The following is a 69926-nucleotide window of genomic DNA, read 5'->3' as shown; positions in this document are numbered from 1 at the left end:
ACTTTGAGCCTTCCTGGAGCTGTCAAGAGAGGACACAGGCTGATGGAAGAGGATGAGAAGAGCATTGGTTCTCTGAGCTGGGCCTTTAAAGGAGGGGAGTTTTCATAGGCAGAAGGAGTAAGGAGCACTCCAGAGACAAGCCCATGTTTGGAAGTAAACATAGGTCCTGTTTAGGGAGCAGTGACAGGGGAGAAAAGGGACAGCTAGAGGCTTATCTAGAGCAGAGTATACAAGGCCCTCAATGGGTCTGTCCTTCTGTGAGTCTGTGTCCTCTAGGGACCAGGGGATATGGCCCCCTCTGACTAACTGCTGCTCAGAGCCTGTCCCTGAGGAACTGACCAGGAGCTTGATGTTCTGAAAGGAATCTGGGTCCATTCCTCCTACCCGGGCTGCGGAGGCTGAGGGGCTTAGCTGGGCTCCCAATCTGTGTTTCCTGTGGTCAGCTTCTGTGGTCAGGATGAAGCAAGGACCTGAGGCATCTCTGGGTGTAGTCAGGGACCCAGTCTCCAGATTCTAGAGAAACCAGTCAGTAGATCAAAAAGGGAACAAAGCAGAGTTGCAGTTCTGAGAGAAATGTCAGGTTAAGTGGCTGAAACAAGGGAGTCCCATGGGGCCAATGTGACACCAGTGGCATCTGTTCTAAAGAGTCTGGGTCCGAGGCAAATGCTGGTCTGGCGTCTCCAGAGCCTGGTTCATTTTTGGTTTGGATCTTCTAAGTTGGACCCAGGAGGGCTCTGAGATGGGTAATAGTCAGGAAGTGGGGGGCAGGGCAGGGGTGGCCCTTGCCTAGCCCTCCTCCGTCCCACGGCTTCCTGGTTTCAGCTTCTCCAGCGTCCTGGTCACAGTGGACAGGCTGCTGCGGGCTCCTGGAGGAGAGACCAGGACAGGAGCTACCTGAGAACACATCCCCATAGAGCTGTTGGGGTCGGAGGAATCCATATGGACCTGGGATTGGAGTGCCTGGTGACCCCAGGGCAGAGCTGATATAGATGGGGAGAGAGGAGAGGCCCCGTTTTGCCCAGAGAGGACAGAACAACCCATCAAGAAGACAGCAGCCTGGTGTGGGAAAGCCAGGGCTCCGGAGCACTAACCTGGCTTGAGTTCTGGCTCTATCACTTCCTGACTGTGTGATCCTGGACATGCCACTATTCTCTCTGTGCTGCAGTGGTCCCATATATAAAATGAAGCTCACAGAGTAGCTCCCTCACAAGGTTCTTGTGAGAACGAAACAAGTTATCACGCAGACTGCTTTGACAACATCCGGCATGGGACCTTCTGCTGAATAAGTACAAGGCATCCTGGCCCTGGTGGCATAGACGGCAGGCTGGGGCCACTCTGATACACTCCTGCCCTGGGATTTTCCAGTGTGGGAGGGACGAGAAGGGGAATTGGAAGATATGCGGTTTCAGGTATCAGCTCTGAGAGTCAGATTCCACCATGGAAAAGAAAGTGGGAAAACTAGGGTGTGGGACCTAGGGAGGGGGAGGGGCAGTGAGGGGTCCTCTGTGCCAGTGTCCAGGCCGGGCAGTACAGAAAAGTTCTGAGGACCAACAAGAAGAGATCAGCTCACCTTGGAACAAGAAGGGGTTGACTGGACACGTGGAAGAACACCTAACTGTTGCCTCCCTGGTTGGGGAGGCCCCTCTGTATGCCTCTCAAGGTTCTCCCTGCGCTCCAAAGCCAGGCCAGAGAGGGAAGATGAAAGATGGACTCCAGAATTTTAGAAACTTACCTTCCTTATTTCCATTGGTACCAGATCTTCCCTCTCCTTGGTCTGATCCTGGGTTGGGGTGGATTCTCAGGCTCTCTAAAGGATAAGACCACCCCAGTTCCTCTGGTTAGTTAGCCATTCCCACTTCAAATCAAGCTCAGGTTCCGAAGGAAAGTTCTTCCTGCTGTCCAATATCCAGCCCTGCTGCTCTCTACTCCACTGCATTCCTTTAGTCTCTCACATAATCTGGATTGATTTGGGTAAGGGTGGAAGAAGTGAGTTTTTAAAGGAGGTGTCAGATTTTTTAAGGAGATGGGGGTCCTAGGGAGAATCAGAGCTATGTAAGGCCCCACAGGGCTGAGGAGTTGGGTGTCTGTATGTGAGTTGCTGAGACACGGTGGGGGCTATTCAGAGATCCTGAGGGGAGACAGAGGGTTCTTGCAGGTGTGAGGGGGTTTTCTAGAGATCTTGGAGGCTTTGGGGGAATAGAAAAACCTCTCAAGGAAGATGGACTCCCTAGGTTCAGACACCTTTGCGACAGGCAGCAGGCTATAGCCTGCTACACTGTAGTCATGGCGACGCCTGTACAACACACACAGCAACTCCAACACAGTCAGGAGTAGTCTTACACATGGGCTTGCTCCACCTCCCCATTGGTCACAGACTTTTATACACAAAGGGTCTCCACAGTCCTTGGCAGAGCGGTCTGCAGGGAAGGGGGGAGGGGACTCACCTATTGTAGGCAGGATGCGCTCCAGGTTGAACCGAGCCTTCAGGAAGGGGTAGGCAAAGATGAGGAGCCCTGAGAAGAGAGACACAGAGTGTTCTGGGATGGGGAGGGGGCCTGGCTAGTGTGAAGTGTGGGAAAATGTGGGTGGGCTGTGAGCCTGGGGGCTGGTTTTTGAAGGTGATTGGGTGTGTGCAGGAGGAGCCCAAGTGCACAGTGTTGGGACTATGAGTGTGTAAATGAAAGCTGGTGAGAGTACGCGTGGGGCTGCTCCCCAACACCCTGCCTGGGTTGAAGGGGCCGTGCCTATGTGAAGGGGCCATAGGCTGTGAAAGCCACAGGCTCTGGCTCTACTGTACCCAGGTGAAGAGTTACCTTCCTCTCTTCTCAGCTGGCTGGAACTGGGCCGACTGACACCAACACCACCAACTCTCCTTCACCCTTCCCTTGGGCCCCCAGGAGTGACCATGGGGGCTTCTCTGCATGCTCCTCCCCACCCAGACCTGGAGGGGTAGTAGCAGAGCAGATTCTGCCCTGCCCACTCCCACTCTCTCCCCAGAACAAGTGCTATGCTTGAATTTGCAGCTATGAATGCCCAGAGCCCCCAGCCTAGGGTTCCAGCTTCTGTTTTTAGCTCAAGGTGGTGAGAGGATGAGAGATGGTACTCAACATCACTGTGGAGATGTCAGTGGGCCTGCCCCAGACAGACAGGTGGACAGAGCTGCTGCTGAGACAAACAGGGAAAGAAATGTAAACTATTCAACTGAGCCGTACTGTTTTGCCAGCCCCCATCAACCCACCACAAACAGGCTGACAAATCCCACCACAAACTCAAGAAGTAGGGCCCAGAGCCGCAGAGCCGGGGACAACCAGAAGGGATTGTGACAATTAACCTCTTCATTGCAGTCTCCTCACTGCCAACAGGTGGAGCCCTGCCTCGATCCCCTTCTCCTCCCTACACCCCTAAGGGCTGCCTTGCTCACACCTCTAGCTCTCATTCCCCCCCACCAACTCCCCCTGACCCCACCACCTCTCCCCGCCATTTCTCAATCACCTGACCAGACTCCTGGTCCCCACAGAATTTCTTTCCCCTACCCCTGTCTAGCTCCTGCTCACCCAGCCCAGCAGCACCGAGAAAGATGCCGCCCACGGCAGCCGCAGCCTTGGACACAGAGACTCCGATGATGATGCTGCCGGCCACCAGACCCAGGGCCACACAGGCCAGCTGCAGGCAGTGGAAGTCTCTGCTGCTGATGGGGATGTCCATGTAGGCCTACCCAGGGCTCTGTCTCCGGCTGGTCCTGCAGGGTCTCTGTTCTCTTGGCTGTCCACTGGTTGGAGCTCTGCCTACAGCGTGGGAGTTTGCAAGGCAGTAGGGTCTGGGCTGGTAATCCTTAGATTCATCTGCAACCCTATTCTACAGCTTGTCAGAGGCCCCCTAGCTACACGTTGACTTATATACCCCAACTTACTCTTACTCCACTAAAGGCCTTATGAACTGAAGGCCACTCTTGGGACTTCTGCCTTGCCACCTTTCCCCATTAACTGCCAGAGTTCTAGTGAGTTGGGCCTGACCCATGGGATCCTCCTCTGCCAGCCTCCATCTGAGTCCTGGAAGAGCTCAGTCCAAGCTCTCCCCATCAGGACATCCTCCCCTGGCTCCCTGGCGCCTGCTCAATTGCCACCCAACCTGGGCCTATTAAAGTTTAAAGCAATGAGAGACAGGGGTGGGGGCTGGTCCTGGGGACACGGGTTCCTCTGAGGTGTAGGCAGCTGGGAGGTGCTGGGTTATTCATGAGGTTGCAATGTGAGCTGCTGCCTGGGTCCCAGAGGCCCAGTGGGCAGTCAGCCCAGATTCCACTGTTGGTTCCAGAGCAGGAAGAATGAGCCGGTGGCTTCACATGGGATTCAGAAGCCAGGGCTGTGAAGAGACTCCCTGAACACATGCTCAAGTCTCATTCTGCTGTCCTCTGCCCTTTGTCCTGGAGGGGCACCTGAGGCCTCTGCTTGGAGGTCCAGAGACAGAAACATGGAGGGAGAGTTGGACGAGGGAGGCTCAAGAGGCAGGAACTGTAAGAGGGATGGAAGAAGAGAGGGGGAGGTGGCCCTCCGAGTCCACTCTCTGCCCTCCCTACACCCTTCCCCTTCCCCCCTCTTGAAAACCTCTAGACTTCTTGGCAGGGTTGAGGATTGGCCTTAAAGAATCCCCCTTTCCTTGGTACTCTTGGTACCCACCCCCTTTTTAGTTGCCAGTGGGATGAGAGAGTGAGCCTGTCATCTGTCCCCAGCTTCCCAGCTGGGAGCTGACAGGGAAGAGCAATGGCTGGTATCTGTGCAGTGGTGGGTATGGGGTAGGGTGGGAAGCTGAATTGGGGGGGGGGTTGGATGTCAGTGGGACTGGAGCAGAGGCTGGGGCCTGGCGGTGTCCTCAGCTCCTCCACACTGCCTGATTGGCTGCCTTGCAGGGTCCGCCCACCTGAGGATGAGCATAGTAACCAGCCCAATCCAGCTGAGCCCTAGGTCCAGCCTTCCTTGTTCATTGCATTCTCTGTCGCCCTTTATGGTTCAGGTACTCTGCCGTCCCAGAATAGGGCCTGGCTCTGGTCCCCACATGGGCAGTTCCCAGGGTCCCACCCATTCTGCTTAGGGTCCTGTCACTAGCCCCATTGGCCTCTTTTTGTCCCTCTCTCCCTATCATGTCTGCAATCTGGGTCATGCTCAAGATCTGCCTCCACAGTTGCCCACTCCCCGCCGTCCCCGCTCCTGTCCTGCCCTCTTGCTCTGAGTGTCTGCCTGGTCTTTGCCGTCTGGAAAACCCCTCCTTGTCCAGTGGGACCTGCACAGTTGACCCCACTTCGTGCAACCTTGCTGACCAAACCTGGTCAGTGGGCTGCCCACCACTGTCCCAGAGCCCCACCTCAGGGGCCTGCTCTCTGTCTTTGTTCTGTCTACAGGGTGAACCATCAAGGACAAGCTCAGAAGTGAGGTCCACAGAACGCCATGGCTAGAGGGACCTGGGTTTGGCATCTGGACATAGGACAGAGTTCAGGGGGAGGGCTTGTGCCTATGTGACCACCTTGGGTCTACCAAGAGAAAAGGACTCTGAGAGCCAGTTAACCTCCGACTCTACCAACAATCTTTCTTTGGAGTGGAGTGGGTGACACTGCCAGACAGCTGGAGAGTGACTGCAAATCATGGGTGGGCCATCAGGCTCCCATAAAGAGGAAGCCCCTTGAGCCAGGTGTTCACCAGCCATGGCTGCCCTGCTAACATCCCCTGTGCCTCCTTCCAGGCCGAGGTCTGATTATTCCTCTAATTAGGCAACAAATGACAGCTCATGTCTCTGTCACATGTATTGATCCCCCACTGACTAGTTTCAGGAGGAGCTGCCAAAATAAGTGTCCATGAAAAATGTTCCCAAGAGGCCATGCTCTGGGAATCTGAGCTCCCTCCACAGTGCCCCAGCCCCCACTCCCCTTAAGTGTTTGCGCCACTCTGGGCCAGGCAGGGCCTGCACTGGCCCCTCTGTGGTCTAAGGAGGGAGGCTCTCCCACATCAGCAAGACAGAACCCCTGAGGCCATGCTTTCTGCCGTACACTGGGCATCTAGGCCAGCCACTGCACCTCATCCACTGAAGGATGGCCTCATCTGGGGGTGCAGAGGCTAGGGCCAGGCATTGCAAGTTTCAGATGCCACAACATTCTGACCTTCAAACACTGAAAACCAAATTCAAATTTAAGAGTTCTTTGACATTCTAAATCCCTCATAGCCCAGAAAGAGTCAAGGGAGGAGGAAAGACATAGGAAGCCATTTTCAGTTATAGGTTCACCAAACCATAAAGCCATTCCAGATCCATTATGGAATGAATTGGGAAACTGAGACATAGTGAGGCAGAAGAGTTGCCCCAGAGTCCTCAATAGAACCTGTGTGCCCAGATTCTTGCTTAGTGGAAAAGTCCTAAATTTCCATATTGTTTTACTTGAGGTAGGAGGAATTAGCAAACCCATTGTATTAGTCCATTTTCATACCCAAGGCTGGCAAATTTATAAAGAAAAGTGGTTTATTTAGCTCACAGTTCTGGAGGCTGGAAGTCCAAGATTGGGTGGCCCCATTCATGGTGAGGACCTCATGTGGGATGGCATCACAGTGGTAGGAACATGTGTGAGAGTGTGAGATCACCTGGTGAGACAAGAAACCAGAGAGCAGGGAGAGGCCAGGCTTACTCTTTTATAACAACCCACTCTCACAAGACCAGTATCAGTCCCTTCTGAGGGCAGCACCCGCAGTGAACTAATTACTATGCACAGGCCCCATTTCTTAAAGGTTCTGTCACCTCTTAACACTGACACATGGAGGACCAAGCTTTTGACTCATGAACCTTTGGAGAACACACTCAAACAATGTCCAAACCGTAGCACCCTCCATCAGAGGGAGACACTGTGGTCAAACGAACCAGTCAGGAAATGCATTCTCCCCTCGACAAGAGAACATCATTAAGGGTTCCTGAACCAGTTACCAATGTAGATGGGGAGGCTTGCCAATTCTTTTCTCAATATGGATTATGTAATTCCTGAAAAAGGAAATTGTCCCTGGGTGATGTGCTTGTAGTAATAGGTAAATGAGTTCAAGGGGCAATGCTGAGATGGGCGAGAGCCCAGGGACATCCAGAACCCAAGCCCCATGTGTCCTCCTGGAGCCAAGGAACTCAGGGTGAGGTTAGGCCATGGCATGTTGCTAGGTTCCACCTCAAGATCTCTGTGTCTTCTGGCGAGGCAGGGGCTGGAGGGGGTCTGCCTGTGCTCTTCCTTTCTCAGAAGCGCCAAGACCCAGTGTGGGGTGAGGGTGGGGAGGAAGAGTGGGCAAATAGGCCCCAGCTTGGTTTGGTTCTGTTTATTTTCCTTGAGGGCTAAGAACCCTGGAAAAGAGTGTGATTAATTCACTGGTCCCTGGGGGGACAGGCAGCTTTCCTGGACCATTCAGAAGCTGAAGTATGGGAAGCGGATTCCAAGGCAACTGCTACCATGGCAACAAGCATGTCAGCCCTGGGGGGACCTTACTCTCAGCCCCCTCCAGACCTGCAGCAGCTGGAGCACTTGGCGTGGGACCAAGGCACTGCTGATTATGGAGCTGGGTTTGGTAAGGGACAGTGGGCCAGGAGGCAGGAGGGGCCCCCAGAGCTCAGGCAGGTGACACATTGGAGGCACAGAAGTTCTTTCCTATGGGCAGATGCCCTCAGAAAGAAGTTCTCAAGGTCCAGTTGAATCAGGACTGGGGCTGGAGTCAAGGCCCGCTTACTGGATTTGTGGAAAGAGGCCCGAGGTCTAAGACACTCCAAAAGGCTGGGACCAGCTCTCTTCTCCAAGGCCCAGCCCAGAGTGAGCCCTAGAGTAGGGAAATTGGTTTCCGCCATAGCATGCCCCATGCCTGGGAGGGCCTCTGCTACTCCAGAGCCTCCCTTAGTGCAGTTGCCAGAGCAGGACTTCCCAGGCTCCTTTGGCATTCTGTTGGTTTTTCCCTGGCCCAATAGCTGCCCCTTCGGGATAGGGACTTCAGTCCCCGGGGCAGAGAAGACCATCAGCAGAAGGATCCCATAGGGGGCCAGAGGCTTGTCTCATCTTGAAAGCCTCAGAGGGATCTTCACAACATACAAGCCATTCTGAAGAGGGCTCCCTGAGCTGAAGGAAGTGGGTCCTATCACTGGGACCATGGGTTGAAATGTCTGCTCTAGGAGACACAAAAAGATAGAACTATATCTTCATACATATATTTGTAGTTCTATCTTTGTGTGTGTTGAATGTAATGCATTCCACTATTGTCATGTATGTAAAAAAAAAAAGAACTAAAACCATCACTGGTATTTATGGGGGACCTACAATGTGTATTGAGAACCTCTCTTGACACTTACTACTACTTTGTAATGTCCACAGCAGCATCATGAACTAAGCACTGAGACCTACATCTGTAGCTGAAAACAGCCAGACTCTCAGAAACTGAGAAACTGCCCAAGGCCCCAGATAGTAAGAAGCTGAGCTGGGATTTGAACCCTGGCAGCAAGACCCTGAGTCCAAAGCCTTTCTGGAAGGGATTTTGGGTCTACCATTCCTGCTATACAGTCCTGGAAAAACTAGTTTATTCTTCCTTTTCTTGATTTTTCATGTTAAGTGGGGTAAAAATAATGTACCTACCTCTTAGGACTATTAAATAATGCTTTTAAACTTGTTAGAAAGCACTGTTAACTTAGAAAGTGCATAATAATGTTAGCAAAGCCAAAGTGGGCATGGTAGTAATGATGCAGATCCATGGGCAGGCGGGGCGGCGTGGACTAGGGCAACGTGGACTAGGGCAGTGTGGACTAGGGCAGGGAGGCAGGTGGGAGTGCCCAGCTCTGGAAGTCCCTTGAGTCAACCTGGAGAACTGACTGGCTGGGGCTTGAGTCAGGGTTCCAGGGGCTGGGAACTGCCGGGCCAAGAGGCTCAGATTCTGCAGGTCTGATTTCCCAGGTGGCCTCACTTCTGGTTGATGAAGAAGGGACATGAGGGTGGTAAGGGTTATTGCAAAGGGAAGACCAACCACAAAGTATGTCATCAACTGTGTGCAGATGGTGTGGGACAGCTGGTAGCCTGGCCCTGAAGAGAGACTAGGGAATCCTCTCTCCCTCTTTGCTGTCCCGAGGGAAGAGAGCTGTCATCAGCATCCAGTCTACTGCCCTGACACTCAGACCTCCCTCTTGTCACCTCCTTGGGGACCTAGAAAGTCTTTCCTAGTGTGGCCCTGGAATTATTACATGAAAAGCCCTCTGCATGGTGTACACGAAAACTGTGGGCGGGAGGCACTGTTTTTCTGTGTTGCCAGCCCTGGCAGGACAGGCCGTCGGGGACAAACAGGTCCTCAACAAAGGCTCAGCAATGCTAAGGCAATTTGTTCCCGTGGGTGGGGTGGGTTCAGGGACATCTACTAAAGTTCCTTTTGAGATCTGCTAGTGTGATGGCTGTGGACACTGCCTCGCCCTCGCTGAGGGGAGGCTCTAAGGAGTACTGACAGCTTCTGACTCATCTCTGGGTCCCAGTCAAAGTGACGGATAGGCATTTGATGAATCTCATTTCCTCATCTAAAGAAAAGGAAAGCAATGTCTCTTTCCTCTTATTTTTCAGGTCAAACATAGTGTTATATTTGGGGGTCCTGACAAGAGCGCCTTCTGCCCATCTGGTTGGGCTCAGCCTCAGTGCAGAAGCTCTGCCTTCTCAGGTCTGCATGACTGATGCAGGGGAAGAAAGAACCACCAAGCGGGCCACAGCTCAAATTTAAAATAGTTTTATTAAAACAAGCACAATGTGTGATAGCATCATAGTCGTGGTGTTGTGTAGACATCTGACATATGCAACCTATTTATGTAACTCAAAAGCTTATCTGACACTGGCTGCATCTTCATGCTCCCGGGCATCAGGCACCACATGGTGCAGACCAGGGCAGCGGGTGGCCTGCCATTCTCACCTAGGCACAGAGCTCCGTCTAACTGCCCCAAATCTGTGCCATGCTTCATACATGACTCGGGGGATACAGCAGCAGAAGACACTGATACTATCTCTAAGGTGCTCATCCTAGTAACAGCTTAAAACCAGTTAGAACCATAGGACACAACTGATTAAAACCCAAGTCCACGGACATCCCACTCTAGAAAATCCCTGGGCTTGCAGTGAGAGTTTAAAGTTCCATGTGGACTGGAACAGCATGGTTAAAAATCCCATTTTAAAAAATGAAATAATACTGACTTTAGCAGCAATCACAAACAAGGAAGAGGATGATAAATGAGGAACACATTTCGGTCACGGCAAAGAAAGATTATGTGCTTCTCCGCGCTGCACACTGGAAGACTGATCTGGCCTCCTGAAAGAGGAAGGCTCTCTCTGCCCTTCCTGAATTGAGGGGGTGGCTTTGCTCAGCCAAGGGAGAAGACAGGCAAAGAGGACGTCCGGAGGACAGAGGAAGGTGAAGGACTGCCAGAGGAGGGTGGCAGTGCAGAGGGGGAGAGTCAAGTGTGTTGGCAGCCTCTGTCAACTGAGCTTCGGCTTCCTTCTCCAAGCTGGTTCCCTGCAGGCTGCAGCCCCAGCAGCACAGCCCAGTCACAGAGCAGGCTGGATCTGGGGTCTGCAGGCTGGTGAGCAGGTGGAGTCCAGCAGAGATATCCCAGCTGCAGGCGATTATGCAAAGTGACAAGTGATTGCTTTCCTTTTCAAAGACAACCCCTTTGGAAAAAGCTTTTTCCTCAAGGACTCTGGGGAAATGGGGAGGGGGGCATTGGGGGGGCCCTGCAGGGCCTTTGTAAGTGGAAAAAGCCTGATTGGAGCCCCAAAACAGGCCTCTCTGCCTGCTCTGCAGACACTGGCCTCACGGGTTTCCAGGGGCAATACCTGGGCAGGTCAAGGCCTATGAGGTGTGGCTGGAACTGTTCAGAGTCCTGTGGTTGTTGGGCAGGTTGTTGAGCACAGTCCTGTGTCTCCACTGCGGCCAGCATGGGCCAGGGCCCGCCGGCGGGCCAGGCGAGACTTGGAGGGAGGAGAGAGTTTCATGGAGCAGAGGCCCTCCACCAGCACCTCTGGCTCTTCGGCCAGTTCATTCTCCTCATGCTGAGACAGCTGGCGGTTAAGGGCAATGGCCTCAGCTGCAAAGAGGGTCAGGTCCATAGTGCTGCTGTTCCTGTGGGGTGGGGTTGGGGGAGAGAAAGAGAAGAGGGGAACAGGACCTGGGGTTAGCCAGGTCAGCTCTGCAACATGCCTACTCCACACTGGGTTTCGTACTCCTGTCAGATTTTTCTGAACTGCAGGGCGACTCTCTCGAGCAGTTCTCTCCTGGGTTTGACTGAGGCTAGAATGGACTTTGAGCCTCAAATAGCCCTGGGACTGGATGGTCAGAGCAAACGCCTCAACCCTCAACATTCCCTGCTCTGAGCCTCTCTGCACACAGCTCTTCTGGAGGCAGGGCCACACACAGTGAACTAAAGCCACCCATCCCTCTCCCTGGAAGGTCAGGGGTTCCTGGAGTAGGGACTGCCTCTTGATGTGTTTTCCCACAACCCAGCTCAGGGCGAGCCTGTGATGGGCACTTTGGGTTGTTGAATGAATCATTTAAAGGGGACCCTCATGAGGTTTAGCACCTGAAGGCATCTGGAGACAACTCCACAGAAACAGGGAGGGACCTAGCTGGGCAACAGCATCTTGGGGCAAGTGAATTGAGCCCATGCAGGGGAATACCTCCCTGTGTAACTCCTAAAAATTGGCCATGAGAGTGGCTACCTGAAGGGTTTCCCACATAGCTTAGTCCCTGCCTGCTGGGGTAGAGCTCACTGGGAATATATCTAGTTGTTCAAAGGTTGTACAGTCAAACAGCCCATGGTTACTGTGCATGGTAGACCTGGGCTGTTTGACATGGAAGCCATTATCACTACTGTCTAGTAGTGTATGTGACAGCCGGTCCCTCTCCCTTGCAATGCCCCTCACTTCTGCTACTTTTATCAAGAGCAAAAGGACACCTGGTAGAAATAATCCACAGATCAGATCTGTCTGTGGACTGTGAACAGTGACTTCCGGTTAGGTTCAAGTGGGTATGCAGAACAGGATTTTTCCTGCAAACAAAGCAAAGAGGGACTTAAAGGTGCTAGGGGACAAATGAAGCAATCTAGGTGAAAGAAGTGCAGAGAGAGACAGCTCTATAATGGAGGGAGAGGGAGAGAGGAGGGGACTGAGAAGAGCACCTGAGCCTGGGGATGGGCTTCCTATCCCCCACTTCCATCCCAGCATGGCTGAGGGCTTGAAGTAAAGTCCAGGTGGAGGAGAGAAGGGCACTGGGTGTGTGGGAGCATTTACCTCTGGAGGACTTGCGGCGTGGGGAGTCCCTTTTCTGGAGCTTGCTAGAATGGGAAGGACAGATTGTGGGTAAGCACTGCTCCCTCTTTCCAAGAGGTGTCCCACCCAAGCCAGCACAGAGTGGGCAGGTAACTACAGGCTCTCAGCCCAGCACAGGGACTTGTCACTGCTTAAGTGCAGGGCCAGACCTTCAGAGGAGAGAACAAAAGGGTGCACTCTGAAGTCACAGCCGCCTCTGCAAGGACAGCCTTCTTCCCCTGGCAAAGTCTTCACTGCCCTCTGAGACCTGGCTCAAGGGTCATTTCCCCCCTGAAGCAGTCCCTGTTGCCCAACACCTCCCCGTCTTAGTCCCAGCAGAGGTGGGGTCTTGTCCCTTTGTGCCTCTAGCACTTTTCCCAAGTATTCCTCACACTGTCCCTTTCTCCACTAGACCATGAGGACAGGTTGGGCTCCTCTCTAGCACATGGTAGGTGTTCACTCTTTTGTGTGTGTGTGTGTGTGTGGGCTGGGGATCGAACCCAGGGCCTTGTGCATGCAAGGCAGACACTCTACCAACTGAGCTATAGCCCCAGCCCCGTAGGGGTTCACTCTTGGGTGGCTGGAAATTAGGCCCTGAGCCACTCTTGGATTGATCCTCATCTGTGACATGAGCAGGCAACACTTGCCTCTTTCCACTGGCAGGGTGACTGAGGCCAGCTAGGGCCTGGTAGATCAATGAGACACAGTAACTAGCAAGAGGGTTCGACAGACTCCTCAGAGTGGAAGTCAGGTATTGTGACTAACCAAGGAGGATTTTTTTAAAAATGCTTTCTAGTGAAGACGTGAATCCTGAGCATAGGGAAAACACCATTTGCCTTCCTAGCCCCAGCCCCCAGAGCCCCAGGCCATGAGGAGAAGCATACAGTCTTTAGGGCAGCCACACAAGCTTCAGGGCAGCAAGGTCTTGCTTCTCAGCCAGTGGTGTTTTTGTACACGAGGATGGTACTGCAGGCCCTGAATGACAATATCAAGTTGCTTCTGGTCTAGGTGCTTCTGCCAATAGTGGGAGGCATGGCCTATTCCCCCAGAGGGCTGTATGGGGATTTAGTCTATGGCCAAGGTTAGAGCCAAGTCTATGCTGTGTTAGGGGCTGGGCTGGCAGGTAAGGAGGAGTGGGTTCACTGTGCACTGAAGCTACTGAAGCTGCTATACCACCTCATTTCAGCTGGGGGCAATCATTCGGGCTGGGGGTCTTCACTAGCTGGCATGAGAGCTTCTTCATGGCCAAGCTGCTGTGTGCCATGGCCTGGAGAGGTGACATACCACCCTGCCCTGGAGTCACTCACCCCTTGCACCCATGGGTGTTGCAGAACTTGGGCGGCACTGAGTCTCTGCTTTGCATCTCGAACCAGAAGCTTGGAGATGAGGTCTTTGGCCTCACTGGAGATGTGAGCCCAGTCTTTGTCAGGAAACTCATATTTGCCTTCCTGGATGCTCTCAAATAGCTTGTTCTAGGAAAGAAGATTCCTCCTGAGGCCACAGGGCCAGGGCATGGGCAGGATGGGTGGCTCACAGAGTCCATCATCTTGGCTCTAACTGACCTCAGCGGCAGCTGCTGCTCATGGCTAGGGGATGCCACAGACAGGGCCTCTTCCTAGACCCCCACTCTCCCCTAAATCACCAAACAATACGGAATGCCCTCAGCCACTGAGATGGCTAGAGGTATGACGAGTGGGGAATATCACCTGTATAACAAAGCCACAATTCTCAGCCCTTCAGAGAGTGCTCTGTGAACTGGGCCCGGGTGACCTCCCAGGTCTCCTCTCCCACCTTCATTAACCTTGTACTCCTCCCGGTGGCTGCTTCAGGGCTTTGCCTGTCCTGGTCTTCCTTCTCATATTTCTTGACCTTCTTCCCATGGGCAAGACTCGTCCTTTCAGAGTCTGCTCAGGTATGATGTCTCCAGCAAACCCCCCGAACTCCTAGCTGGGCTGAATGCCTGACTATTTCACCCCCTGGCTGCCCTGACAGAAGGGCACTATGAACCCCTTCCAGATCAGGAACAATCTCAGCCTACTGAGCCCCAGGTGGGCATGTGCTGTGGCCCTGGTTACACTCACCTGGCAAACCCTGCACACTTCTCCCCGGTCCCAGCCACAGTCAGTCCCGCAGTGACCTACAAAGGGCGGGTAGCCACTCAGCATGATATAGAGGACCACGCCAAGGCTCCATAGGTCACAGCGCTTGTCATAGAAAGTGGCCTCGTCTCTGAAGACCTCCACCACCTCAGGGGCCATGTACTCTGCAGAGCCGCACTGTGAGGACCAGGTTGGGGAGAGGGAGATGGCAGAGAAGAGAGTTTTAGGGAGAGAGGATGGCAAAATGTCGAACGTAACTTGAGTACGAGGATGGAAGGGCTGGGGTTGGGCTCCATGGTAGAGCACTTGCCTAGCATGTGTGAGGCACTGGGTTCGAATCTCAGCATCACATATAAATAAATTTTTAAAATACAGGTCCATTGACAACTAAAAACAATAAAAAAAAAAAAAAGAGGATGGAAGGATGGAGTGACAGCAGGAGCTTGTCAGGAAAGTCAAGGCTCAGCTGGTATCATCAAGGCATTCAGAGAAGCTTAAACTGAGCCACACTGCCCTGTGGTCCACATGACCAGATCCAAGCCTACTTCTTATCTTTTTTGGTTCCTCTCCAGTGGGCAAAGACCTTGGCCAAAAACTCCCAGGAGCCTCTCCCTGCCTCAATTCTCCATTTAAATGCAGGAAGGGAGATCTATGGCTCCATCCAGCAAGGATTTCTTAAAGTGATTCTTGTCCAGTTTCCCAGGTAACTGGAAGCAAGGAAGCATAAGGATTTAGAATTAAGAGATCATCAAAGCTAGTCTGATGACAAGTTCAATTTCCTTGACCCTCCCATTTATAGATGGGAAAGGCAAGGCCCAGGATAGGTCAAGGAGCTCAGCAGTGGCCGACCCAGGACCAGGATCCAGGACTCCTCCCTCCCACCCTTGCGTAGAAACTGCTGAGAAAAATAAAACATTCTTTTTGCTCCCCACTTCGTTATTTCAGGCTCACTGAGAAGTAGCCCCCACTCCCATCCCACAAAACTAATTTGATTAGAAGATGGTAAGTGCACTTGAGAAAGGATATTTTCTTTGTTATTGGCAATTAGCGTTAATGACTTTGAGAACAAGGTAGCCCCGTGTGTTAAAAGCTAATACAGAAACATTACTAATAATGTTGCTTAGCATAAGAATGATATAGGCATATTTAAAGGCATGTCTTATAAAAAAAGGCTATTAGGAAAATTCACTTATGAAGCATGCAAGTCTCAAAAGAGTCATCCTAATTATAGTGCATCAAACATGTACAAGATATGTCTTAGGAAGAAGCAGCTTCCATCTGGGCATAAAATGTGAAGTGGGAGAAGCAACCGGATAATTCGGCCAAACAATCCTACATGCATATGGCCTGGAACCTCACAGTTCCCGCCACAGAGGCTATTAGCTTTCTTCCATGGGGGTGAGGGGGGAGGGGAAGACTGCTCCCATCCTCCACCACAAGGGGGATTTGCTGACTTCAGCAGAGAGAATGGAACTTGGAGCCATTCACTTTACATGTGCAACATGTGAATGGTGTTTGTTTTCACCTGGGACAAGAGTCAGAGCCTGTGTTTATAGAGACAACCTGTTTCTACCTTAATAGAGAGGGCCCACCCCAAACTAAAACTCCAATCAATGTCAGTTTCATTAACAACTGTGTAGGGGGCAGGCTTGGAAGCTAACAAATCAGGCCTGGAAAGGCTACAGACATTTGATTTTCCTTCTTTAGCTCTCTGTTCTGGATGCCACAACTTTGAATCAGGCACACTCCACCAGCACAGTGCCCAGCAGGAAGGGAACAGGGCACCCGGCCATACGTACAGGGGTGGTCAGCTCTGGTGTGGTTATGGGTGTGCAGGAATTGTTCAGTTTCACCCCACTGCCCAAGTCAAAGTCACAGATTTTCACTGGAGACACCTGCAAAGGAAAAAAGAAACCAGAGATCACAGATCTAAGAAGCCAGAGGGCATGAGGAGACCAGCATGACCACATGGACACATGGCTTGTACAGCTGTCGCACTATAGCTTGGCTCTGTCTACCAGGTCATATTTACTCTGCTTGGGTTAACCAGGTGTCAGTCACCTTAGGGTTTTGTCCAAGATGTGCTCTTCCCCATGCTCCCTTCTTATTTCCCCCCAAAAATGAATGATCTCTATGATGTGAGATGGCCATGAACTCAGAATAATAAAAAGGAACTCTTGCTGGCAAACAATGGCATAGGTAGCAGGAGAGAAGCCAGAGAAGTTCATGTATCTCTAAAGACAGTCCCCTTGAAGCCCACTCAGTGGAGGTCAGAAGAGCTTGGAGTAAAACCCTTGTCCATCTTAGGTGGCTTAGGGTGGCTGACCTGTCCTGGCTTGCTTGCGTGGTCTTTCTCAGTTAAGCACATAAAGTCCTGGGAAAAGTATGATGCATGGTCACCATGGTGGCATCAACTCAGCAGCCAGCTGCACCAGAAGCTGATACTGTACCTGGGACAAGAGGGTGACCTGTGTCTACAGCACACGATAGATGGCCTGGCAGTGCAGGAGGAGGACCGCACAGGGGGCAAGGTGAAATCGCTGGTGAACGCACCTGCCGAGAAGCCCGCACAAGGCTCTCAACTTTTTCTCTCCTTCCTCACATCCCTTTTTGCCTGCCTCTTTCTTTCATTCTCTCTTTTCTTTTTCACTTAGTCTTTTTTAAAAAAAATTGTGGTGAAATAAAAACATGTTATTTTAGCCATTCTTAAACGTATAACTCAGTGGCATTAATTACATCTATGTTGTGTCACCATCACCATCTGTTTCTAAAACCTTCCTAGAAACTCTACTCTAGCATTAACTTCCCATTTCTGCTCATCCCAATCCCAAGTGATTCTTTTCTTTTTTTCCCCAATACTAGGGATTGAACCCAGAGGTGCTCTGCCACCAAGTTACAACCCCAGCCCTTTTTTGAGTCAAGTTGTCCAGTTTGGTCTCGAACTTGTGATCTTCCTGCCTCAGCCCCTCAAGTGCTGGGATTAAAAGTGTGCACCTGACTTCTAACCTGCTTTGTGCCTTTATTAACTTCCCTATTTCAGAGATTTCATGTAAGTGGAAGCATACAGTATCTGTCCTTGTGTGCCTGGCTTCTTCCAATTAGCATAATGTTTTCAAGGTTTGTCCATGTAGTAGGATGTATCAGAACTTCACTCTGATTTGAGGCTAAATAATGTTCCACTGTATGTATACACCACTTTTTGTTTATCCATTCATCTGTTGATGGATACATGGGCTGTTTTCACCTTGTGGCAACTGTGAATAACACTGTAATGCATATCAGTATACAAGTATCTGTTTAAGTCTCTGCCTTGAATTCTTGGGTCATATGGTATATTTTTTTCTTTTCTTTTTTTTGGCACTGGAGATTGACCTCAGGGATGCTGTACCACTGAGCTACTTTCTCAGCCCTTATTTAAAATTTTGAGACAGGGTCTTAGTTGCTTAGATTGGCCTAGAACTTGCAATCCTCCCACCTCAGCCCCCCAGGAGCTGAGATTACTGGTGTGTACCACCATACCTGACTCATATGGCTTTCAATGTTCAGCTAATTGAGGAAATCCACATCTAACATTTTCACCAATAATGTACAAGAATTCTGTGATTTCTCCACGTCCTCACCAACCCCTGTTATTTTTCTTTAAATGGATCTTATTTTATTTATTTATATGCGGTGCTGAGGATCGAACCCAGGTCCTCATGCATGCCAGGCAAGTGCTCTACCACTGAGCCTCAACTCCAGCCCCCTTTTGTTAATTTTCCATTACAAAAATTATAGTCATCTTAGATTGGCAACAGTAGCGTCTCCTTGTGGTTTGATTTGCAATTCCCTAACGATTAAGGATGTTAAACGTCTTTTCATTGCTTATTAGCCATTTGTATCTCTTTTGGAAAATCTCTGTTCAAATCCTTTGGTCATTTTAAAATTGGGTTGTCTGTCTTTTTGTTGTTGAGTTTTAGGAATTCTAATGTATTTTGGATATTAAATCCCTAGCAGATGTATAATTTGCAAATATTTCCTCCCATTCTGTAGGCTGTCTTTTCACTTTCTTATGTCCTTTGATAATTAGCTTCTCTTAATTTTAGTTTTTCTAATTACAAAAAAGGGCAGCAAATCTGTGCCATGAAGAGCAGATGAAACAAAAGATGTTCCCTGTAAGTCAGAGGCAATAACGGGTAGTTCGGAACACCGGTGAGTGCTGGGATCAGTACCTTATTTTAATCTAGCTCTTCTATGTATCACCTGAATAATTTTAAGTTTCTTAACTCTCTGAGCTTTAGTTTCCTCATCCATAAAATAAATATGATAAAAGTATCTCTTCAAGATACTTTATAATACTAAATAAGCCAAAGTGCCTGGCATAGTGTAAGCACTTGAGAAATGTTAATTGATAATTATTATTAACAACCATAAAAATGATAAATTAAAAAGTTCTAGGACAGAATAACTGACAGGAAGTCATAAGATCTTACTAGAGCTGATACAAGAGTTGTATGTCAAAGGCACGTTCTCTCACAGCCATTCCTATGGATGAGCCACAGCTTCACCCACACCAAGGCACGTTGCTTTCGCATTTGCTCATGCATGCACACACACAAAGCTGTGAATGTGGGCTGCCAACACTACTGGGGCCTAAACCTCTCCTAAAAAGTGTTGAATTTGTCAAATGTATGTGTTCTTATAAAAATACAAACACTTTCGTTTATTAGTAGATGGAATTTAGGCCATGTTTAAATTAGTTGCATTTGTTTAAAAGCAAGAATAAATATTTTCTTTTTAATGGGCACCTTGGAAATAAAAATGGAAATAGAAACCCTTTTAAAGAACTTGCTTCCTAATTATTGCCTCTAGTGGTGGATACAGTCTAACCTACATACAAATATCACGTATGGGCAGAGGTGTACCCATGTAAGATTGAGTCATTTCTGACTCACAACTGCTCTAACAGTAGATGTGTTGTACTAGAAAGCATTAATTTTATGCAGGTCTCATATATTTTACAAGTTTGTAGGCTTAAGCCAATCATAGATGACAAAGAGAAAAAAGGAACAAGGGCTATATTGGAATGTTGAAACATTACATACTGGGTCCAATACTCTCACATGTCCATGGCAATCAGCTGAAGTTGGTACCTGAGGCCAAGAATACTACCAACAATCTATATGGAGAGCAGGGTGCTTGCTTGACCAGGATAAGTTGTACATCCAAATCAGGCCTTAAGTACCTTTTCTGGAGATTCACACAATATATTTTCTGGCTTCAGATCGCGGTGAGCAATGCCTGAAATGACAAGCAGCAAGGAAATAGTTAACATATGCACATAATTATCAAACATTCCACACACAATTAATTTTTTCCAAATGCTGTTGTTTGCAGATTAATTCCCAATTATGGTACATTAAAAAACCAACGAGCTGCAGGAGGCAGAAGTAACCAGAGACACAAACCAAAAGCACAGTTGATTCTGCAAGTTCTTTTGAAGCAGTGGCTTTAGAAGTCTGGCAGGGATAAGAAGAGCTAAATGAATCCCAGCCAGCCTACCTTTCAGCACTGCAGTGACAACCAGGAATTCTTATTGTGCAGCCTAACACAAAGCAGAGCAGAGAGCTCTGCAGACGGCAGTGCTTGGAACAGCAATGCAGAAATAATTAGTGCCTGTTTAAGAACATCTCGGGAGGCTTAGACTGCTCTACCTCATTTCTTCTTGTGTAGCTGATTTAAAAAAAAAAAAAAAGATTCCTTCAACATGATTCCCTGAATGTTCGGAGGACCAAGTGTTTGATAACCCCAATTCTGTCTAACTTTCTTCTCACCTACTCTTCAAGGACAGTTTTGGCCACAGGGTGCTGTACTTCAGAGACGACACCCTGCATTTTGGCCAGATCTGCAGAGGGCTTCAAGTAGGAGCTTACCCCTTGAGGGAAGCTGCTGCCCTGCCAGGCATGGTGGCACATGCTTATAATCCCAGCAACTTGGGAGGCTAAGGCAGAAGGATTACAAATTTGAGGCCAGCCTCAACGATTTAGCAAAGCCCTAAGCAGCTTAAAAGATCCTGTTTCAAAATAAAAAATAAAGGGCTAGGGATGTAGCTCAGTGGTTAAGGGCCCTAGGTTTAATCTCCAGCAAACACCACCCCCAAAACAAACAAACAAACAAGCTGCTGACCTGGCCAAGAAGGCACCTGGGAGAAGGGAGGAAGGAAGGGGGGAAGTGAAGGGAGGAAGTGAAGGAGGGAAGAAGGAAGAAAGGGAGGGAGGGAGAAGGGGAGAAATGGAGGGAAGGAAGGAAGGAAGGAAGGAAGGAAGGAGGGATGGACGGATGGACAAAGCACTGACAAATTGGTCTGGGGTGTCCTGGCGGAGGACAGAGAAACCTGCCCCTCCTCCTTCGTTCTGCAGCACCCACAGCACAGGGACAGGTCTGAAAAGTTGAGCAAAAGTCTACTTCTAAGTCCTGGAGAGCAGCGGAGGATCTTGAGGTGGTGGAGAAAGCAGAAAAGCAGACCTTGCCTTAGTCACCAGCAATGATCAGCTGCGTGGGCAGCCTTCCCACTTCCTACTATAGGCAAAGGCCCAGCCCACCTGAGGCACTTCACTAAGAAGAAAAAGCAGAGTTCCAGCAAGCTAAGTAACTTCATCAGTCACCTAATTGAATGAGAACCCAGAGCAACTCAGCCCAGCCTGCACAAATTGAGTCGGACTACTGCTCACTGCACTAAAAGTGAAGGATATTTTCCATTACAGCAAGTGCTCCCACAGAAGGATCATGAGCCGCACACAGAGCCTTAGTTTCCAAATAGGTACCCATGGCCCACTCGTCCCCCGGCCTGAGAATGCAGAGAGCCAGGCTGTCATAATGGGCCTGCCTGTGTGAGCGCACCAGCCATAGAGCTGCTCCAGTTCATTTCCCAGAGGTTAAGCTGCAGTGTGTCCAGTATTTAAAAGTATAGAACTTGTTTCAGGGCTACCCATTCTTGCCCAATTCATCTTCCCAGCGTGAAGTTATTTAGAAAACAGCCAAGTTCAGCTGGAAATCGTTTTTCATCCCCTCCAACTTCTGGTCACACGGGCAGCTGGCCAGCTAGATGTTAACAAGCACTTCAGAACTCCTGAGACACCACCAGCCTCCGTCCCCCGTAGTGCATTCTTGTAAATAAATAAATAAATAAAAAATAAAACCGCCTAGACCCCTCCTCCAAGGTTTGGCTCTTATAAAAAGCATGACCCAGTTTCGCAATCTACAGAGGCAGCTTGGGGAGCAATTGTAAATCTTTGTCAGGCAGGTGTTACCTACATGCATCCCAGCTTTCAAAAACAGAACTGCTGCGATTCATCATGCTGTGGAAAGTAGAGACACCCCCTTCTAGGAATTTTCATCCCAGGTGCGAGGCTCCAATGTGAACACTGTCAGTTTGCAGATCTCTTTCAGCCACTGGAGGAAACCAGGTGGAGTCAATGAACCTGAACCTCTCATACACCTGCCACATCAGCCTGGGATGTGTGCACAGCACGCCTACAGTTGGTCCTCAACACTCACTATCAGTGTGGCTGCCCAGGAGTCACAGTCACGAAGGGAGTGGGGCTAAGTCACATGTTATTTGCTCCGCCTCCACAACCCACCTGGAAGAATGCTTAAAGGGAATCAATATTAGGAATAACAGTGCTTTTTGCCTGTTGGGAGATGAAAGTGGAAGGAACAACATCTAAGAAAGAACTAATATGTGCCAGGAACTATGCTCTCTTTATTCTATAAACACACAATACATACAGAAAAGGCACACAATTGCATAAAGGAATTCATATACACACACACACACACACACACACACACACACACACGGCTTAGAATAGTCCCTAGCACATAACAAGAGCTTTTAAGTGTTAACTACTGTAGATGATGTTCTCATCTCTCCAAATTCTCCCATGACTCTATGTGGCATGCATTGACACAGAGAGCACACAGCTGAAGAGAGGTGAAGCCAGAACTCGGTTTTTCCATGGTACTGCTTTTGGGTAAAATTTTTAAAAAGTATGTAATAGTCCAACAGATTAATGGAAAAGTCAAAATGCTTAATTTGCAAAAAGATTTCATTCACTACAAAAGTACTTAAATTATCAGTCTTAGGAAAAGGATTGCAAGTGAAATGTAATTCAAACAATAGCAACCCATTAGTCACCGCTGCAAAGTTCGACAGATATTGCAAACTTTCATATAAATACAAAATGTATTTTTTAATTTACTGTGAACAAGAGACATACAACCACATATGTCCTATTATGTCAATTTTGAAGTCAGAGATAAACTTTAAAACACTGAAAGGAATGACACTAAAATTTCGTATGAGAATGGTGGTATCACACGTGAGTTTTATGTTCTCCATCAAGAAGGGAGCACCAGGCACCCGGGTACACGTACACACGTGCATGCACACCTTGTTCACTGTCAGATTCATTCTTTTCCCTCCCTCCTTTTCCTGTAGGCCTATCCTGCTTAACAGCTTCACCATCTCCCTACTACCCACAGTGGAAGCCTCGGAGCAGGTTGAAGTGTCCCCACCTCCCCTTCCAGAGGGTGAGCATGACCAAATCTCCAGCTGCCAGTCAGCTGTGCCATCTCCTGGACAAGCCCCCAGCCAGGCCTGTCTCCTCTTCCTTGGTACCCAGAGCTGGCCAGCCCACCCAGCTCACCCAGATGAAGACATGAATCACCTTTGGTATGCAGGAAGTCAAGGGCAGCGGCGACATCCCGCACCACTCGGCTGGCTTCTCGCTCATTGAAGTGCTTCCGCTTCTGGATGTGAGCTAGGATGGAGCCTGGGTTGCAGAGGGGAAGAGAAGAACGGCTTTGTGAACATAGACTTATTTATTGCTAAATGTCCAGCTCCAAATGTGGTGCCTGGCACAGGGGAGGGACAAGAATATATCTGCTGAACAAAACTTGACTGCTACCTTCTGTGCCTGTTTGTGAGGAAGTCCTATGTGCAGAGAACAATCATTTATATGGCAAAAAATATTAATGCCATGGAGGCTAATTTGGCTTCTGGAATCAAAAGAAACAAATGAATGCACGTGGGGCTGAGAGGGCCTTAGAGACATTTGCTTCTTTGCATCTGAGCTCAGATCCAAACAAGTGCACGATTCTTCTAATGGAAGTGCCACTCCTCACTACATATGTAAAGGTCTTGAAAAGTTTGTGGGAGGAACTGCTTTACCTCCTGAACTTTCCCCTTTGTTGTTATTCATTTTGTTGGCAATGGTTAACATTTATTGAGTAGTTACTATGTGCCAAGCACCATATAATGCTCTTAAAAGAAATTATCTCGTCTTCATTACAATTGTATTAAATAGGTAGTATAATTATCCCCACTTTATAGATGGGGAACCTGATGCCAAAAATTGTTAAGCCACTTTCCAAAGATCACACGCTTGTCAGTGGTGGAGACAGGATTTAGGCCCAGGAATTGAGCCTCAGAGCTAGATTCAGAGCAGACTTCCCCTAACAGGACTTGAGGTCCAACTCCTGGGGGGATGGACTGCCCTGAGCCAACCAAACCCTCTTTACTCACTAGGTCTGGCCTCAGGAGAATGTTCATCTAAGTGATATGGCTACAGAGGAGCCCAGCTGCCTCCAGCATTTCATACACATAATTCAAGTCCTGGTGTGTGATGGGGACAGACACAGGCATGAACATATAGCTTGGTTTCATGTGGTCTACACAAACTACTGGAAGCCAGTACTTCTGAGCTGAAGGTATCATTTCTGTGTCCTAAAAATGGTCTGTGCTTCTCATAAATAAAAGGCATTTCTGTATATCAGTGACAAATCCTCTGAGAGGGAAATGAGGAAAACTACCCTATTTACAATAGCCTAAAAAAAAAAAAACCAAAAACTTGGGAATCAACTTAACAAGAGGTGAAAGATCTATACAATGAAAACTACAGAATCCTAAAGAAGGAAATCAAAGAAGACCTCAGAAGATAGAAAGATCTACCTTGCTCTTGGATAGACAGAATTAATATTATCAAAATGACCATACTACCAAAAGCATCATACAGATTTAATGCAATTCCGATCAAAATCCCAATGACATTCCTCAGAAATAGAAAAAGCAATCATGAAATTCATCTCGAAAAATAAAAGACCCAGAATAGCTAAAGCAATCCTTAGCAGGAAGAGTGAAGCAGGTGGCATCACTATACCAGATCTTAAACTATACTACAGAGCAATAGTAACAAAAACAGCATGGTATTGGCACCAAAACAGACTGGTAGACCAATGGTTCAGAATAGAGGACACTGAAACTAACCCACAAAATTACAATTATCTTATATTAGACAAAGGCACCAAAAACCATGCATTGGAGAAAAGATAGCCTCTTCAACAAATGGGGAAACTGGAAATCCATATGCAACAAAATGAAATTAAACCCCTATCTCTCACCATGCACAAAACTCAACTCAAAGTGGATCAAGGACCTAGGAATTAAACCAGAGACTCTGCGTCTAATAGAAGAAAAAGTAGGCCCTAATCTCCATCATGTGGGACTAGGCCCCAACTTCCTTAAAAAGACTCCTATAGTGCAAGAATTAAAACCAAAATCAATAAATGGGATAGACTCAAACTAAAAAGTTTCTTCTCAGCAAAAGAAACAGTCTGTGAGGTGAATAGAGAGTCTAAATCTTGGGAGCAAATTTTTACCCCTCAGCATCAGATAGAGCACTAATCTCTAGGGTATATAAAAAAATAAAAAAGCTAAGCACCAAAAAACCCCCAAATAACCCAATAAATGGGCCAAGGACCTGAACAGACACTTCTCAAAAGAGGATATACAATCAATTGATAAATATATGAAAAAATGTTCATCATCTCTAGCAATTAGAGAAATGCAAATCAAAACTACTCTAAGATATCATCTCACTCCAGTCAGAATGGCAGCTAATAAGAATATAAACAACAATGAGTGTTGGCGAGGATGCAGGGAAAAAGGTACACTCATACATTGTTAGTGGGACTGAAAATTGGTGCAGCCAGTATGGAAAGCAGTATGGAGATTCCTTGGAAAACTGGGAATGGAACCACCATTTGGCCTAGCTATCTCGCTCCTCGATCTATACCCAAAGGACTTAAAAACAGCATACTACAGGGACACAGCCACATCCATGTTTATAGCAGCACAATTCACAATAGCTAAACTGTGAAACCAACCTAGAAGCCCTTCAGTAGAGGAATGGATATGGATAAAAAAAATGTGGCATATATACACAATGGAATATTACTCAGCAATAAAAGAGAATAAAATCATGGCATTTGCAGGTAAATGGATGGAGTTGGAGAAGATAATGCTAAGTGATGTTAGCCAATCTCAAAAAGACAAATGCCAAATGTTTTCTCTGATATAAGGTGACTAACTCATGTTGGTATAGGGAGGGGGAGTATAAAAGGAATAGATGAACTCTCGATAGAGCAGAGGGGTGGGAGGGGAAGAGAGGGGGCAGGGGATTAGCAATGATGGTGAAATGTGGTAGACATCATTATCCAAAGTACATGTATGAAGACATGAATTTCTGTCAACATTATATACAGAGATATAAAAAATTGTTCTCTATATGTGTAATAAGAATTATAATGCATTCTGCTGGCATGTGTTTAAAAAATAAAATCAATTAAAAAAATGGTCCGTGCTTACTTATTTTTTTTTTTTTTTGGTTTGGGGAAGGGATGAAAAAAATGGGGAAGAACTGTCAAAGATCTTTCGCCTGCCAGTCAAAGGAGCCCAACATGCTAGAAAATATTTTCAGAAAACTAGTGCTGTAGTGAGTCTCTTATTTCTAAATTTGTTAAAATGGAAGGCAGAAAGTAATACTCTCCATATTTCTAAGACATCCCCAGTGTGCTCAGTTGTTTTAATATCGAGAATCAACATTCACTGTGCCCTTAGTGCCTGCCCGGCACAGTGCTAAATGTTTCCCATGAACTATCTCATTTAATCTTCACGGTAACCTACTAAAATATGTGCTACCAATATCCCCATTTTACAGATGAGAAATGGTTAAGGGACTTGCCCAAGGACACAGGCCTGGTAAGTAACAGAGCTAGACTTAAGCTTAGCTTTGTTCATTTCTAAAGTGTGCTCCCTTGACCACCAAGGCTCTCCGTGTGTCCCTCCACTCAGCTCCACATTCACCTTGCAAGTGTGTCCTAGGGTTGGGGTGAGGGCCGGGGAGGGAAAGGGCTTCTCTATTCCCTTCATTATGTCAGAAAAGCAACTTAAACACATATCCCAGTGATGTGTGTGGGCGACAGCAGTGTGGTGTGGGCAAGATGGCATCCTCCTGTCTGAAGAATGGAACGATCTTGGCCTCCCCTCTGTCACAGTTCTGTGTCCTAAACAATGGGCCCTCTTCTCTCTGCTTAGCCTTTTCAGACTTCACAATGTAAGCTAGCGCTTCCGCCCCATAATTAATTTAGTTAAATGGTGAATATGTCAAAACAGGGATTGATAAATTGATCACTAAATGTATCTATATATGACTCCTATTATAATGAAAAGGCATTTATAGAATGCCCACACAGGTGACATTCTAAGCTCTGCAAAATGCTAATTATCATCCTTCCCTCCGGCTTCCCTTCTCCCAAATCAAGGGCAGTTTTTAAGTCCTTCATCCTTTTTATTAGCTTGACTCGTTTTAGAAGTCTCTGGGATTCATGATGGATGATCACCACCCTGGGTCTTAATCCGAAGTCCAAACACATACTCAACAGGAAGTACCTCCTTGCAGTTTCTCAAAGACCAAATAAAATCTCGAGTCATCTTCGAAGAACTCAATCAGCTCCAAAATGTTCCTTAAATAGGAAAAAATTGGGGGAGGTTGTATTACATATTAAAGTCCACTTACAAAATACAAATTAAAAAATATACAACACCCTGTAGTGGGGCAGAAATCAACTTGAAATCAGAATGCTTATTAAAGACCCATGTTTGAGGAGCAGCCAACGGTGTTAGCAAGATTCAGGTCACCTTATCTTTCCATAATGTTTAGTCTCTGGTGTTTTCGCCAACTCTGTGCTGTCAAACCCCAACCCTAAAACCCACTAGGTAGAGTTATAAAAAAGTCCCGGTCACATTAAACTGAATAAAATCTGCAGCCGACTGGAAGCAATTGCGGCTAATAACACTGAATAGTAGGTGTGTGTCCTGGAGGCAAGCAGCAAATAATTACTTGCCCTCCCTCTTGCCCATAAATCACGGGGCAGTATTTACATTGCCTGGAGAAAATGGAAACATCTGTCAAATAGACTTGGGGCCTAACGTGGGCACCGCTAGACCCTAACTGCTAAGCGCTGCTTAATGAAACGGCCGTGTTCCTGGCCACTGTAGCACTTGTGGCCTTCCCCGGTGAGCACTCTCTGTCTGCCTGAGTATGCGGTGCTCTGCCAACAAGGTCGTCTTGTAACTCAGTAGGGAAGCCACCAGCCTGGATATTGGAGGTGTTGGGGTTTTTTTTCTTTGAAAGAATGAAATAAACCAAGTGGAGTCTCTAATGCTGAACTAAGAAGCTGCAGGGCTAAAAATAAAAATCTGTCCCTCATAAAAAATGCCGACCACTTTGGGAGACACGAGGCTTTTACTAGTGTGCAGGCGTCCAAATAAGATGGCCAAAATGGCCTAATTTGAAAGAAGATTGTAGAGGCAGTGCCTGGAGTTAAATCAACAGCAGCCCCTGTCCTCCAAGCTTAATGACAAAGCCATCAATACCAGGCCACTGGCTCCCTGCTGACCCTGCCATGGAGGGAGAGAGGGGGAAGCCAGTCTTGGAGGTGACCCTGATTTAAAGCCACAGTGGGAGGGCCACTCATTTGGAGCAGCCTGAGATGGGGCTGGAGGTTACCATGGCCCAGTTATCAGGCCAGGAGGTTCGGAGCTGGCTCTGGCACCCGCCATTGGTGGTTCATTAGGAACCGAGAATAGCAGCAAATATTCTTAACACCTTCATTGTTCTCATCTTGGCATTTAGGCAGCCCTAAAGATTTCTACCAGGCAACACTCAGCAGCCTAGCTTCCACAGGAACTTGGAAGAAATGAAACATCATCTCCCTCCAAACATCACCCCCAACTAGACACTGGTTCAGACTTCTAACTTACCTTAACAGGCGAGATTTACAGCATTTCACCTAAAGAGAAGATGGCTTCTTCGGGGGTGGTTACTGCTGCTTCTCCTCCCTCCCTCCTTCCCTCTCTCCCCAAGAAAGATGGAAGGAGTTTTACTTGCAGTGTGGGGAAGGAGTGGGAGCGAAGTGCTAGGGTCAGGGGATGGTGTGAAGTAAACTCCTTTTTGGTGGCCAAATGTCTCCCAGAAAAGCGATGAGTCCCCCGCACAATACTCACTTGTTTCCTTGACACTGGTAGAGCGTCTCCACCTCTCGGAATACCCGGCTACGACTGTGCCCTGCTTGTTTTTCGATGATCTGTGGGAAGAATAAAATCTATCACATACACCCACCTGACTTCAAAACAGCCCCTCAGTAGGAGCTCCCTGGGGAATGCAAGGCCAAACACAGTCCAAATTCAGTTTCCAGTGGAAGTCTGGAGTAGGCTGAGGCGACATGGGCACTGTAGCTCTGCGGGAGTAGCAGACTGGCCTGAGGGCTTCCAGCCCAGCTCTGGCCACACACGATAGCAAGGAAAGCTGCTGCCCCCAGCTGCCCAGCAAAAACTGAGGCAGCCAGAAAGACAGAGCTACCTCTACTTGGCTCCCTGTCCTGAAGGGTAGCTTTCTGCTTTTTGAGGAGTGACATCCTCTACAGAGGAAACTTCTAGAGCTGGAGGAAGGGGAGGGTGAGAAGGACAGGTGAGGAGGAACTAAAGCCTCTAGTGCCTGCTCAATGCCACACTGCAATTCCCCCAGGCAGAGGTCAGCACTTTCTCTTCTGAGAACCTGCTCTTTAGCAGACCCTGTGTTAAGTGATATATAGACCTAATCTTGGGTAACCCTTACAGTAATACCAGAAGGTAGGAAGATGATCCCAAAGAGCTGATCCCAAAACCCTCACTACCCCACACCTGCTCCTAGCCTAGGTAGCTTCTTCCAGCTCCTAGAGCTCCTTCTCACCTATGAAATTGTGGGTTGCTTCCTCCCTTCTCTATCTGAAGATACTTGCCAAATGCCAACTGCAGCAATGCGTGAGCCCACAGAGTAGCAGGTGATTTATGTGGACCCAAAAGGAACCTGCAGGCAAATTTTCTGCAGAGCTTCGCCCTGCCTCACAGCTAAGACGATGATGTCCTACTCCTTCCTTTAACACTGCTGAGCACAACACTTCAAATGTCTACAATATGTTGTAGCACAAACATCCATGACCGATTGTAATTTTCTAAATAAGCCCACATCAGTCAGTAAACCAACTGTGGGTCCATTTTCTGAGCAGTCAGTGAGGTACAGTACTGGGGAACAGGAGCTATTTGACTTCAAGCTATTCAATCTCATTCACCAAGCAGTTTAGGTCCAAGTCAGGGAGAACTTTCCAGCAGGCAAGCTTTCAGCAATAGCATAATTTTCTTGGAGGAGGGAATGGGCTCTGGCCTTTGTGGAGATGGGGAGCCAAACATGGACAACTATTTGGGGAGTCTTAGAGAAAATTTGAAGCAGACTATTTGGACATTCCATTCTGACTCTGAGGTTCATCAGAAGGATGCCTGTAAGGAAAGTTGTCATAAATAAAGTCTTGCAGAGTTCTGTTAGGAGAAGTTACCCATCTTTAAGGAGCTTTTAGAGAGTAGAAAGACATAAGACATGAACAGAGCTGCTGGAAAAGACTTACTAAGCTGTCCAAAGTTGTCAGGGGTACATGGAGCTAGGGCCGAGTTTTTCTTCTGTGACCCAAATTGGAAGAAATAGATCTGTCATCCATGGATGTATCAAACCTCTGAAATCGATTTACATTTGTTGTTTTTATCACCTGCGTAATTTTTTAAATTACTTGTAATTTATACCAATTTATTTCCAAAAAGGAAAGGAGGTAGCTCACTTGCTGCCAGGTTGAAACAACACCCCAGCAAGAAGGACTGTGGCTCAGCAGAAGTGTTCTTCCCAATTCACAGCTTGGGACTGCAGAGAGTTGGTGAAAACAGAACGCCTTTCTTTCAGGAGTAGGTTTGCCAGGGCTTGTGGACAGGGGGCAGCACTGAGACACAGTGGCTCAGATGACTGCCTGGAAATCAGCTTGAATTGCTCCCTTGGCTTTCATAAGACCTTTTCTCTTGCTTTGTGATCCTCCAACAGTGGGTCTTACAACCACCTGGGGAAACTGGTGAAAAGAGACTCAGGCCGTCTCCTGTACAGAGAAACCCGGCTCTCTGTGTTAGCCCTCCGGTGCTCTGACATACAATGCAATTTCAACATGCCCTCCACCAGGGTTCTCAGACTGCAGTGAGGATCCAAATCACCTGGATGGCTTATTGATATTCACATTACTGAGGCCACCCCTAGTTATGATTGAGCAGATGTGGGATAGGTACAGATTATGTGCATTTCTAACAAGCCCCCAGTGCGCACTATGCTGCTGGCCCAGGGACCTGACTTTGAGAACCACTGTTCTACCACCATCTCTTCTTCTACACTGAATGGCCAGTGGTACAGAGCACAGAGCAGTGAATGAGCCACTCCAAGGTCATGAAGCTAATTAAAGCAGAGTGCTCTGGTCATTTTAGTTTTAATCTTCATCATCATGATAATGTATATTACTTGTATAGCAGTTTGTAAAGTGTTTCTACCTCTATCAGTTCATTTTAACTTTTATCTTCATAATCACCCCATGTGAAAGAAAGGGCAGGAATCGTCACCTGCATTTTAGAGATGTAGAAAATGAGGCTTAAGAAGATTCTATGACTTGCCCAATGTCAAATAGTAATAGTTTGTCAAAACAGAGTCAGGCAGGGCGATTTTAAAACTGATTGTCCACTCCTTGAAGCTGACTTTGAGCCACTCATTGTTCTAAGCACTTTACGCTTATTAACTTATTTAATCCTCACAACAATTCTCTCTATATATTCTATTATTACACCCATTATACAGATAGGGAAACTGGAGGACAGGAACGTTAGATGATTTAACCAAGTAAGTAGAAAAACCAAGATTTGAATCCAGTAAGTTTAGCTTTGGAACTCAAGTTCTTACTGAGCCACCATATTATAGAATATAAAATTTATTTGGTTTAGGACAAACTGGGAATGAATATTTACAAAGTAAAGCCTGGCATCCAGATGAGACACTCACTTTGACAGCATACTCTTTGCCAGTCTGCAGGCTCACAGCACCTTGAACTTTGGCATAGGCTCCCTCTCCAAGCAATTCAGAGGTCAGCTTGTACATATCTAGGGGTGAAATGAATAAGAGGAATAACATGATGAGTCACCCTCTGCAAACAAAGATGAGAAGAAGATCTTCCATCACTAGGTCTCTGGATCTGACCACCCAGGCACACCATGTCTCTTTAGAACTCATTGACAAGAAAGATACGTGGCTTTCTGAGCTCAGTTTCTCAACAAGACCACATACAAGGCATCTTGTTCCTCATTTTAGGGATGAGGTCAGAGAAAGGGTTTCAATTCAGCACTACTTCCTGAGCACCTACTGTGTGTCAGACAGCACAGCAGGGCAGAGTGAGGAATAAAATAGAGTCCCTCCCCTCTAAGGGTCACAGTCCAGTAGTGGAGAGAGACACATACATAAGCAGCCTCAAAACCAGGTGCTGTGAGTACTGACATAGAGGGACTAGTTAGAAAAAAAGGGGGGTGGGTGGGACAGAAGAAGGAGATCTTCTTGGGGAACCTGGGGATCCTCATAGAAGGGGTGTGATTTGAATGAATAAAATTCTTGCATTTACTCATTTGCTGAGCATCTATTATGTACCAAGATCTGTGCTAAGCACTGGTGATACAAAGAGGAATAAAACACAGTTCCGATTTATACCACATACAATGGAGATCACTAAAGGTTTCTGAGAAATTTTTAGAAGTCATCCACAGGAAATCAGAGACAGTAGGAGGTTGCAAATTATGCCTTGAGTTTTTAGTTATCGAGTCAGTGGTTGTAACAGAGTAATAGAGCTGAGTTGAAAGAATGTTAGTGACCTGCCCAAGCTCACAAAGTAGAACAAGTTCTCTGTGTCTCCAGCATAGCCCTTGCCTGGCTGATCTCATCCTCCCTTGGCTCTATTCCCCAGCTCTTTTCTCTTGAGGCAACCAAGACTGAGCAGAAGACTTTAAACCATGACAGGAGATCTTATCGCTCTTAGTCATGAGAAGTATGTCACTGCAGAGGCTATCCTTAAATAATAGGAAAAACTCTCTGTGCTTATTGAAAGAGCAAAAGGCCTATTCTAAAACCCTGGAAGCAAAGGGCAGGCAAACCCCTGTACTAAGTACTTCTTTGTAGGAACAGACAGCACACTGCTGTGTGTAAGTATTTTAGGTGACATGCTTCTCTCATGGTGCACACTTCAGCATTAGCCCTTTACATTTGATAGCATGTCAGGTGGTTGGAATTCAATGTTCCTGACTCACAAAGTGCTTGTTATCAGAATCATTGTACAAAACAATCAACTTGCTGGTGTGTTCACAAGGCTGGGAAGAGGGCCCATGAGGGGAAGCTACTTCAGGTCTCACTATGAAAGAAATATAGTTGAAGAGCAGCTACTGATCCTTTCTTTCAGTCCTTAGCAGTGATCTGCTTCCCCTATGCCCAGGGATAATAGCATCAGCTATGATCCTAATGTTTTGCACATAGAGTACCCCAAATTTCTGATGACCCAACATCATGTCCCCTAAACACAACATGTACTCTTTAAAAGGGAGTCACACACATGCAGCAAAGGTAGCTACACTCTTTTTTTTTTCTTGGAGTACTGCAGACTGAACCCAGGGAGGCTCTACCACTGAGCTACATCCCCAGCATTTTTTATCTTGAGACAGGGTCTCAAATTGCTGAGGTTGGCCTCAAACTTGTGATCCCCCTGCCTCAGCCTCCAGAGCAACTAGGATTAAAAGCATGAGCCACTGCACCTAGCCGGGTAGCTACACTTTGTAGGAGTCAAATTCTCCATTTAGAGAAGCCTGCAGTGTCATCTACAGCCATGGTCCTTGGTGATTCTTGCTTCTTCTTACATGGTTGTTCTACCTCTCAGCAGCCCTATCAGGAACTGCTGGGGGCAGAGACACTGCTGGGACACACAATGCAATCTCACTCCATGTACAGCTCTGATAGACTGGTCTTTCTGCCCGCTGATGGGTGCTTGGACTGTTCAGGGGAGTACTGTGCATCATCTGAGAGCTTTTCCACCCTGTTCATTCTGTCACCCCTTCCTGTAAACCCACCCACCCCTGTCTTCTCCCATCACACAAATGACCATGGTTGGCACCAAGATCTGCATCTAGAAGAACTGGGATGCTCATCCCCTGCTTGGGGAAATACAGGCCCATGTCTAGGAGGGCTGTGGGACCAACCTTCAAACTTTCCTGGCAGAGAATCAGTGGCCCGGGCCTTCCGCTTCTTCTTCTTCCTCTTGTCACTGTCTGCGATGGGAAGAGGTTCACTGCTGCCCATCTCTGGGAGACAAGAGGAGGAGTGAGATAAACAGCACTGTACTGATTAAGCTATAAGTTTACCTGGAAGGATAAAAAAGGTAGTGGGTGGGGAGACCGCTGATGGTTTTTAAATATCTGTGAGGACTATTGATTTGTTTTAACCCAGGAGGCAAAACTAAAGGCAAAACCATTATAAAAGATCATTAACTGTGGAAAGGAACTCAGGTAGACAGGCTGGATTAGAAGAGGATAGCAGGAGCCTACTTTATCCAAGCTCATTAGCACATGGATTTAGATCTGCTACCAGTCAAACCATAGTCCACAACAAAACAAGGAATCCACAAGCAGAGCCCCACCTGTGACATTCTCAGGCCTCAGCACCAGGACTAGGCAAGAATGGGGGTGGGAGCAGGAGCTGGTGCAGATGAAATCAGAGGATTTGCACAAGGATGTGGTGAAAGCCATTCTGGGGGACTTTGGGAAGGTAATAAGAGGGCTGGCAGGGGACTGAGAATACACCCCAAATTCTTTCAAGTCCAAGAGTACAGACTTGAGTGCCTGTGGAGCCCAGAGCATCCCGAGCTCTTTCCTCAGAGAGGGTGCAGAAAGGGCTTCCTTAGAAACTGCAGTTGACAGGTCTATACCATGCTGCTAGATGAGGTTACTTATTGCAAAACCATTACTCTCTTCCTGGAAGGCACCTGGCTCCCATGTTAAAGGGAGGATGCACTGAGGCACACAGAAACTGGACAGATTGGGCAGGAAAGGGTCAGGACAGAAAGGAGCAGCAGGAGACTGAGACAGGGAAAGAGAAAAGAAGGAACCATGAGCCAGTGTCCAATCACAGTTCTGTCTCTGGGACACTCTAGTAAGGGGCCTTCCCCTGTTAAAGATAAATTACTTATAGAACATGTCATGCCCCTGATCCAGAGTGGAGCCTTAATACTCTTCGCCTGCAGTTAGAAATAATAAGATTTCTCTGAAGTCTCTGGGTCTAAATCCCCACCAGGGTGATTAAGCCTCTACATCCTTCTGAAATAGACGCACTCCAGTGCTGATGGGGCACACGGTGTGAGGGACTTTAGACCAGCCTTCAATAAACACAGGCCCTGGGTTGTTGGATTTTTTTTTTTTCTCAGAGATTTTAAAATGGAAGCTGGCTTTTTGCCTGCTGAAGGGAAAGGCCTACTCCCTTCTCCAAGGATCTGCTGAACACGAATCAGAGAAATGGCAAGTCTGCCTGGAAGATTGATTAGTGCTGATGCCCGTCTATGTGCTGTTCTCAGAGGCAAGTACATTAGGAGAGGCACACGGAATGCACTTTCAACAGTGTTATCCAGAAAGCACGGTTAAGCAGCCAAGTGTCTGACAGCTCGGGTTAGGTGCTTGCTTCCTTCTATCTTTGGAATCTGATGATGGCGTATTTTAAATTCTACCTTTAGAATACAGAACAGATAAATACACAGATAAAGGGATCTCAAATACAGAGGATCTAAAAATACTACTCCATCAATAGCTTCAAGCACAAGCTTTATCTAGGGACAATAATGCTGTATGAATTCAAAGAATTAAACACTGGTACTAGGACACCTATCCTCACCAAGGGAAATTTGAAGGAAAAAATATATGAGAAATGGTATCGTAATAAAATGCAGGGTCACTCATCTTCAGGAGCTCAAGGAGTGGGCTCTGACCATGGGGCAACAGGCCAAGGAATGGCCCTGACCTTGCAAGCACTCTAGGGTCAACTCTTATCCCACCTATTGTCTCATCAGCTCTGTAAGCCAGGTATAGAGTGGACAAATTTTGGTTTCACCTCCCCCCACCCCTCCCTACTTCTATGGGGAATCTGCTGACAAGCAAAACAGCCAACAGGCAGGCAGCATGCAGGAGCAGCGAGAGAGCTGGCAGCATTGTGACTCACAGGGGATGCTCAGACATACTTACGGCTCTAGCTAGAAAACCCTGTTAGTGGCAATTTATACTTGCTCTTTACCACAGCAGGCTGCAAACCTCTTGGGAAGCAGCATACCTCTGGGCATCGCTGCACACTCAATATTAGATTTTATGGCTTCACACACAAAGATGGAGTACCTGGTTTATTCTGCATGGATCTCAACGGAAGAGGGTATGCCAGAAGGAACAAATGGTTAAGACTTTCCTTGCAAACACAACTTGTTGAAGGAGAGTTGTTTTTGAAACTAGGGAGAAAAAATGTAAGAAGATGGTGAAGAAAAAGAAACACGCTTAACTTCCCTGTTTTCACGATGGGAGATGGGAGGTGGGAGTTGGGGAGAGGTGTTGTGCTCTCATCAAGGGGTTGCTAGTTCCCCATCTGGAAGTGGACCACTCTTTAATTTGTCTGTCTGTGGGACCTTAATTCAGTACACATGCAATCACTAAATGCTTCCACAGGTGGAAGGTCCCATGGTCAAGCTATACCTTGGCCTTCCTGTTGCCCTTGGCCTAGGAATTCTTAACCATCAAACTAGCTCAAAAGTGTTTGCCCCTTCAGCTCCCTGATAACTCCAGATGAGTTAAGGTTTGTGCAAACACAGATAGGCACTAGGCAAACACTGGGCAGTATCACTGCACAGAACTAGTAATGAGTGCGCCAGCCCCACCGCAAGAGGCTGTGGTTGGGTGCTGATTTCACTAGGCCTTGAGTACTCCAGTGCTTCTAAAGCCACAATTGTCCCCTGTGTACCCCTGTCTCTAAGGCATGGCACAGTGTCAGACACATATCAGCCCCTGGAAACTGCACCCTGAAATGGAAATGACATGAAAAGATGCACATACTGTTAGTGCAGTGTGTGTCACACAGAGTGCACACTCTGACAGAAAGGCGGCAGAGGAAGGCTATTCTGGCCTATGAATTCAGGTCAGTACTCTAATCAGTTCCCTGACACAGTCCCCCTATGACACAAAATGTTCTTAGCTTTCTAGCAAAAGACCAATTTGTTATTTTAGAGGAGGAAGTGAGCCCTCTTCAGTTTTCAGACAGAACCCAGCTGGTCTGGAGGCTCTCAGTCCTTGCCTTCCTCTTGGGCAGGCTCAGAGGCCCACATTTGTGTAATTGGTGGAGGTAGAGGTGGAACAGGAGAAGCAGCACACTGCTGGGATCAAGAGACCAAGGTAGAAGTCCTGGTTCACATATTACCAGACAGTACCTAGACCAAGTGGCTTTGCCTCTTAGAGTCTCAATTTCTTCATCTGCAGAATAGATTTAAAAATACTCCTGCCTTGTCCACCTCACACGGTTGCTATAAAGACCCAATGATATAATTAAATATATAAATGTGCTTCAAAAAACATATGTGCATGCACAAGTATGTATACATACATATGAACACACAACAGAATTCAAAATCTTGATAGAAATATACAAAACAGTTAACTACTACTACATTTAAAGGGTATGATTATGCACCAGGCACTGTGCTGGGAATTTTATATTTGTCTCATTCTTACAATAATCCCCCAAAATAAATATTTTACTGTATTTCTAGTAAGGAAACAGGCTCAGAGTAGACAGCTGGTAGGCTAAGTAACCTACTTGATGCCGAACATCCAGTTAATGGTTTCTCTGAGATTCAAACTCAATGCTGCCCCTTCAAGTCCAGGCCATCTCTAATCTGTGGTAGTTACTCTGTGTGATGGGGTGATTTTTATTTTCTTCTTATTCATATTTTTCAGTATTCTATAAATTTTATGCAATTAAATTTTTTATTTTTATGCTATTATTTTTTAATATTTATTCTTAAGTTTTAGATAGACACAATATCTTTATTTTCCATTTATGTGGTGCTGAGGATTGAACCCAGTGCATAGCACATGCTAGGCAAGCGCTCTACCACGGAGCCACAACCCCAGTGCCTACACTATTATTTTTTAAATCAAGTTTTATTTCTTAGTGAAATACATAATGATTTTTCTCTAATACATATTGGAATTTAGAATCTATGGTTTTTAAAATTGCAGCTAGATTTCTCTGTATTGAAATTCATCATTCAATGATGAAAAACTATTGGTTTGACAAATATATTAATTTTATAATTATGAAAAGCAACAAATGAAGGGGCTGGCAGTAAAGTTCAGTAACACAGTATTCACTTAGTGTGCTTGAGGTTCTGGGTTAGATCCCTGATATCACAAGAAAACATAAAAACTGCTTTTATTTTTTTAAATACTACTTTTTAAAGGAGTTACTTTATAAAAAACAGACAAAGAAATGCCCTGAACATTGGAACCTGAGAGCTGTCTGTCGCTCCCACTCCTGCCTGAACTCTGGCCAGTAGTTCAGCTTCTCTGAGAGTCAGAGAACAAAACGGGTAAGAATTAAGGGTGGGCTGCCCATGCCCTAAGGCTATTGTGAGGATCAAATAAGAAACCAGACAAAGCACACTAATTATTCACTCACCAATGCCGTATTTCCTGGGCACCTACCGATCCTTCAGTACTAGACAGTGAGAACATGAGGAACACACCTACCCTGGTAGCAGTAACACATATAACAATTTCAATATGGTAGGACAAGTGCCGTGACAGGGAAGTTCCAGGTGCTGCAGAGCAGAAGAGAGGAATCTGACTAGCTGGGCAACTGAAAGATGAGACAGCTAAGCTGGCACCTGAAGGGTAAATGGGAACTGCCCAGGGTAGGGCTGGGACAGAGCGTCTCAGACTGAGGAAAAACACCCTAAGGTCTACAGGAGAGGCGCCATGGACGGTTAGGGCCACTGTGCGTCGTTCAGGCCAGCTGAAGCATGGCACATACAGGTGGAGTGATGAAAGATCAGATCATAAGCAGTCTCAGCATCATCAATAAGAATCAATGTTTCCATTCCTAGGCATGTTTATCTTGCTTTCTCTGTTAAAACAGGGATGCATGTTTTTATATGCATAAATACATTATGTATTTCATTTGTGAAATGTGTTAGCCAACAAATACTGATTATACTGGAAGTACAGCAGGTATTAAGGATACAGATCTAAGACTTAAACTGGCATCTGCCCAGGTAATGGCCCAGAGAACTCCTAGAGTGATAGGGAGTCCCATGGGGGTGGGAAGGAGGCACATAGCAACAAGTTCTCTCCCTAGCAGGTCACCTCAAGACCCACCTTCTGAAACAACTGGGTCATTTCTTTATAAAGCCTGATGAGCCAGTTGTACTTTCCCCCAAGCCACCAGCTCTGCACTCCATACTCTCACAAAGCCTATACAGAATTCACCAGCTGTCACATCTAAGTGGGTGATAACAAACAGGTCAGGTCCGACTAACATGTGTCTGCAAACAACTCCTGCTCCCCACCCACCAACTCAAGCTCTTTCAAGGTCCCAATCTGTCTGAGCATTTCCTTTAGCTACAGGGCCTTCTAGAGAAGGTAGAGTGGAGAGAGCAAGCTGAAGAGTATAACAACGAGCTTGGCTGCCTCCTCAGGCATCAATCAGCTGAGGGCCCAAACAAATGGCAAGCTGAAACAGTGGAAGGAAACGGAGGGCTGGAGCTGTGGCTTAGTGGTAGAGCACTTGCCCAGCTTGTATGAGGCCCTGGGTTCAATCCCCAGCACCAAAACCCAAAACAGAAAACAAACAAACAATAAAGGAAACTAAGGAATTAAAGGAAATGGAACAGACACTCTCAGAGAGGAGGCCACAGCTAAGCCATGCGAGACAGAGGAAGAGGCAACACGCAGGCTGGGGAGACTGACCCAGATCATTTACTACTTTGAAATGGCAGCAGTAGTTACAGTGCACTCTATCATCAGTAAGACTTACAGTGTACACAGTCACCACAGGCCAGGCAATGTCTAAGCATTTTACAGACTCTATACTACATACACTCACTCATTTAATCTTCATAACTTTATAGGGCAAGCTAATTATTGCCCACATTTTGCAGATGAAGAAACTGAGATACAAAGAGATAGGATGGTTTGCCCTTGGTCACATTTGCCCACGTTACAGAGCTGGGACTTAAGATTAGACAGTCTGGCTCAGAAGTCAAGCTTTCAACTTTACACTGTACTTTAACATTAACACTGAAAGGCAGGAGGGGTAGCCAGTGAAAGTCAGCCATCAATGAGGATGCTGTTGTTTATAAACCTTGGCCCAGAGCTTCCCTACTGATGTGCTATGAATAAGACACTTATCCCTCATCAGGCCTCTAGTCCCTGGGCTCACAGTTCATGCAGCCAAACACTACCATTTTCTCCCAGGTGCTCTGATGTCAAAAAGCTGGGGGTGCTGGGGATATAGCTCAAATGGTAGAGTGCTTGCCTTGCATGCATAAGGCCCTGCGTGAAATCTCCAGCACCACACACACAAAAAAAGTTGGGCAGCACTGCTTTAGTTTACATAAATACAAGGCTTTATTACCACATCCTCTTTATTATATTAGTCTAAAGGCTAATCTAGTTGGGTGTGGTGGCATATATCTGTAATCCCAGCAACCAATGAGGCTGAGGCAACAGAATCGCAAGTACGAAACCAGCCTCAACAACTTAGTGAGGTCCTAAGCAATTTAGTGAAACCCTGTCCCAAGTATAAAAAGGAGTGGGGATATAGCTCAGTGGTAAAGTGCCCTTGGATTAAATCCCTGGTATCAAAAAAAAAAAGAAAGAAAAAAGAAAGTCGTGCTCTGAGATAACTTTATATTTGTATTCTGTCATATATGGAATATAAGCTACAAACCAAAGTCCGACCACATTATTTCATGGCAGTCTGGATATTAGGTGCAAGCCCACACTATTCTCCTACCAGACTTGGTGGTTGGCTGATGTGGTTTCTAATGGCATCATTACTTTGTAGGAGCCAAGGAAAGGGCACATTTAAGCAGAAGCCAATCAATTTAACATGATTAGTGCAAGGAGCCACAGGTAAAATCAGCTCAGTCAAAAGACCATCTGTTAGGTGAGATTCCGTGGAGCTAAAGTGTTATTCCTTTTGCCCAGGAAGGCTAGACAGCCTCATGCACACTTCGGGATCTCACTCAGTTGTGGTAAACCCAGCATGAGGTCTGCCCAGGGTCTGGGTGGCAAGCCACAACAAGCCTAATCAGGGCTGGGGTATTGAGATTTCCAGAGGTCAAAGGTCTAGATTAAGGCCCATCTTCTCCTTCTGATTTTGGGATCACAACAGTCTTCAGAGCCACACTGCATTTTGTGCCAGAAGGAGTGTCAAGAAGTACATGAAAATGGGGAAATGAAGCAGAACTGGACTTGTGTGAGAAGTAGAGAAAAACGTAGGCTGCTATAGATCACCAAGCTCATAAATATGGCCTACAAGGCCCTTCAATACCTGGTCCCTGTCTTTTTTCTACCCTCAACAATCAACAGTCATCCTTTCACATGAAAACGAAAATAGCAGCTCCTTCAGCATGCAGTTGAAACAATCCTATGGGTACTGGGAATTTAACACAGTGCACTTTACCACTGAGCTACATCCCCAGCCCCTACTCCCCACTTTTTGAGACAGTCTCATTAAGTTGCCCAGGCTGACCTCAAACTTGTGATCCTCCTGCCTCAGCCTCCTCAGTTAGGATTACAGGCATGAATCACCACACACAGCCATCAAGGACATTCTTACATGAAAATGGCACTTTAAAAAACTGTGAGTGTATAGTAGTGAAGAATACATTGGCTACTAGCACAGTTCAGTGTCACTGCCTAGTGCTAAGGCACTCACAGCTTCCTGTCACTCTGCAACATCAAATAGCATCTTATTTAGCACTATCATGAAAATCCTCTTGACTTTGCAGATCCCCTAGAAGCATTTCTGCATAGCACATTTGTGAACTACTGTTCTAGGCAATGGGGAGGGACTAGGGACCATGGAGGATGTGCCTAGGGCTATCACACTGGCAGTGATGTGTAGAACAAATTGCAGGCTGGGGACAGACAGGAGACTGAGTGAGGCCACTGCAACCACTCAGAAGAAGGCCAAAAAGTCCTATAGCTGGGGAAGGGATAGTAGGGATAGAAGCTAAGAGAAAGGCAAAGCATGTTTCAGTTGGCAGAAGGAAACCACAGAGGCAGAACTAGTCTGTGTCCTGCCAAACGACTGAACACAGTAGAGGAGCAAAGGCTACTAGTCTCCTTGAAGGAGGGGACAGTGTATAATTCCTCTCTATCCTTACTGCCTAGTATGCAGTCAGGCACAGAGAGAGTCCTCACATGTTTATGAATATATGCTTTTTAACCAAAATGAGGTAACCATAAGAAGAATATTGCTATCAGAGAAGGGGAGAACACAGCCTGGGGATGGGGAACAGGGGGAGACAGTGGTACCACCGAGAAGCTTCAGATGCAGATGTGTGACACAAAGTTGCAAGGACTATGGAAACTCAGAGACCAGGCTAAAACCATTTCACTCAACTCTCATCTGGCACATCTATAAATAAGACATGCTTTATAACCTTCCAGGCATCACAAAACCTCAGGTCAGAGTAGAACACAGAATATTTCAAAATGTCATCTTATATGTCATACATTAGTTTAAAAACAAACAGAAGAGATACAACAGAATTATTAGCAATGGTTCCCTGGGAATGAGATTGGCTGAGTACAAGAATTTTACATTTTATATTTCTGCTGTATTTGATTCTGGTTTGCTATGATGTACTTGTTTTTCTTTTGTACTTAAAAGTAATAAATATGTTTTATTTACTGCATGGTTTTCTTTATGAACCTCTGTTATTCTGAGGAAATGTGTTCCTCCTTACTAAGCACCTGTCTTAGACATGCCAGGCTGCTTGGCTAAGTCCAGCTGCCCAACTAAACACTGAAAACCATCAACTGCTTAGCTGATCTCAGGCCCACCCCTTCCTCTAGAAATATCAGATAATTTTAATGCTGATATTTGACATTTCAAACGATAAGTGAAATGTCCACCCAATCACCTTTTAAATAAATTTTTTAGCTGGAGTTGGACACAAACCTTTATTTTTTATTCATTTTTATGTGATGCTGAGGATCGAACCTAGTGCCTCACACGTGCTAGGTGAGCACTCTACCACCCAGCCACAACCCCAACCCTCCACACAATCTTACCTATGGGTTTTCCCAACTTTTGAGCAGCGGTCTTCAGTGAATGTGAAATTCCAAGGGAAACAATGCTGCTGTTGTATGGGTTCACTGGCTTCTGCACAGAGCTATCCTTCAGTTCTCCACCTGCTTCATCTTATCTGACACAAAAATCTTTAAGCAGAAGTAGAAAGGATTATCAAAATGCTGACTTCTCTAAGAGGCCCAGAGAAGACAGAGATCTACCCATGTGTCCCCCAGTCCTGCTAGTTACCCCAGGAAGTAGACAGGCACATGGCAGTCACAGACATCTCCAAGCTCTAAAAGTAAACAGGTGAATATCTGAAAATGCTGACACTAAGTACTGGAAGATTTAATGGGACTCCGAGTAAAATTTTTCATTTTTTGTTTCTACTATAGAATTCTAGGTCCCCAAAGATGTAACTGGGCCAGAATGAAGAGATGGACCCCTCTGTCCACTCTGAGAAGTCTTATGCAGAAGGTAAAAGCTGACACTTCTGTGCTGCCTATCTTTTAGAGACAAGTGAACTCTGTCTTCATCTCCTAGTAGCCTGGCTCAAGTCTCACAGATAAGAAGTAACAGCACCAGAAGATAAAGCAGATGCAGGCGACTCAAATGGAAACAAGGTTTTGTGCCAAGTGTGTAATTTTTGCTAGTTTCCAATGTAATGACTTAAATTTTCTGTATGTCCACTGCTATTTTTAATCCCATGGCTCTAGCTATCACGTTAAGAGTTGTTTTGTCAACTTCTCTCTATTAAATAAATATTTACTTCCCCCTTTCCTGGGAAAAAGCTCTGAAAATGCAGTTTAAATCTGAATTCTAGGCCTTAGTGCCAAAAACTTTTTAAAGGGTTTCTAACTTGAAGCTGGAAGTGTTTCATCATTTTACCTTGAACTACATGTCCCCAGTTGGATGTGTCCTTAACCTCTACCCACAGCTTCCTTCCTCCTGATTTCTTTCTGCTCTGTCAAATTACATCATCCTGCCAGTTACCCAGCCACAGAACTTTTATGTCATTTCCAGTATCTTTTTCTTCTCCGTCTGCATAAACTCTAAATGCTAACACTGTCAGGCTTTCCCTGACTCTTATATTCAGCTTCTTGAAAAATAACTCCTACTCATCTTTCAAGGCCCAGGACAGTTCCAAAAAGCATCCCTGTAAGTTGCAGAAGCACCCTTTACCTTGTTTCTAATTCACTCAGCATTTCATGGAAAACACAGAATTCCATTATAACACAGCTGGCTATACACAAGCATGTGTGGCCTTCCCACGGGGCTATAAGTTCCTCAAAGGCAGGGGTTATCTTTTTTACCTCGGTATTTCCAGCATTTAACACAGTATCTGGCACCAAAGGGCTCAGTGAATCTGAATAAACTATGTCATCCTCAAAATATCTCCGTATTGTCCCTTAGAGCCATTAACACATTGGGTAGTCCTGCCTACTGTGCTTTTTATTCCCAAACCTCTTAGACCAAATGAAATGGGTTATTCTCTCTCTTGTTGCCACCACCGCACTTCCATTGAAGGCCTTGTACACCTTTGAACTTCTCTTTGCTTTTAGTCTTGCCATTTGGTCCCTTCTCATTGCCTTTCTTAGGGGTTGGCAATTTTTTTCTGCAAAGGGACAGACAGTAAATATTTTATGTATCATGTGGTCTTTTTGTATCATGTGGTCTTTTTAGCAATTGCTCAATCTTATCTTTGCAGAGGAAAAGCATTATATATTGTATGTAAATAAATGACTGTAGCCATATGCTAATAAAACTTTATCGATACTGAACTTTGAATTTCATATACTTTCCTTGTGTCACAAATATTGACTTATTACCCCCAGCCATTAAAAAAATGTAAAAAACATCCTTAGCTGAAAGTTCATACAAAAACAGGGGGCAAGCCAGCTGCAGACTGTGGGCCATAATGTGCTAACAACAGGCCTACAGTAGAAAAGAAACAAAAATGAAACTCAGAACTCCTTTATGAACTTTGTATTATTCTGCCATTTGGAGTCACCCTGGGGCTGGGGAAGTAGAACACACATGGGCTTTCGAGTATGAGGTCTGGGATGCTAATTCTGGCCCTATAATATACTACCAAAGTAGTCTTGGACATAATTTATTTTTCTGGGACATAGTTAACTGCTTTTGACTTCAATGTCAGCATCTATAATATAGAAGCAATAATATACCTGTTGTGAGAATTAAGCGAGTTTGTGTGTATTAAGCTCATGGCACCAATGCCTGGCACTGGTTGATTCTAGCTTGTAATAAGGCTTCTGCAGATCATCTGTGGCTCTGGGAAGCAACCCTGCCACTCTGTAAGCCACACTGGGCAGTAGGAGAGAACAAAGTGATAGCCAAGCACAAAGCCAGAGGCAGACATTGGTTGTTTTCAGACACATGGTGAAGATTCTAAGGGCTCAGTTAGCCCTTAGAATTCCTCTGCTACCATTCCTAATTCTGTTGGGCCACTTTTCCTCCTTAGCAAGAACTTCTGACTTGCAAGGTGCTTAACCCCTCTTAGCATGCTCACCAAATATCTAGGTGAGCCCTGAAACCTTTCTTCATTCCTGCATCTTTTCCTTTTGGTCTGGGGAAATTCAGACCAAACACACACAGACTGGCCTGTAGTTGGGTCTTAAATAGGCTGTGCCTGGCTGGGCACCCAGTGCTCTCTCCATCCTTCATGAACTTCCTGCTGTACTGAAAATGGACTTTCTCCAGAGCTCAAGAACTAGACTTGCTATGGGAGTTTTAGAGCCCAAACCCCCAAAGTATACAAACAAGGGACATCACATTACTTTTAAGACAGAAAATATCAGTGTGGCACAGAAAAGGCTAAGGCTTAAGGTATTTTCATCCTTGTTTCAAAACCTCTAAGGGTGCCACTGTCTCTGGAATACAGGAGCTCCACTGCGGTTTCCCCAGTGTTGCCCAGACCAGCCCTCCTGTATTCTGCTTTCCTCTCCCTTCCAGAAGTCTCCACCTGCAGTCCAGCCAAAGGGGCTGTTTCTTATTACCCTAAACAATTTCCAGCCTCCCGCCGTTGTACATAATTCAATCACAGTACTTAAAAAGCTTTATTACACATCTTCCCCTAGACTGAGCTAAGGACAGGGAGGAGATTATGTCCGAGTCAGCTCAGGGTTCCCTATACCTAGCGGAAGCCTGGCATGGGGCAAACATTTAATAAATGTTAATGAATGAATCAAACTTCTGAAGTTTTCTCCCGTTAAACTGTTTTAGACTCTTATTAGTAGACTAGCACAGTCTGGGCCACTGCCAAGAAGTAGAAAAACCAAAGAGAAAGAAAAGAAGCATAACCAATGTGATCCAAGTGATGGAAAATAGGTTTTACGGGTGAGGTGAAAGCAGCCCAGGCTGTTTAGCCTGGAGAAGAGATGATGAGGCCTAACTGGATTCTAGGTTTAAGTACAGAAAAGGTTCTCATGAGAAAAATCTTGATCTCCTCTTCCCTTTATAATCAGAAGAAACTTTTACATATTCATGGAAAAGGAAATAATAAGAATTAGCTTAAGATAAGGCCAGGGGGGTTTAACCTGGATAAAAGAACCAGATTAGGCACGATTTTTCCAAAGATACTGCATTGTCGTTGTTGTTTTTGGCAAGTGAACTGGAGGAGTCTTGCTTAGCACTTTTGCTGAAAGCTGTGCAAAAGGAAACAAATATGCTGTCTGGTCCTATTTACTGTGGAGAGACGTAGGAGAAAACCCAAGTCAGGTGAGATTTTCTAATAAGCCACTGACTTTTTTTTTTTTTTTTCAGTACTGAGGATTGAACCGGGGGTGCTTTACAACTGAGCTATATTCCAGTCCTTTTAATTTTTTATTTTGAGACAGGCTCTCACTAAGTGGTCAAGGATGGAAACTGACAAAACTTTTGCCTCAGCCTCCAGATTGCACACAGCAAGCCACACTTTTTATTGACTCTTTTCCTACAGGCACTTTTTCTGGTGTCATGATTTGTAACCCTGTGACAGAATAATCCAACATTTCCAAGTTTCACTAATAGGGCAATGGAAAGAGTGAAGGCAGTGACATCAGAGTGAAATGGTGGGAGAAATGGCCCTGATGAATATATTGTCTATAAAAACAGTGCAAAAACTGACATTAATATATAATTTGAATGATTATAATTAAAGCTAACATTCATTCAGTACCTACCACGTGCCAGGTAGCATTCATATCCCTCCCCCATTTTACAGATGAAGAAACAGACTAGGCAAGGTTAAATAACTTGCTGAAGTCATACAGCTGCACAGTGACAGAGGCAGGACACAAATCCAGGCAGTCTAACTCTAGAGTCTACACCTTACTTATTGTCTTCCTACAGGAAGAGAGGCTGGATCTTGAACCTTAAGATCTCTGAATTCAGGTTCCTTCCCTTAATCTGCCCCAAGTCAGGAAGGGCAAAGCAATACATGACAGTTAGCAGGAGACAAGGCCTCAGAAGTGAAACTCAATCTCCCCTGTTACAAAGAAGGAAACTGAGACTGAGGACTCAGATGAGGATAAGCAAATCAGGGCTTGAATGCCAATTTCTTATCTCCTATTGCTCTTTCCTCCATTATAGATTCTTGTTGAAATGTGAGGAAATGAAGCAATAGAATGTGTCATATTCGTTGCTTCCCCAGAAGATTTCTGGAACAAACTGCCAATTGCACATCAGAACCCTTACCTGAATTACAAGGGTACTCATAGCCTCTCTAAACTCATTTTAAGATTCTACTAGTTAAGGACGATAGTGCACTGACTTATGGTATTGCAGGAGCTGCCAAAATGCTCACATATTAACCCAATCAAGCAAACTTAGACCAGGCACCTTCCAAACTGTGGCTCACAATTTAAGGCTCCTCACTGATGTCCCTATTCTGGGTTCTTTGCTCCAGACAGCCCCAGTCATGGCACCTAGAACCCTGCAGCAAGAGGGAAAAATCGTCAGCCTTTGAATCTAACCCTCGTAGGTCTGAACCAAGCTATGCCACTTACTAGCTACCTGACCTTGGGAAAATCACTTTAATCTTTCTGAGGTCTGGTTTCTTCATCTTTAAATTGGGAGATATTGCAGGGATTGTGAGGATTAAATAAATTATAGTGTGTAAAGCATGTGGCACATTGCAAACCACAAAGCAAACACCTGATAAATATTAGTGTTCTTTCCACCCCTCTCTACATTTGTCCACAATCCACCATTATTTCCCCTCCTCACCAGCTCTCCTTCTTTCCCCTGGCACACTTACACACACGCTGGGCATCTCTGCCTCTAGACCATCCTTCAAGCTGCTCCTTCTCCCACCCAGCATAAATTCCCCACCTTCAGGAATCCTCTGGTCAAGATGGAATTGATTTTTCCTTCTCTCAAACTCCCACTTTGTTTACATTCCTTACTACATTTACCACAGTCAGTCTGCTTTCAGTTATTTATGTACTTATCTATCTTCCCAATAACACTGCAGGGAGAAGGCTTGGAAAAGACACAGAGAGCAGGAAATGTGTTGTGGTCCTCTGTGTATATTTCTCAACAGCAGGGGCTTGTACATGGCAAGAGCACAATATGTTCTTGCTGAATTGGATCTCTCCGCCCAAGACTGGGATTCTTTATACAAAAATCCAGGACTGAGTTTTTTCCTAAAATAATTACTGCCTAACTAAGTAAACAGGCAATTTTAAAAATTTATTCATTTATTGAGTATTTACCATGTGCCTCAATACTATACATTGACATTTATTCCTATGCCTAAACTAAGATCCACTAATACTCATGTGGATTTACTTTATTCCTTTCTCCATTTCCCCACCCCCGTGGTACTGGGAATTGAACCCAGGACCTTACACATGCTAGATAAGTGCTCTACCATTGAGCTACATCCGCATCCCCTTTTTTGTTTGTTTTGAGCTAGGATCTTGATAAGTTGTCCAGGCCAGCCCTGAACTTAGATCCTCCTACTTCAGCCTCCTAAAGATGGGATGACAGGCAGGTGCTACCAAGTCTGGCCTTTTTCATTCTTCCAGCATACTCAGGACTCCTCTTGTTATATTTTTCAGCATGCATGGAGCCACTGTTGGGAGGATGTCTTTTACTCCCACAGGAAGGCAGATTTGGGAGCAAGTTCTTTGGAGAACTGTTCCACTCCACTGGGTAGGAGATGACTGCCATTAAAACCACACTAAACATCAGATCCGTGGGATCAGAAAACAGATCGGAGTGATTTCTATCTGCCTCAGTTTCCTAGTCTACAAAATAGTTTAAAGTACTAAAAACATTGTCAGCACACAGCACTCAATAAATATAGATATTATAATAATAATGTAGTGCTGAGTACGGTAGTACATGCCTGTAATACTAGCTACTCAAGAGGCTGAGGCAGGAAGATCACTTGAATTTAGGAATTCAAGGCCAGCCTGGGTAACACAGAAACTTTATCTCAAAAAACTAAAATAAATAAACATTAAAATTATTTTTAAAAATCTCAATGTAGTAAATTGGAAAAAAAAAAAGAGGACATTTCACTTCTACAATTATCTCTACCCCATGACTGATTTCTTATGTAATGTAATTTCTTAAGTCTTTCCCCATCTCTGGGTCTTTTCCCATCTGTAAAATGAAAGTGGTAGAACCAGATGGTTCCCAAGCTCCTTCTACCTGATGTATATTTTTCTGTGATCAACAAAGAATCTTTGGTTCCATATGCTGAGGCTGTTGGCAAGGAAAAATGGAATTTGTAGTTGCTGGTAAACAGAATGCTGTTTACCAAGGCCAAGGGCAGAGCAACTGATTAGTCAGCCACCTGTGAGCTTTCCCCTGCATGAACTATAGCAACAACTCTGTGGGTCTCTGAACAGAGTATAACCTCCCTCCCAACAAAACTCACAGCAAAAGCAAGACAAGAGCCAGAAAAAACAGCAGCAGTGGCTCATGCAGAATCCCTGCACTTTCAGGCCTTTGATGCCTGTAACTAGGACATCATTAATCTAAACTAGGGCCCTCCTTAGCCACAAAGAGAAGGAAAACACAAAGTCCTCTTCTGAACCTGAAAGCTCATAAAACAAAGACCAAAGCGAGTAAATAGGAAATGTCACTGACTCACTTAACCACAACATTGCAGATGCCTACTGTGTGCCAGCCCTGAACCAGGCAGAGGAGGAATGAAAGAGACAGTCCCTTGTCTGTATGGGGTGACATACCAAAGGCAGACTGTGATGAGAACTCAATCAGAAATTCAGCCTCTGCTACAGAAGTTAGGAAGGGGAGCAACTAATCCCGCAGGAGGATAAGATGCTTCACCAAGGAGATCACATGAGATATTGGTCTTGAAAGATGAGAAGAAGCAGGGAATGCAAGCAAAGGCTGGAGCAGGAATATGCAGAGAGTGTTTGAAGAACAGAGACTAGTTTATTTTGACTGGGGCAAAGGGTGAAACAAAGAGAAACAGGGCATAAAAGAGGTTGGGAACAGATTATGGGGTCTTGTGTACGAGGCTGAAGAGTCTAAACTGTAAAGCATTTCTTATGTAATCCCTATTAAGTCTTTTCCCATCTCTGGGCCTTTGTGGCAGTGAAGTCCACAAAGGTTTCTGAGCAGAGATACAATACAATCAGAACAGTGTCTCAGGGAGATCATATGGGCACACATGAAGAAGATGCAAAAGGAACTATATTACTGAATTATTATGGGACCACATAATAGGAGGCCACACACTTTCTAAGCATGTGCTGCAATCCAACAGCTCCTGTTAGAGAAGCTTCTCTCTCCCATCGTTTGTCATCATGCAATATGAGTTGATGAGCCCCCCAACCATCAAAATCTGCTAAAGCACTAGAGTAACAGGACTCCCAAAGTCAAGATCCCAGCTAGTTCTCTGCAATATAGAAGAGCAAAGCTGAGGTGGGAAGATTGAAGGATGAAAGGTAGAGAGAGGGTACCAAATCCTCCAGCTAGCTCAGTTCCATATAAAAACTCTGAGTCTCTTCTTCACATTACTCCCAGCCTATCTCTCTTTAGAGGGGCTGAAGCTAAGGATAGCCAGCTGAAGGCACCTGGCTGATGGCTGAGGATCCAGTGAGACACTATATACCAACTGCCCAACAGGCACTTAGCATATGGGCAGCAGTCAATAAGTATTAGTTCCCTCCCCATGTCACAAGGTCAGTTATACCTGTAAATCCCACTGAGGCTTCAAGGCTCAGGCCTTATCAACTCTTCTTTCAGAGTCCCTCCAGAGTACTCCAGACCAAAATGGCCCAGTTTACAGGAATCACATATTCAGTACCCATTGCATGACAGGTGCTATACTAGATGACTTACATATAATCCTATTCAATTTTCACAGTGGCCTTATTATGCCCATTTTAGAGAAGAGAAACAAGCTCTGAGAAGGGAAATGACTGGCCCAAGGACACACATCTAGGAAGTGGCAAAGGTGAAATTTGAACCCAAGGCTGCCTGATCCCAAAGCCAAGCACTTTCAACAGCACTTCATTTCTGTCATCTGCAAAAGGCCTCTGATCTTCCACTGAGTGTCCTACAGGTAGCCTGGAAGTTCTCTAAGGAAAGAGACTGGGCCTGACGCTATGACCACTCTCCACTGGACAATCACCTGCAGGTGGCAAGGCTTTAAATATTGTATTGTGAAACAAATGAAAACAGTTAAATTTCAAACAATGTAGTAAGCACAGTTCATAAATTCCTCATATGAAAAACTATTCATGATGTTGGACTGCCTGAGCCCTGAGCCCTGCAATAAGCTTGCTCTGTTCTGTTCCCTGGTTAGGACTGAGGCTAATACCGGTCACAGGTTGAGCTCTAAACCTGACACCGACAGTGATCCGACCTGTCACAACACAAACCCCGACAGACCCTAGGCACAGGCTGAGCCCTGACTGGGACATAAACTGAGTCTTGGTCTCAGCATAGACGCAGCCCCGACAGGTCTTAAATGAGCCCTGAAAACCGTCCTAAAAGAGCGTCCCCTTCGCCTGTCCTTTAGCAGCAGAATCGGGTCGTGACCTCTAGCCGCTCTGAGGCCCTGACTGCCTCCTCCCTCCCAGGAACACCGACTCACTCCAGACCCCCGCCCCGTGTTGCTCGGAGGGACATCTGCTGTCTCGCTTTTACCTTAGCTGACCACAGCGGGAGCGGTGGCGCGCACCCCTACCTGCAGGTCTCTCTGCCGAGAACGCGGAAGAGGCGGTGCTAGACCCGGGGGGAGGGCCCCAAGCAGAGAGGGGCGTGAGGGGGCGGTGCTGCGCTTGCGCCCTAATGGCCACAGAGAGGGGTGCGACCTGAGTATCTGCGCATGCGTGACATGCGAAGGGCAGGGAGAGCGCTGGCTAAGGGGTGGGGCTTAGCTCCTTTCCACGCCTTCTTTTCCTAGTTTTAGCGTCTGGAAGCCACTGAAGGGCCTGGAGGGACGAGACCTGGCAGATGCAGGTTTAATCAGTATTTACTGAACTCTTCTGCATGCCTGAAAGGAATTTTAAATTATTTTTATATATGAATAAATGCTGCTAGTCTTCTCTAAAACGGGCTAATTCTGTAAAATTTCTTTAAAACTATGGATGCCTAGAATTTCACTTCTGTGTTTGAGTAAAACATTACCTCCATTAGTAAAAAAACAAGGGAGCTGGGGTTGTGGCTTAGTGGTAGAACACTTGCCTAGTACATGTGAGGCACTGGATTTGATCCTCAGCATCACATTAAAAAATAATAAAGTATTATGTTCATCTACAACTAAAGCATATTTTTTAAAAACAAAATTTTAAAAAGTTTGTTTCTTATAGAAATACAGCTGTAAAAGGATTAATGCCGCAACCAACCTTGCCACGACACTTCCCTAGGCTGCAGGTGCCATGAGAGGACAGTGTTTACTTGGATTTAATTCAGGTTCTGACGCTCAGTGTTTCCTTCTTTGTAAGATGGAAGTAAACATCCCTTCCCTGCCTGACTCAGCTTGTAGTGAAGGTCTGGTGAGCAATGCTACTGAAAGAGCTTCCTGGGGGTTCGGGATATAGTTTGGTTGGTAGAGTGCTTGCTTTGCATGCACAAGGCCCTGGGTTTAATCCCCAACACCACCAAAAAAAAAAAAAAAAAAAAGAGTTCTTGGATTGTCCATCATTCATGCCCCCCACCCCAACATTTGTTTCCTTTCCCCTTCTTGGGCAGGTTTTCTCACCTGAATGATGGAAGGAGGTGGGGAACATTAAGATTTTGCTAAATTTTCCAATCTGGGTGAAAACTGGGGACATAGAATCTTCTCCCAAGCTTCTGTATTGGGTCCTGCTAGAATCCCTCAGTCCAACCTGAAAGCTCCTGGGTATCCCAGCCTCTCCCACGCATCACCTTTCAGGCCCACCATCAAAACTTTAAGTCCTCAAGAGTCTTGCTGGCCTGTTCTCCTTACTGTCTTAATTGCCAGTTGGTCCAGAGTCGCTCAGGCCTATGTTGTGATCCATATTCTCAAAGTTGCTATGCCCCAACATGGCAAACAAGTTTAGTTAATATTGGATGAGGGTGCTGAGGGGCTCTGAGGAAGGGGGCTCCTCCAAGGCAGCTGGTTTGTGGGTTCATTTCACCACATATTCAACAGCTCCCTGCATAGAGTGGCAGAAGTGCACTTAAAAGAGGCTGTAGTGTTCATGGGAGCCAAGGTTGGTGGGGCATCCTCACCAGTGGGATGCTGGGTCCCAGGGTGAAGAAGATGGCTTACTTCCTTGTTCCCTGTTCCCAAGATGATTATGGATCTTGATCCAACAGGAAAACAAAGTCCAGCCTAGGCTTCCCAACCAATCTACTACTTTACCTCTTTTTTTTTTTTTTATTTTTAGTTGTAGTTGGACACAACACCTTTATTTTACTTATTTATTTTTATGTGGTACTGAGGATCAAACCCAGGGTCTCACACGTGCTAGGGGAGCACTCTACTGCTGAGCCACAACCCCAGCCCCTGTTACTCTACCTCTAATGCTTTGCTTCTCTTAAGTCTCTGTTCTGCTAGGTTTTGCCCTATTGCTGAGGAGAGGCTCTTTTCTCAAGTCACTAAGCCCCAGTTCTTTCTCTTTCTTTCTCTCTCCTCTAAGCATCCCTCTCTGAATCTCTCAAAGCAATTTTTGTGTTGGCTTCCTGCTGTCTTAATTGCCAGTTGGTCCACAGTCACTCAGGCCATGTATGGTGCAAACCTTGGGCCACACAGTTCTGAGATAAATCTTCATTCTATTTCAAAATGACCATGAACCCAGCGCATGGACTTTCTAACAGCCTGATATGTCCAATGATTGCGGAGGTAGTGAGCAATCTGACATAGGATTTGTGCAAACAGCACCCTCTTAGAATGCTGGACTAAGGACCTCCTCTGGAGCACCAGAAGAAGGAACAGAAGAATGTAGGCCTTTCAGATTCTAGAGCAGTGAAAGGATGAAGGGATACTGGAGTCTGCAAGAGAAGCCAGCTAGCTAAAGACAAACTTTGGCTAGCTATTATATGTCAAGCACTCACAACTGTACCTGAAACATAGCAAGCATTAGCTATTATTATTAATATTATTATGAAGGATTCATAGACTGTCTAATGAAGGTGCTTAGAGATCAATCAATCCTTCACTCCTACTTCTGATGTGAAATAGCTGAGGAATACAGGTTTAAAGGAGGATTGGTACTTATATGGAACTTTGGCGGGGGATGGGACTGGAACCCAGGTCTCTACTTCCAAGCTTCTGTACAAAGCCAGGCTGGCACTGTTGCACGTAGAAGGGGAGCTCTAGGTGGGCCTTTGCTGACTTGATAAAAACCAAGCCAAATGGATAAGATGGTTAACAACAACAAAAAGTACCAAGCTGTTTTTCAACTCCTATCTGGAAAGATTGTGGGTTAAGGTCAGTGGGATAACAAGACCTGAGCCAAAAGATTCAGATGTCTTCTGGGGAATAAGCTCAGGAGTTAGCCCCATGTCCTACCTCCACCACTTTGAGATCCAGCCAACAACAAACACCTTCCTTCTGAAATGGCTTCCTTTCCTATAATTAAGGTTGGGACTCTATATCCACTGTCTCTTCATTTGTTAGTTCTCCTAACCCCCATATGAAGGGGTGAGATCTTAACTATAGCCAATGCCAGGTAACTTGAACTAAAACTAAGAAAATTTCACCACCAGATTTGAGTACTCCAAAGGCAAGGGCCAGCCCTCTGCTTCCCAAGGGTCTAGAATTCTCAGAGTCCTGGGAGAACCTTAGGACTGGAGAGCTGGACCAGACATGATCATACCAGCCAGCCAACTACATGGCCCATGTTCTGAGGGCAAAAAGCCCTTCCAGCCCCATTCTGGCCTGGCACATTCCATGGTCTGCCAAGAGCCATGTGGCACCCAGACCACAGCTTCCCACAAGTGGATGCTTTAGTTGGTCTCTTTTACTTTACCAAAAATAACAACAATAAAGTCTCCCTTCTATTTCACAAAAATAGATTTCCCTCCCCCTGACCCCTATGCCATCAGCCCTTGCCACAGTCTAGAATCCACCGTGCAAGCTGCAGTCCACTCTGGGGGGAAGCTCCTACTCCCCTCACTCCAGAGCCGCAGACAAAGCTGCCAGGCCAGCATGTTTCCCTTGGGAACTTCTCTGGAGGCAGCAAAGGCAGAAATCCCAGGCCCAGATGGCTGGCCCCAAGAGCCCCATCTGTTTCCCCATTGGGCAGGCAGTTCTAGGCTGTCAAGAAGGGCATAATTTTGGAGGCTTGGCTCAGCAGGCAACCCAGCCAACCCAAGGGGTGGTGGGGCTCTCTGGCTAGAAATTCTTGCTCAGAGCAGGAACAGCTGTGTCCTGAAGAGGGTTTGTAAAACCCTTTTTCCATGTGCATTTCTGTGTAACAATCAGGTCCTCATTTTGGAGGCAAGCCCCTGGTCTTTAATCCAAGTCCGTGAAAGACAGTTTTCCCCTCTTCTCCCAGCTTTAGTATCCTCCTTTGTACAATGAGAGACAGACTGGATTATTCTCAGGTCCCTCTGGTATTCCATCCTGGCCTCCCATTATAGAGGCTTTGGGAGGGCAGAATCCTGTTCCTGCCTTAGTTTCCCCACCTGTGTTGTGTGGGCACAGGGCTGGGCAAGAAGTTATTAAGCAGTGAATGAACATCCCAGTCTCTCTGTGGATGGCTGTGCTTGGAGATCCAATCATCTGGAATGTCTCAGGAATAGGTGGGAAGGAGACAGGTACTTTCAGGATGGCGTCTCTCCATCAGCTATAAGATCCTCAGTGTCCTGGGATGGGAGAGAGGACTTCAGATTTCCCAGTTCAAATCCACTGGATCCTTGGACTGGAGGATTATTTTGTGCTGGGTTTCAGATACTAAGAGTCAGTTTTGTATATTCTGGGAGCTAGAATGGAGTCCAGGATTCCTGGTTTAAAAGCCAGGGGACCTTTGTGAACATTAGAGATCATTCCCAAACCCCAGGAGGCACTCTATTATCAGGGCTTTCTGGAGACATGGGCATCCCTGACCGAGCAAATCAGAACCCACATCTGTGGTGGGCCAGAGGATTAAGGAACTCAGGGTAAGCTTCCCCCTTCCAATCTCTACCCAGGTCCCCAGGATTCATACTAATGGAAGATGGTACCCTGGAAGCTTCCACCATAAAGGTACATCTACACTTGTACACATGGTCAGATACCCTGAGAGGGGATAACAACTTGTCAAGACTCCTACAGTGGTCATGGTCTAATGGTCCCAATCTCTTCATGCATCCATTCATCTCTCCATTCACCCAACATCTATGGAGAGCCTACTATGTGCCAGGGAGGGCCTATCTCTCACAGATAGGCATCTCATAGTCAAGATCTCACACACACACTCACACTGGCATCTGTGTTCCAACTTACATAGAGGCCACTTACTCTCTTGCTGTCACCTCAGCCACAGTCACATCCACATTCCCCAAATAGGAACCACTATGGAAAGGTCAGAGAAGAAACTGGATAGCCCACCCTTCTCCCAGACTTCATGCCAGGGGGTTTGACTCCTCCTTTCTTTCCATTTGCCCACTTGAAGCCCTCCCTTCTCTATTCACAAGCAGCGAGGAGGACATGTAGGCAGACTTCTGAGAACCAGAAGTCCACAGGTATTGGGTATGTGGAGGGGTCCTAGGGCCTTCAGATTCCTCTAACATCAGACTCCCAAGGATGCCCTCCCCCAGCCACGCTGTTGCAGATGGTCCATCTGATGAGCAACAATGTCCAGGACTAGGCTCAGTGACAAATCCGCTCTGTCATTTCCCTCTGTAGAGACACAAGGTGAGGAGGGGTCAGTCTGAGTTCATCTTGCCAGATAGCCACTTCCCAAACCATAGGACCCAACCATTCTTCTGTTTGAGCCTGGCCCCTCCCGCCCTGGACCCCAACTGTAGTCCGCAGACTGGATTCACTGTAGCATGGAATCCATTGTCGAACGAATTGCTTCCCCTAACGTATTCACTTGGTTATTTGAATTCTGTATAGTAGGCAGCCTTTGGATCTGAAAACTCCCAAAAGCTAGCCTTGGCAGGGGAAGCAGTGGAGTTTTGGCCTCACCAGTGGCTCCAGCTCCCGCTGGTCTACCAGGCTGAACTCTCGAATGAAGTAGTAGAAGTGCTTGTAGCAGGTGTTGACATGTGCTTCTGCCCCCATGCTGAGGATGCTGTCGAAGTGGTGGATATAGACATGGACAAAGACTCGGAAGAGGCGGGTCAGGATCTTGGTACAGACCTGCTGGAAGTTCTTGGGGAAGGGAACACCTAGAGGCCAGAGAGGGACAGAAAGAGGGATCAACATCCTACTGACAAAATTTTGCCAACCCTCCCCTCCCCACACAGATTGCTTTTACTGTTTGTTTGTTTTTTCTCCCCAGTACATATCTCAGCACATTTGTCCTGGAGAGAGAGAAAAAGAGAGAGGAGGACAGGGAGTGTGAGCCAGAGACAGCCAGCCAGACAGACATGTTTTGTTATCTCCCATGTTTTTTTTTTTTTCCCCCAGTGCTGGGGACTGAATCCAAGACCTTCTGCATGCTAGGCCATTCCAGACAAGTGCTGTGCCACTCAGCTCTATCGCTAGCCTCTCCCATAGTATATTTTTTAATGAAGCACAAATCTGACTGTGCCTCCCTGCTGCTGAAATGTAAATCAGCTTCTAAGTTTTCCCATCCTCTAAAGCAGGGCTTTGCAACTTTGTTGCCGGTGACTGATCAACCCTTCTCAGATCATGATGAAAGTTATGGCTGAAACTCTCCCCAAGCAAGGTGTGTATCTGCAGGGATGCTCACATCACACCCTTGTATACAATTCCAAGGAGGGGTGATTTGGGTCTGCAGGGCTGGGATTGTGGCTCAAGTGGTAGAATGCTTGCCTAGCACCTGTGAGGCAATGGGTTCGATCCTCAACACCACACCAAAATAAAATATTGTATCCACCTAAAACTAAAAAATATTAAAAAAAAAAGTTTGGGGTCTGTTTTTAAAATCTTGTGCCTTCAGGACTAAGTCCTAACTTCCCAGCATGGCACTGCACAAGGTCTTTCATGATCTGATCCTGACCTCTCTCTACTGCCTCATCTTGAATCCCTCCTCTTTTCAACATTCACACAGCAAGTCCCAGACTCCCAATGATTAAAATTACTAATTACTAGAACCAGTTCATATATTCCTCATTTTTTCAAATATGCAATAGCACAAAGAACCTTCTATCTGTGAGCCTGCCCCTAAGCTGGGTCTTTTGAACCTTTGGCCTCTAAATCCTTACAGTTTGGCTGATGGGTCTGATAACCATTCTAGATATGATAAAATGGAGGTGGTGCTTAAAGATTAAGTCACTTGCCCATTGCCACATAATTATTAATTAGTACAGACTGGAGGCAGGATTCAAGCCCTCTTTATACTACATGGCAGCAACCCTCAGAAGTAAATAATAAAGACCCTGCCCTTGGACCTGTGGAAAAGGTAGTTTGTGCACAGCCCCCTATGCTCCCTTATGCTCAGGGCAGAGGTCTTGTGGTTTATGTCCTCTTCTCCATTGTGGCAGAGTCATCCAGGGTTAAAGGTATGGATATCTGGGGGTATGGCTATCTCATAAGCCCAAGGATATAAAGCTAGAAGGGAACAGAGCCCAGATTCAGGTCCATACCTGGCTCATCCAGTCCCACAGTCCCCTTTCTCCCTCATTGCTCTTGGTGGGATTAAGCCTTCCAGGTCCATCCCAGGCCTCTCACACTTATCCTTCCCATCAACACATTGGGTCCTGGTCTCATAACACAAGACATGAACTCTAGTTCTGACTCTTTCCTAATTCAGTGCACTTTCCCTCTTGGCCTCAGTTTCCTCCTATGTAAAATGAAGGTACTATTGTTGGGCATGATAGTACAGGAAATGGCAGCCACTGGCTGGGGAGGAGCTGTGGGCATTGAATCGTGACTCAGTGCCAGGCTTTCCTCAGCATTCAGACTTCTCCCCTCTGGGCCTGACCACCCTGCCACACCTATCTCTGAGTCTTATAGCCTTAATAGAAATGAGCATGAGGCTGGGTGGGAGCGGGAGCCCAGGATACAGGTGGGGCTGCTGTGATGCACACACTGTCATGCCTGCTCAGCCCCTGGGTGAGGAAGCAGGGCCAGGGTGACATCACTCATCTCCCCTCCCCACCCTCACCGCCCAGGCTGCACAGTTGAGATAAGAAAATATCTCACAAAGGAAAATTCTGCCCTCAGAGCCTTGGTCTACAGTAAAGATATCATCTAGGTTCATCCAGGTTCCAATCTCTTCTCTTTCCTGGGGCCAGGAATCAGAGGGAACTCCCAGAGGATGGAGTAAGATCAGCCCAAGAAGGCAAACCTGTTACAAATAACTTGGGGCACCTGTTCCGGAAGGTTCTGAGAATCATGGTCTTGCTGGAATGGTCTCTGGTGGGGCACTCATGCTTGGGTCAAGAGCCCCCAAAGGGAATCAGACAGTCCTAGTTAAATAGCTGATAAATAGCAAGATACTTGCCCTTGTCTCAACCTCTTCTTGTATGATAGCAGAATGAAAGTAACCTACCCTTCAGAGTTGCTATATCAAACTAAATGCCTCAGCTATGGATTGGGCTCCTGGGGGCTCCCTCCCTTCCAGGCCCTGCTGACCCTCCAACCAGGTGGTGCTCACCAACACGCGTGGGAAAGACATCCTCATCATTGATGAGGCCCTCAATCCAGTCCATGAGTAATGCCATATAGCGTGGAGCAGAGAGCTTGGCCGGCCGCCGGTACTGGCGCTCGTCCTGCCAGCGGTATTCGTATCGGGGCCCGCCGGCCATGACCGGGCAGCTGGACTCACTGCAGCGCTCAGCCATGGTGCCATAGATGAGGTTGATGCGGTTGAAGAAGTCCACCACGTGCACAGCGATCCAGTCATCGATGTTCTCGCCAGGTGGCAGCCTCACCACACTGCGCAGGTCCAGGCCCGACTTGAGTGATGCCTGTGCCTTCTTATAAAGCTCGAAGCGCTGTGTGCCTGGCTCAAAGCGCTTTCGCGGCCGGAACGTCTTGTCCTTGGCAAACACCTGCTTCAGGCAGAGAGCCATGGCTAGGCTTGGTAGGGCCAGGTGTCCAGGGGCAGGGATCTGAGGATGCTCTGCCAAGCACAAGGGCAGGGGTGGTGGTGGTCAGGGCCTTATCAAATGGGCTCTGACTTCTCAACACAACATTTGGGTCTCACCTCTCAGCCTGAGATCTGCTCCCTCCACGTGGAATGGAAATCCTCATCCTCCAGGCCTAGGGCCCCACCCCTTTCCAGGCTACCTTAGTTCTCCTTCTAGTACCCACATGCACCTCTTATCTTGTTTTGTTTCCTCTGCATCTCATAGTGGGCTGGGTCTGGGCTCCAAAGATAGAGACTACTGCAGGCTCAACAGGAGACAGGGGCCTGGAAGAGATGACTGACCTCTGGGAGCCCCACCTGTTTAATGTGGGAGAGCCTAGCTGCATTGTGCTGTGGGGAGAGGGAGGGCCCTGGCCTCCACTTCCTCTGGGATAGTTTATCCGGCCACCGGGGATTCCCAGAGAGCAGGAGGGACTTTTCTACCAAAAATGTCCTTTCCTTTTTCTTTACTCTGAAAGAGGAAAGGGACCTTACGTGGCCAGCTGGGTGGCCGCTGAGTGTGGCCACAGGCACTGGAGGAGGGGGAGGGTGGCCAGCCTATAAAAGCACTGCTTCCTCTGACAATGGCTGCAGGTTCTTCCTTTCAAGCCAGCCTCCTCCTGATCAAGCTTCTCGGGCCTTCCCCCTGCATCTGAAACACTATAAACATTTCTACCACATCTACTGTGCACCTGACACTGGAGGGTAGGAGAGTGCAGTCAGATTTACCCGGCTGGGCCCATCTAGAACTCAGACATGCAATGCTTTTTTCCATTGCCCCCTACAATGGAAGTATCCCAGAAAACAGAACAGACTTGGGAGAGAGGCAGCAATCAGCCCCAGACAAAAAGGCAGGAGTGCTGGGTTCACCACTGGATTGCTCGGTGACACCTGTAGCACCATAGATTTAAACCATTCAATTCCTGTGTCACTATGATACAGCCAGATTTTTGAGTATCTGAGGGCATCATCTCATCTCCCCTGTGAGTGTGTGAGCTATTGGGAAATGCAGACCGAGATACCTGCTGAGACTGGAACTTAGCCACAAACTGAGCACTGACCCTGGCCCCAGACTTTGCACTAAGGCCAAGTATAAGCTAAGCAGTGAGCTTGGGCTCCAGGCTGAACTCTGACTTGGCCTTGACCCTGGTCAGTCTGAGCCCTAACTCTAGGCCCACAATGAAGCTTGAATACAGTCAAAGACAAAGCCTGGTCTTGACTTCAGAGTGACTGAATGACATTGGAGCATTTTCCTTTCTCACATATCTGGTAATTGTTGGGACAAGACCGAGGAAGGGAGGGTGGGAACAAGGTGACAACTGTTTGTAGCTAAAGGCATGCCACATATGGGCAACAACTCAGACTAATGGAGGAGATGTTGGAACTAGGGTCCTTCCTTATACCCATAATAGGCAAGCCAGGATGGTTACTACAGGCAGTTTGGAGAGGCCTCCCAGCAGGATCTTGCCCTCTGGAAAAAAACCTTGAACATGTGGAAGTTCCTCTCATCCATCATGACCCATTAATTTCTTCCTGAAGAAGTGCCAGGACCTGAGCTTCTTTTCTCATCTCGTTTTGAGGTACTAGGAAATGAATACAGATCCTCGCACATGCTGGACAGCATTCTACCACTGAACTACATCCCTGATCCAGCACCTGAGCTTCCTGAAGCAAAGAAGAGGAGGTATCTAGGCTTTAGTTTTCATCTCTGTTTTAAACCTGTTTGGGGTAGGTGCTTCCAGAATCACTCACACACACTGCCATTAGGTGGGGGTTCCTGGGTGCTCTGCTTTTACATGGCCCTTTTACTGAGAGTTATAGACATCCTGGCATTCAACTCCATACCCTACCTCTCTAGCCCCACTTTCCGCTTCCCTACACAAACTACTTTGCTTCTTCCTGATTTCTGAACACACCTCCCATTCTCCGGTCTGTGTGTTTTCTCCAGCTGCACCCTGCCTGAACATACTCCACCAAGTTGAATGCCACCTCCTCCTGCAGCCTCCTCTACAGAGCTTGATCTCCTCTTTGTATGGAGATGTCTCTTTGGCCACTCTCTCTCCACCCCATGCCTAACCTAATTCAGGGGCAGGCACAAAACTGGTGTTCAGTTTTTAAGGGAGTTTTAGTATTAAAATAGCCCTGAGAAATCAACTGGTCCAACCCACTTGTAAAGATAGGGAAACTGAGGTCCAGAAAGGAGACTTGAGGACACTGCATTCACATAACAAATTACAGGCAGAACTGGGAATTGGGATAAAGAGGGATTCAGCCCATGACAAGGAGCAAAAGACCATTTTCCTGCACTGGCTGGTCACTGGCCTGGTGGAGATAAGGACAGAGAGTGGGGTGAAGGGAGAGGGACAACATCTTCCCCACTAATCAGACCAACCTACTTCTTTCCCCCCCAACACACTGACAATACCCTTGGCAACTTGGTTGTCCTGACTAGGAAGCTAAAGTCCCACCTACCTGCTGTAGAATTTCAAGGCCTTGGACTTTTACTAGGAAAATGTAAGCTGAGGGTCAGTGCAGGCAGGTCTTTACTCTCCACCCTGCTCTCCCTGAACCACTACCCATTCCCCCTCTTAGTCGCTATTTCCTAATGCTGGGCAAATGGCCAGTGGCTTGCTCACTCCTGGCTGTGCATCTGGACTCCCAAATAAAGACCACAGGGTGACCCTGCCTGTTTTCTGACATTTAGCCCCCTGCCCGGGCCACACCCACCCCTCCTTGGACCTGGCCAGGGAACTCAGTCAAAGGATAGTTCCAGAGTGAATTAAGAATCCAGCACGGGGCCCCCTGCAGGACAGATATCCAAGAGAAAGTGGAGTCGAATTCTCCACACTCTCCTGGCAGCGCTTGGCCAGCCATGCCCACCCCAGTCTCCCCTGGACCTTCTAAGAACCTCTCCCCTCTCACCAGCTGTCAGGGCAAGCAGGTTGTGGGACCCAGAGGAGCCAGCCTGACATTTCCGCTCCCGAGGACACGCCCCCCTCAACCACCGCCACCCCCAACCCGGACTTTCGCTACTCTTGAGTCTTTGGCCTCGAGTTGACTGTGGTCACCCTGCTTTTAGGCCAGAATCTTCTCCGGACCGTGCCATGCCGGGACCGTGGAAGAAATGAAAGTAGAAGTAAGGCAGGGACCCTGGGGCGCGGGCGCTCACTCACGGGGTCCGCCAAGACGGGAGAGCTCGAATCTTCCTTGGGCTGCGGTCACATGCCAGCGCGCTGGGTCGCCCTCCTGTGGGTCCTCCTGCTCGGCAGCTCCCCTCGCCTGCCTGCCCTGCTCCGCTGCGGCCGACCTCCTGCCCGCAGGGCGACGCCAGCTCCGCCCCCGGGCCNNNNGGGGAGGGGCGGGGACAGGGACTCCCCCACCCCAATACACAACACTTCACTTGCGCTTTTCCGGAAAGTCCATATCAGGCTCCCAGCTTCCCGCTGAGCGAGGCACTAACTGAGGGGTCGGTCCTCTGGGGGTCTTCTTGGCCCTTTAGACTGTAATGTGGACATGTCCAGCTTCTTTTTGGAGCAAACAAAAGGGCTGCTAGATAAATGGTGGTTTTCTTGCCTTCCTGGAATCTTTGGTGCCTCACTTGTCCCTGAACTCAATAAGAGAACCTGTCTGCCCTATCCACAGGGAGCAGGCGCTGGAAATCCACTTCAGTGAATGAATGAATGAATGAATGAATGAATGTCGTCTGTCTTGGGAACCATGAAGTGAACATCTCCTGAGAGGACTGACCCCCAATTAGTGCTCAAATCAACAGACTTCACCTTTCCCATCAGGGCATGGGGTATAGGGTGGCTTCCTCTGGTTGGACTGATTCTCACTCCTCACCTAAAGTCACCCATTTCCCATCTCCAGATCTTTGTTACACCTGTTCCCTCTTTGGAATACCTTCTTTTGCTCCTTCCTTCCTTCCAACCAAATCCAAATCCTTCCAGACCTGATCTGCTCTGCCTACTCCTCTACCTGGATTCTCTCTTGGAGACAGATAAGTATCTCACATTAGTGTTCAATTATGCTGTGATCCAGGTCCAGGAACAAGTCACCTGGCTCTGTTTGGGATGGGAAGGAAGATTGGAGGTCTTCCTTGCCAGAAGGGCCAAGGCAGACAGCCAGGCTGCAGAAGTCACTCTGGAGGAAAGTGGGAGATGAACAGGTACAAGTAGGGGAGAGCTGGAGGCCATAGATGGGCACATACCATGGCACAGATGTCCCAGTGGGCTCCTCTTAGGTCTGGACCTGCTTAATCAATGACATGGAAACCCCAGATCCTTAGGGATTTGAGGGCTGGGGGAGTAGTTCAATGGTAGAGAGCTTGCCAAGTATATGTTGAGGCCTTGTATTCAATCCCCAGTACTGGGGGATGAGAGTTCCAGCTTAGAACTGAGGATCCATTCTGTTATTGAGCACCCATTTTTCTCGTGTCTGAAGTTCTCTATATTTTTGTGTCTGGGCCTTATTGTGCTCCAAGTCCCCAATAAGAAACACTTACCTATGGAGAGAATTCAAATCTACTCCTTTATTTAGTATCCTAACCAATACCTTTTATTGAGCATGATTGTGTACAGAGATCAGGGGATTGGATGATGACGTTTATCCAGTTACTGACTTCAGGTGCCGACAGGTCAGCAAGGGGAAAACACATCCGCAGATAACACAGGTCATCCAGAAGTGAGAATATGGTTGAGCACTGATGGCTGAATTCTTGGTAAGAATGGGGATGTCTAAAGAAAAGATGCAGAACACCCTAACTGGGCATTTTTTAGGAGGGGTACTGGAGATTGAACTTAGGGGCACTTGACCACTGAACCATACCCTCAGCCCTATTTTATATTTTATTTAGAGACAGGGTCTCACTGAAATTGCTTAGTGCCTTGCTTTTTCTGAGGCTGGCTTTGAACTCTCAATCCTCCTGCCTCAGCCTATTGAGCCTCTGAGATTACAGGCATGCGCCGCCGTGTGGGGCATACCGGGCATTTTGAGCTCTCAATATGAGTTTAATAAAGGAACTATTGATAGGTAGAGTTGTGGTGTGGGAGAACCATGAGGATATGTAACACCAAAGGATTAGCAAAGGTGGTGGGTAGCTGTCAGCCCTAAGCTGAAGGTGCACAGGACAGGTAAGATTAGGATGTATGGGTGGGGGGCCATTGACAGGCATTGGGGCCTACAGGGGAAGAGCATGATCAGTCCACAGCAATCAAATGGAGAAGGGCTGGGGAAAAATAAGGGACCTCACTTCCCTCCCCCACTCCCTCCCATCTCTGGCCAGGTTCCTCATTAGTGGAATCTCACCAGAAGCCAAGGACAAGGGAACTTGTTGCTACAGCCAATAGGGGTCAGTTTCCTGGGCACAGGACTGGATGGAGGGTGGAGATCTGGAGAGTCAACATGGGGTCAGGGCTGACTTCACAGAGGAAATGACTTAGAAACTCCTTGTGCTTTCCTTATCATTCAGTTCTAAATATTTCACAAATTTCATTGTAATTTCCTCTCTCTTAACTCTTGGATGATTTAGAAGTGTGTTTTTAGTTTCTCACCCTATGAGAGGTTTATGTTTTTCTTGTTGACTTCTACTTATATTGCATTGTGGTCAGAGATCATGGTCTGTGAGATCCTTTGGAATTTGATGTGACTTCTTTTGTGGCTTCGTACATGGTAATTTTCTGTGCCTCTGAGTTGGGTTTTATAGGATGGGCAGGAATTTGGTGAAGAGTGAAAAGCACAGAATCTCACACTGTGGGAAATAGGTGGCCCATTTAGAAGGAACTTCAGAAGTTTCAAATTCATCTGCACAGTTCTGGGTGTGTGTGGGAAGGGAGGCAGGTAGGAGTGGGGTCAGAGATAGCCCAGATCCTTCAAACACCTGCCCCCTTTCTGTTGCTCTCAGTTTGGGCTAAAGAGACTGTGTGTTCTCCCAGGAGGCCTGTTGGAGCTGAGAAGGCCCAGATCTTGGAGATCCTGGCTTTACCATGTATTCACTGTGTGATCTTGGGTTAGTCTTGCCTTCTCTGAGGCATGTACTGCGCACCCACACAAGAGAGGCACTCTTCCCTGCTACTGTGTCCTGAGTGTAAATGGCTTCAGAAGGCTCAAATGAGGCCCATCTTAGCAGCTTGATAGGAGCCAATGAGGACCTAGGAGAGTATATACTCTCTTCCACTGCAGAATCTTGGCACATACCTCCATGCCAGTGGCTCCAAGTGACAGCATGGTGGTATCCAAGGGTCATGAGATCTGGACTCCTGTCCTGGGTCTTCCACTGCTCTATATTTTTCTGAGAAAGCCCCTGTCCCTCATTGGCCCTCAATTTCCACATCTGCGCCACAAAAACATCTTCCAGCCTAATATCAAGTACCTTATCAAAACCTAAAAAGCTTCTGGCCCTTTGCCCATCTGGACCTGCACCCAGTGACTCCTTGGATACAGAGTGGTCTCTCCTGGGGACTCCACGGGCCCTCCCATGCCAGGAAAGGTTCTCCATCCCCATCCCCTTCCCAGAATGAGCTACTATACCTACAGTGTACCTCACCAGGTACATCGCATCCACTATAACTTTTTAGGTCTGCCCTCTCCTCACTTGCATTTAAGAGTTTCTATTTCAGCTTCTGCCCTTTCCTGCCCAGGAGGAAGGATCTTCCATCTTGGATCTCCTATCCTGGCCCTTTGAGGAGACAGCATGGCAGTAAGAGAAATTGAAGTGAGACTCCCTTTGGTGTGAAGAAGACAAGGTTCAAGGGAATATGGCGGGGGAAGACAGGGTTGACAAAGATGTACATTCAAAATTCAGTGTTACCTTAGACAAAGCACTTGTTCTCTGAGCCTATTTCCTCTTCTCTAAAACAGAAATAACATCTGCTCCATAGAAGGGATGGGGTATGATAGCCCTTGTAAACAGCAGAAGGCAGTGGCTAGTCTGTTTCAGGGATGCTGCTTTCAAGCACCCAGCAGGTGTTTTTGTAGAGTAGGAACTGAGTTTATTCTAGGCTCCTGGAGGCAGAGACCCAGACAACATGAAGAGACACTGGCAGGTCAGAATTGTCCAACCATGCAGCCTAGATGCTTGTGCTCTTTCTTGGGAGGGAAGTGTGCAAGCAACCCTGTGACAAGGTGTTCAGGGACTCAGTCCTTCTGATGTGTAGGAGGGCCCCCTTGCCTCCAAGAACTGCTTCAAGATTCTCTGGCTGGAAAGTTGCACCATTAGGATTGGGTCAAATGTTAACATAATTTCACCTCCTAGAGAACAGGTGCAAACATCAGGAGAACTGAGACCTTCAGATCTTCTGTGTACTAACAACCCTCACGTACACCTTCCCAGCGCTTACGTGAGCTTGCACAGCAGAAACCATTCTCGTCATGTCCTTCTTATTCTGTCAGAGAATGGCAGTCATTGAGGTGTGGTCCTTTTGAAAATATATACAACATTTTTTAGTAATAAAAAAAAAAAAGATTCTCTGGACTCTCCCAGCATCTTATCCATCATTTGAATTGAAGGCATTGCCCCCAGCTGTCCAGGTTTAAGGTCCTCCATCTTCAGAAGGAGACTTTTGGAGGTTGTGTCAGAAGCCCAGTTTGTGTAAAAGTAGCTTAAGGCAATTTCATGTTCCCCTAGACCTGACCTTCAATATGGTCCTGGTAGATGATTAGTCCCTCCAACTACTTGGTTTGTTCCCAGTAGAGGTTGACCCCAAGAGTGGAGGTGATAGTTGGGGAGTGGATTTCACCAGTGTCCCAGACTTAGCCTTCCATAGAACCTACCACAAAGGCTGTACAGAAAGTTCTGTCCCACCCTACCTTCTTCTCTGCTGTTGTGGTTTCTCACATTCAGCCTTTGGGGCTACCTGCCTAGAGCATCCAGTTCAAAGCCCTTCTACAGGATGCTTCCTCAGATTTCCCCAGACCCTGTGGCACTTTCTTCCTCCAAGTATGTTCACTAACACTTGTCTCTGAGTCACCAGTGGAGATGGGGGTGATTTTATAGTCCCCAGAGGGCTGGGGTGATATCTTTTTGGTATTAAGAGTAGGAAATTAGTATAGTTTTAATGTCTTAGAGAGAGAGCATTGTCATTCATTTGACAGGTGTTTTCTGAGGGCCTGTTAGGTGTTAGGCACTGTATCTGGGCCAGGTTATGTGGGTGATGACAGAGGCCTCAGTCTTGGAAGGTGCTTCCCCTGGTCCAGGTGTCTCTCTTCCTAGCTCAGAAGACTGAGGCTGCAAAGGATCATTAGTGAGTGACAGAGCAGGGAGGAGGTGAGTTTTAAAGGGGAAGGGTTCTTAGATATCACTTAAACTCTTTGAAGTACATGGGGAAACTGAGGCACAGGGAGAAACAGGGATTGGCCCAGTGCTAAATCATAAAATAAAACCATTCACAGAACCTTCTGTATACCTATGATGAGATATATATTATCATTTCTTCCTCTCAGTAACCCTGGGAAGAACAGAAGGAGGTTGTTTTTTGAGAGCTTTAAAATAGTACCTTCAGGGATGGAGGGGCAGGAAAGAGAGACAGTTCCACCAAGTGGGGAGCCGGGATTGAACATGTTAGTATGAGATCCCAAACCCTGCCTTGCAGTGCTCTCTGGGTCCTCTCCAGGCTTCAGTTTTGGGAGATGAGAAGTTGTGTCTGCTGCCTACAGACAGCCTGCAGGCAAGGGTGGGGCTGACTTCCTGTGCCCCAAGGAGTCTGGATTCCACACAACTACAACCCGTGACTCCCTGCAGCTGTCATCCAGCTTGTCATAGGGCTGTATTTGGGGCCTTTTCAAGAAGTGATTGGAGGAGCTCTGCTTTGCCCAATGCTGAGTGGACTAATTGTGTGCTCTTCTCTTCTGGGAGTGACTCCAACTGCCTGGAACCAGCCCTCCTCAGGGGGGAGCCAGTGACACAGAAAGTTCTCAGTGCTTTGCAGATGCATTCCTTGGTTAAGCCCATGGAGATTTTGTTTCCCCCTTTCTATGGCAAACCCTTAAAAATGGGGTTGTATTTATTTTATCTCCTTCCATGGAACTCCATAGCAACAATTGACAGTTGTAAGAACTTTCTGGCTTAGAGTGCTTTCCCTAACTCTGGTCCTTCTTTGAGTCCTTCCACAACTTGGGGAGGTGAATATTGACTCCAAAAGGTGAAATGATTTGGCTAAGAGGCACAATCCACAATGACAGAGCTGGGACTCAAACCCAGGCCTCCTACCTCCATTCTACCTTCTGCTCCCACCACCTGAATGCT

The 69926-nt window shown here is 46.9% G+C and overlaps 3 protein-coding genes and 1 long non-coding RNA gene across 9 annotated transcripts in view; 1 reads left to right on the top strand and 3 right to left on the bottom strand.

Moving 5' to 3' along the window:
* The window catches only part of Kncn (kinocilin), a 9205-nt gene extending 1964 nt beyond the window's left edge, over nt 1-7241 (bottom strand). Inside the window, exons 1-4 of one of the 2 annotated variants that reach the window (XM_048815446.1) lie at nt 3555-7241; nt 2445-2513; nt 1733-1834; nt 1-866 (exon numbers count right to left, since the gene is read on the bottom strand). The exon at nt 1-866 is cut by the window's left edge and continues 1964 nt beyond it. In XM_048815446.1, the coding sequence (XP_048671403.1) occupies nt 787-866; nt 1733-1834; nt 2445-2513; nt 3555-3705 (402 nt within the window). In that variant the 5' untranslated portion in view covers nt 3706-7241 and the 3' untranslated portion in view covers nt 1-786. Of the gene's footprint in view, nt 867-1732; nt 1835-2444; nt 3437-3554 lie in introns of those variants that run through there. The other variant, XR_007352036.1, reaches the window with a different exon arrangement.
* A 2492-nt stretch (nt 7242-9733) lies between these two features.
* Mknk1 (MAPK interacting serine/threonine kinase 1) lies at nt 9734-52284 on the bottom strand. 5 transcript variants are annotated; one of them, XM_048815441.1, is made up of 14 exons: nt 52176-52284; nt 43046-43192; nt 36092-36198; nt 33917-34018; nt 31689-31786; nt 28802-28881; nt 27185-27258; nt 23124-23228; nt 19640-19695; nt 16215-16310; nt 14398-14592; nt 13624-13788; nt 12299-12342; nt 9734-11132 (listed from the first exon to the last, which is right to left on the bottom strand). In XM_048815441.1, exons 3-14 carry the CDS (start codon nt 36105-36107, stop codon nt 10886-10888), a joined length of 1278 nt encoding a protein of 425 aa, XP_048671398.1. In that variant the 5' UTR covers nt 36108-36198; nt 43046-43192; nt 52176-52284; the 3' UTR covers nt 9734-10885. The 5 variants fall into 5 exon arrangements, with proteins under 5 accessions (XP_048671398.1, XP_048671399.1, XP_048671401.1 ...); XM_048815442.1 differs by lacking the exon at nt 52176-52284 and adding an exon at nt 48537-48558; XM_048815444.1 differs by lacking the exon at nt 12299-12342.
* A 3155-nt stretch (nt 52285-55439) lies between these two features.
* On the bottom strand, nt 55440-64025 carry Mob3c (MOB kinase activator 3C). Its single transcript, XM_015485040.2, has 4 exons — nt 63859-64025; nt 60212-60679; nt 57613-57815; nt 55440-57321 (listed from the first exon to the last, which is right to left on the bottom strand). The coding sequence occupies exons 2-4, from the start codon at nt 60627-60629 to the stop codon at nt 57292-57294; spliced, it is 651 nt and encodes a 216-aa protein (XP_015340526.1). The 5' UTR covers nt 60630-60679; nt 63859-64025; the 3' UTR covers nt 55440-57291.
* Nucleotides 63682-67503, top strand: LOC125620401. The gene is made up of 2 exons (XR_007352033.1): nt 63682-63821; nt 67324-67503. It is a non-coding gene; the product is annotated as an uncharacterized LOC125620401 (long non-coding RNA).
* The last annotated feature ends 2423 nt before the right edge of the window (nt 67504-69926 follow it).

This window comes from Marmota marmota, unplaced genomic scaffold (assembly GCF_001458135.2).
Source record: "Marmota marmota marmota unplaced genomic scaffold, marMar, whole genome shotgun sequence".
Classification (NCBI taxonomy): domain Eukaryota; kingdom Metazoa; phylum Chordata; class Mammalia; order Rodentia; family Sciuridae; genus Marmota; species Marmota marmota.
Note: the sequence above shows the minus strand (reverse complement) of the source record. Positions and strands in the feature narration are given on the sequence as shown.

Bases quoted from the DNA above. Each gene is read 5' to 3' on its own strand.
- Mob3c (XM_015485040.2), bottom strand. From the start codon at position 60,629: ATGGCTCTCTGCCTGAAGCAGGTGTTTGCCAAGGACAAGACGTTCCGG. The intron at 57,816-60,211 runs GTGAGCACCACC...TCTGGCCTCTAG, and splicing joins TGTCTTTCCCACGCGTGTTG to GTGTTCCCTTCCCCAAGAAC. The intron at 57,322-57,612 runs GTGAGGCCAAAA...GTGTCTCTACAG, and splicing joins AGCGGGAGCTGGAGCCACTG to AGGGAAATGACAGAGCGGAT.
- Mknk1 (XM_048815441.1), bottom strand. The intron at 12,343-13,623 runs GTGAGTGACTCC...TTCCCATTCTAG, and splicing joins AACACCCATGGGTGCAAGGG to CAAGCTCCAGAAAAGGGACT. The intron at 11,133-12,298 runs GTAAATGCTCCC...CCCACCCCACAG, and splicing joins ACGCCGCAAGTCCTCCAGAG to GAACAGCAGCACTATGGACC.